The sequence below is a fragment of the Vigna radiata genome, chromosome 8 (assembly GCF_000741045.1).
Source record: "Vigna radiata var. radiata cultivar VC1973A chromosome 8, Vradiata_ver6, whole genome shotgun sequence".
Classification (NCBI taxonomy): Eukaryota; Viridiplantae; Streptophyta; class Magnoliopsida; order Fabales; family Fabaceae; genus Vigna; species Vigna radiata.
The window spans coordinates 25,321,681-25,393,769 of NC_028358.1; the positions used below are offsets into that span (position 1 = coordinate 25,321,681).

At 32.3% G+C, this 72,089-nt stretch overlaps 5 protein-coding genes and 1 long non-coding RNA gene across 11 annotated transcripts; 2 read left to right on the forward strand and 4 right to left on the reverse strand.

Annotated features, from left to right (window-relative positions):
• Positions 1-6,204: 6,204 nt before the first annotated feature.
• LOC111242388 lies at positions 6,205-8,383 on the reverse strand. Of its 2 annotated transcripts, none has more exons than XR_002669415.1 (2): positions 7,622-8,383; positions 6,205-7,335 (listed from the first exon to the last, which is right to left on the reverse strand). XR_002669415.1 is itself a non-coding variant. In XM_022785569.1 (2 exons), the coding sequence occupies exons 1-2, from the start codon at positions 7,865-7,867 to the stop codon at positions 7,004-7,006; spliced, it is 555 nt and encodes a 184-aa protein (XP_022641290.1). In that variant the 5' UTR covers positions 7,868-8,383; the 3' UTR covers positions 6,205-7,003. The 2 variants fall into 2 exon arrangements, 1 of the variants encoding a protein (XP_022641290.1); XM_022785569.1 differs by having other exon boundaries at positions 7,645-8,383.
• Positions 8,384-22,728: 14,345 nt separating this feature from the next.
• On the reverse strand, positions 22,729-24,967 carry LOC106769938. The gene is made up of 3 exons (XM_014655750.2): positions 23,775-24,967; positions 23,500-23,692; positions 22,729-23,391 (listed from the first exon to the last, which is right to left on the reverse strand). The coding sequence occupies exons 1-3, from the start codon at positions 24,165-24,167 to the stop codon at positions 22,910-22,912; spliced, it is 1,068 nt and encodes a 355-aa protein (XP_014511236.1). The 5' UTR covers positions 24,168-24,967; the 3' UTR covers positions 22,729-22,909.
• Positions 24,968-28,256: 3,289 nt separating this feature from the next.
• LOC106772238 lies at positions 28,257-35,742 on the reverse strand. Of its 4 annotated transcripts, none has more exons than XR_002669039.1 (4): positions 35,494-35,742; positions 33,836-33,918; positions 28,609-28,736; positions 28,381-28,514 (listed from the first exon to the last, which is right to left on the reverse strand). It is a non-coding gene; the product is annotated as an uncharacterized LOC106772238 (long non-coding RNA). The 4 variants fall into 4 exon arrangements; XR_002669040.1 differs by having other exon boundaries at positions 33,836-33,975; XR_001376564.2 differs by lacking the exon at positions 33,836-33,918 and having other exon boundaries at positions 28,257-28,514; positions 28,629-28,736.
• A 131-nt stretch (positions 35,743-35,873) lies between these two features.
• LOC106770770 (histone H2A variant 1) lies at positions 35,874-37,412 on the forward strand. Of its 2 annotated transcripts, none has more exons than XM_014656568.2 (3): positions 35,874-35,980; positions 36,117-36,239; positions 36,865-37,398. In XM_014656568.2, the coding sequence occupies exons 2-3, from the start codon at positions 36,126-36,128 to the stop codon at positions 37,159-37,161; spliced, it is 411 nt and encodes a 136-aa protein (XP_014512054.1). In that variant the 5' UTR covers positions 35,874-35,980; positions 36,117-36,125; the 3' UTR covers positions 37,162-37,398. The 2 variants fall into 2 exon arrangements, with proteins under 2 accessions (XP_014512054.1, XP_014512055.1); XM_014656569.2 differs by having other exon boundaries at positions 35,939-36,018; positions 36,865-37,412.
• An 8,289-nt stretch (positions 37,413-45,701) lies between these two features.
• Positions 45,702-53,165, forward strand: LOC106770415 (beta-carotene isomerase D27, chloroplastic). Its single transcript, XM_014656227.1, has 8 exons — positions 45,702-45,873; positions 45,966-46,105; positions 46,623-46,715; positions 49,021-49,085; positions 49,376-49,482; positions 52,178-52,270; positions 52,502-52,576; positions 53,125-53,165. Exons 1-8 carry the CDS (start codon positions 45,702-45,704, stop codon positions 53,163-53,165), a joined length of 786 nt encoding a protein of 261 aa, XP_014511713.1.
• Positions 53,166-65,073: 11,908 nt separating this feature from the next.
• Positions 65,074-68,402, reverse strand: LOC106772725 (protein LONGIFOLIA 1). Its single transcript, XM_014659292.2, has 4 exons — positions 68,043-68,402; positions 66,791-67,963; positions 66,421-66,613; positions 65,074-65,838 (listed from the first exon to the last, which is right to left on the reverse strand). The coding sequence occupies exons 1-4, from the start codon at positions 68,184-68,186 to the stop codon at positions 65,267-65,269; spliced, it is 2,082 nt and encodes a 693-aa protein (XP_014514778.1). The 5' UTR covers positions 68,187-68,402; the 3' UTR covers positions 65,074-65,266.
• Positions 68,403-72,089: the final 3,687 nt, after the last annotated feature.

Genomic DNA, 72,089 nt, shown 5'->3' on the forward strand with positions numbered 1-72,089 from the left:
TAGCATCAATGATGGCAAACTCCCTAACCATGGACAAAAACATACAAGAAAAGTTGTAGTGATTTAGGGAAGGTAGACCTAAGTTCTTATGATCACAGGTCATCACTGAGTTTGTGTTTATTTGGACCTTGTAATAGTATAGGATTTTCTTTTGATCTTGTACAATGAATCAAGTAGTTTAGGTTTTCATTTGGACCAAGTAATGTAGGATTTTTAGGCTTGAAGATGACGTAGCTTGGAGCACATTTTGTAGTTGACTTCATAGTCAACATGCGTTGGAGTGGCTTGCTTTTCAATGTTGAGAGCTTCTTGATCTTTAACCCTTGGGAGAGTAGTGGCCATGTGACATGTTCCTAATGGAGAAAAGTACTCTTTAGTAGTGACTATGTGTCATGCTCTTAATGGATAAAATTTCTCCTTAATAGTGGCCATGTGTCATGTTCCTAATGAAGATTTTATCTCGGTTTCTAAATTAAAATATTATGATTTTGCTTCTACAATTTGGAAATACCTTTAGAGTTACCTAAGTTTATAAATAGAGGTGTTTCTCCTATGTAATTTACCTTTGAATTGAGTATTGTTATGCAGTCAAATCATTGTCATATTACTCAACTTAAGTAACCAAAATTAAAGTAACTTTCTTCTTATCGATTTGATTTTTTAAGAATTGTGTGTGATAAAAATAGAAAGTAGTAAGAATATGTTATATATATCAAAAGTAGGTTTGTTTGTTTGTGTTTCCAAAATTGATAGCACATTGATAGATTATATGAGAGGGTGAAGAAAAAAAGTAAGGGTATGTTGATGAATGATGAAAAAGGAAACGATACTAGTCTCGTGTGGCTTTTGCACCGACACAAAACTTAAAATTGCAATCTTGCTTACGCAGAAACCTTTAAAACTCTAAACTCACGGGAAACAATCCCTTCTCACTTTTTTTCCTCTTTTATGCTCTCTCTTAAACCATGAATAAAAGTAAATCATTCTTTGCTTCTCTTCCTCTCTTTCACTTTTTTATGTCATATTCGGATGCTTTACACATTTTTCCTTTATACTTAAGTCAAAAAAATATAACATAATCAACTTAAACGTACCCCTTTGTAAAAATCTTTGTTTTATGGGACAGTCTTTCAATTTCGGTTTAAAATCACGTTCTTTTTATCGCTTAAACTTACAAATTCTTATTAAGATTTAACAATTAATATATTGTATATCCTCTCAGTTTCAAACAAGAAAGACTTACATGCTATATGTAAAATTTTAAATAAAATACATATATTTAAATATAAAATTCAGATATTAATATTTTCAAATATAAATTATGCACTAAAATAAATATGATGAATAATATATCAATTATTTTAAAGAATCATTTTAAAGTTATATATATATATATATATATATATATATATATATATATATATATATATATATATATATATATATATATATAACAGCTTAATTTAGAATTTTTTTATACTTCTATACAGGATGATTATTAGAAGTTAAAGAAAATTATTTCACAACATCACTGATTTTCACCATAGATGTATCATTACTTAATTCCTCATCTACTCATACGTTAAGTGATCATCATAAAAGAAACAAAAAAACATAAGAAATACAAAAGAAATAATAAGGTAATCTAATGTACAATATAATTATCCAAAGACAATTAAATCATGGCAAATATAAGTTGAGCATGGATTAAATAAAATAAATCATATACAACAATTAACACTAGACTCAATTATTCGGATACATGTCATATGGTGATTTCTAGGTTATAGAGAACCATAACCTTAAGGGTTTATCACCGACCACACACAAAGTTAATTCCCTTCGCGCTTAAGATTGACAAAATTCATATCTAGGACATTCTCCTACTGTTCACGACATAACACATTCTACTTTATTTAAGTGTGAATGATTATTAAAGCGTTACATTATCCCCTTACTGATCTCATATGTTAATGCATACATTAAAGTCACTACCATAAAGAATTTTTCCTTGAAATTCCTTCAACATTATCACCACTCATGTCCACAATCATATCATCACCTTAACCCTTAATTAATAATAAACAATATTATAAATATACATCAGTTTCATCACAGATCTATCTCAAACAGCCAAAGAAGAAAACATATTTAATCATACAAGCTAACACTCAAATGTGGCACTCAACACTAAACGTTTTACAAAGAGTGACACTCAACGACAGTGTTGGTGCTCAACTTCATTCTTCTCACAAAAGTTTGCGCTCAACGACATTTTCTATCGCTCAACATCTTGGAGCTAAAATGATATAAACCTGCAATACAAAGATGGCGCTTAGTGGTGCCTTATTGTCGTTCAACGCCAAAGCATTCGCAAAATGTGATGCTCAACGGTATAATTTGTTGTCCAGCATCCTAGAGCTAAAATACTCCCAAGCCTGTAGCACAAAGTGATGCTCAACGCTACTTTGATATTTCTTAGCACCATATCAATTAACAACAAATGGATTTTGTGATTTTAAGTGAACTTTGACATGATCAGTTGCCCAAATTGGTACTATTTTATCATTGCATTTATTCAAAATAGTTTTAAACATGAAAGCTCATACCAATTTGCACATTTTCTCAATTGCTCAAATTCTAATTTTTCACAATCACACAAACCCAAGCACAAAAATCATGAACCGATCATTCAAACCATGCAAACTAAATTCACATACTCATATAAACCAAATTCATAAAAAACAACTAAAGTTCATTCTTAACATAAAATCAACCATCAACATGCATTTATCAATTTAACAAGAACCTTACAAAGGAAGTCAAGACTAGCTTCCATTACCTAACCAACTGCTCACAAGACCTATGTAGCGAAACTCCTCTTAACTTTTAGAATGTTTTATCTACACGTAGAAACATCACAAGAACGACAAGACATGTCGTTATAATCATTAATCTGTAAAGACTCACATATATAACTAAAAAGAGACATGTAAATGGAACAATGCTCGCATGCAATAGATAAATAAATAGACCAAGAAAAAAGGATAAAAGTAAATGATCAATCCAAATTGAGTTACAAATATTAATCCTATAGTCTCAGTTTTTCCATCAAACGAACATAAAAAAAAACTTAAAAAGAAGTTAAATAACTCTAAAACATTTGTTTCTAAAAAAATAATACATCTTAAAATAATAAAACTCATTAATAAAAAACTATTTATATTAAAATCTTTTAATATTAAAATAATCAAATTTCATTATTTTTAAACTACTATCACATCTCATTTTCTATGATTTTATAATATAAATTTTGTTTTGTTAAATAAAGATTAAAAAATGTTACATTTCTTAAAGAAATATTATGTTTGGGTGTTAAAGTATATAAGATGAATTATATTAGATATATATCAAGACTTAAATCTTTTGCATTTAGTAGTTTTTTTTCTTGCATATATTTAATTTCATCAATAGAATAACTATATTCAAAGTTATCCTAAGATAAATCAGGTTTGTAAATTTTACATAAAAAAATAATTATCACTTTAAATCGTTATTTTGATTTATTATATATTAGTAAAAAAAAGTGCATTTAAATGTATGTGTGTCAACTCCTTTTTAATGAAAAAGTAAAATAAAAATTCTTAATATAATTTATTAAAAATAAAAATATTATTAAAATTAGGAAAAACAATTATAAAATAAATCATTTTTATAATTTTATTATATTTAATTAATTTTTATAGTAGTTATTTTAAATGTCTAAATTGAATTTAAAAACAGTTAAAAAGCTTAAATAGTAAAATAATAAAATAAATATAATAATAAAAATAAAATAAAAAATTAATTATATACATTAAAAAATAGTTAAAAGGTAATTGAAAAAATTATCTACATTAATATTTATAGATACAGCTGTCTCAGTATTTTAATTGATATAAAAACAGAGCTAATGTCCTCAGTTTAAATATTTAAATCGATAAGAAAAAAAAAAAGTATATTTTTAAATAAAATCTTGTCGGTTCTGTTAATTTTTAACCTGTCAAATCGAAGATAGTTTTTTATTTTAAGTTCTAAATTAAAATAACTATTTTTGTCTTTCAAAATTTAGAAAATAGTTTAATAATTTCAAACGTCTTTATTTATACATAATCGTCTCAAATAACTTCTCGTATTTTAATTGATGTAGGTCTCTTTTGTGAAAATTGATTTAATTTGAATCTTACTGTTAAAAGTTTTGTATTGTGGTTTCTTGACTGAGTAATTTTTAATTACGTGGCATAGTTTGGTCGTTTTAAATAGATCTTTTTTTATAGTTTTAAATAAGTTGGTGGAATTATGTGGCAGAGTTTGGTCATCTTAAGTAAATTTTTTTTATAGTTTTAAATAAGTTGGTGGTCGGCTTGGTGGTCGGCCTGGTGTTCAACCTAGTGGTTGGCTTAGTGGTCGATCACTCGTCTGGTTGCCTAAGGGATCGTACGATACATAAAGGATTCTTCAAAAGCCCATCAAAATATTAAATCAGTTCTCATTATTTAAGCTTTAAAGAATCTTTTTTGTACATACAATCTCTTGGTACCACCAGACCGATCCCTCACCAGGTCGACCAACTACCAGACCGAGTGGCCGACCATGTATAAATTGTTTTCCATTCCTACTTAAAATAAATCACGTAATGAGATCTCCTTTTCCACATGCTTATTAATTGCTAGCTTAACATGACAACAAATTTAACATCGTCCACACTAGTTAACGACAACGTCATAATTAACTCAATTTTATGATACCTAATTGAGACAAATAAAAATACAAACACCTATTTGAAATGAATCTGTACAAATAAAAACGTCCAAAATGATTAAAAGAAAATAAATTTAACATTCAAACACCTTGAATCCTGGATTATAAAATATAATTTTATAATATTTAAAATATCATTTTTAAAAACTAAAATTATATTTCTTAAAAATAATTTAAAATTTGATGTATTATAAATAAATCATTATTGTTATTATTATTATTTAATGAGAAATGATGGTGTTAATTGATTGTATTGCACGTTATCTTTTGTGGCCCGTCTTTCCATTTCATAGTTCCTTCTCAAATCTCTATGCAAATAAAGAAATATTATAAATATTATTTGTTTAAGAGATTATACTAAAAAACAAGGTTTCATGCCTGCAGCATTGGAACGACAAAGTTGGCCTTTCAGATCCTATGCTTTTTTATAATAATATCTATATACCTTCTACCTCGTTCTTTCCAGTAAATTATCAATATTTAACTTAATTCGTTAGTAGCATTAAAATATAATCACCACAATCCAATTGATAGAAGTATTTAATATATGATAAATGCTTTGGGCTAAGCTTATCATATATCATGTATAATACATCTTTATTAAAAATTGACATTCATAATGATCATGACAGTACCTTGAATTGCCCACAAGTAATTAAATCTAAAATACTAATTAAACTTATGATAAATTTTTGAACAAATTTATATATAAAAATTACTTTTTTTTTCTAGTCATAATAATAATAATAATCAATTATGGATTAATCAAATTTATAATTGACTGCTTAAATGTTTGGTCATTTTGAGGTTGGTATTTCTTGTATGTACCAGTATCTTGTAAAAGTAGCCTATGAGTTAGCAATAATAAGTGTTTAACATAATTAGCGGATAAGTTAATTGGTAATCTTAAAAAATATAAGTAATTATTTTATTATATGAATAAAATGAATTTTTAGAAGAAAAAAAAAGTATTAGTATGTAATTATAGTTTTAGATTTTTAAAAAATTCTTGTTTAGAATTTCAGTACTTTTATTTATTTATTTTAAAGCTCATATTTTTTTTTTTGGACAAGTTGTTTCATTTAAACTAGTTTATCTAATGACAGTTAATCAAATTAATTTCTTATTTATTTTTAGAAATTCAATTTTTATTTTTATTTTCAAATTAAACTACCTTTATTGAGTCACTCTTTTATCATTTTCATGAAATAATTAAATTGTAAGAGGTACTAAAAAGAGAAAATTAATTAGATTACAAATTAGATGAGATAGCATGCGATTTATAAGAGTTTATTTAACAAAAATATCTTATAAAGTAGGGAAACTAATAAATTAGTTTAAAGTTAATACATTAATACATTTCTAACCTTATGAAGTGAAATGTCATAAACATGTAATAAATAAGTTACCATGTAACACTTTTAAAAATAAATTATTTATATCAATACAAAATCCAACCTAAACTTATTCAAAGCATACATAAATGTAAATATTTCTTTGTGTACATAATTAGTCACCTCACACCGATAGATAAAACAAGTTGAAACAAGTTTTTATTTAAAAAAAAATTATAAAAATATATATTTTGTTTCGATTGTAAGGGTATGAAAGTCGGTTGTCCTTCCTTGTTTTGTCTTGTGTTCCAATCGTTCAAGATTCCTCAAGAGCATGTTTCACATCGATCGGTTGTTGACCTGTAAAAAAATTCTGACGTTCAAGTTAGATATCCTTCTTAATGAGGTCTTAATGTGATTTTGGAAAAAAATCTCTTTACTTTAAGCTTCATAGCAACCAAGCCCATTAGCTATCTATTAATACAATATATATTTGGGGTTTGCTCCCTCCACCTCCTCCCTTCCTCTTTTACCCTTTCCTCTATTTTTTTATTTCTATTTTATCCTTTTAGTAAAAGTTTATTTTTAAAGTTAAAATTTTACAGGAATAACAAAGTTGAAGTGGTGGTGGTGGTATCTATAAAAACTTTAAGAAAAAGTGTGTGAATAAGCGACCACAACCCATGAAACCTTCCTAAACGGATATGAGAATCCATCAACGGATGTCAACATCCGTTTAAGGTATAAGCGAATGTCGACATCTGTTTTACCTTAAACGAATGTTGACATCCGTAGACGGATCCTCGTATCCGTTTAAGGGAGGATTGCATGTTACTCCCTTCACACATCCTTTCTATTATCATCTTCACTCATTCTCTGCTACTCGCATTTTGGTTGCTTATATCACAATCAATTTCTGATCCCAAAGTGAACATGTAATGACGAAGTCCTTCACGTGATCCCCCTGTTCTCCGTCGAACTCTCCCCACCTCCATTGCCTCGCCGCCACCGTCGAGCCAGCCACACCAAGCTCGTGCATCTTCTTCGCAGCATTGAATCATCACGCCATCATCAAATGATCCAAGAGCAGAAGCACAGCGCCGCCGCCATAATCGCGCACCCTCATCATCTTCATCACAAATTCGACGCGCATCTCCTTCACGCAGCACCATCATCACCCTCATAGAATCACCACGACCACCTAATTGAAACAAGTTTAGGAACCCTTAATTTCAAATCTCAAATTTCAAGAACAATTTGCAATCACAAAAACACTAAATTACAACCACCAATCTGCAAAGAAAACAGATGAATCAAACCCCAGAAATCCCCAATTCAATTTCAGAAAACCCAATTTCGAAAAAACCCCAAGGTTGACATTTTGAATGACAATGTTGCTTCCCCTACAACGAAACCTTAGAACCAGAAGAAATTTTTGGTAAAGAAGAAGAGTTTTTGTAAAGCCCCAAATCGAAACCTTCACTCACAAGTCCGGTTGTCGCGAAACCACCTGATAACAGAGGCCACCACACCGCAAACGCAATCGCGCTCTTCTCCTCCACGACGTCGCCATCAAACAGGGCTTCTCGCATCGTGAAGATGTCGAATATGGAACCCTTGCAGAAACGCCAACGCTGCAGGACGCCCTTGCCATGCCTCGCATAATGCCGCCCCTTCTCGCCGTGAGATTGTGCCTTGCTCGAGACGCATAGTCCTAAGATTCGGCTGTCCATGAGAAAGAGTGGGAGAAGAAAGAAGCTTGAAGCTTCTGATGAGCAAGAGATATTAAGTTGAACAAAAAGGAGAGATCGGAAATTGAACAAAGAAAGAGGGATGGGGAAAGTGCTTTTGGAGAGTTTGCAGCGAGAGAGAAGAAAAGAGTATGACGGAGCTGGGAGAAGAGGCAAATCTCAATCTTGGGAGGCGAATCTCAATCTTGAGAGAGGTGAGACTGTGAGTGAGAGGAGAAAGTAAAAGTTAACATAGGGTTTGACCATTACTCCTAGTAAATAACTAAAATAAAAAATGTAAAAAAAAATAAAAAGGTTAAAAAAGTAAAAGAAAAAGGATATTTTTGTAATAAAATAAAAAAAAAAGTAGAAACCTAAGGAGGTGGAGGGTGGAAAAGAAGAGGTGGAGAGAGCAACACCCTATTTATTTTTAGGCAAAAAAAGTCGTTAATTAGTCATTAATATCGTATATTCATATTTGATATGACAATTAAACCTATTAATTAATCATTAATGTTTTCCAACATACCTGCTGATTATGTTGTCATACGACAGATCGGTTACTTTTACTTATCAAGATGTTTACTCGCGACAAATCATGAACCGGTCGACATGGCATGGTGAATCATAGACGACTCCTATGACCCGACCGATACACTCTATATAATACACATTTTAATTAATAAAATCAAATATGAATTAGAGGATATTGAACATGTAAAATATCAATTGATGACATATTTTTTTATCTGAAGACATACAATACTAACATCTCGTCCAATCTAAGATATAAATTTAGGAGTGAATTCATGAATCATGACATTAAAGTAAGTTCACTACAACCTCTAAAATACATTTAGACATATCACTGTATATAAGAATTCTTTCGTGTGTTTCTCACCACCAGCAGATTTCGTAATTTATATAACTTAAATCATTATTAAAGTAGGGAAATCTCTATTAAAACATAAATCTCATACTTAAATTGAATGATAATATGGACTACATAATAATACAAGTCTTTATCATTTTTAATAATGATTTTTATACATAATTAATAAGATAACAATTCAATTAAATATTTATTTTGTATTCATAATTAATATTGAAATACAATCTAAGAAGAAACAAGAAAAGGAAAGGAAAAAAAAGAGCATATTATGAATCTTTATTTTTTTTCTTAAATCTTCTAATTAAGCAAAAATATAAGAAAAATCAATTTCCACCAAAATCAATAAATTTTGAAGATATTTTCAAAAACACTTTAATAATACAATGTTTAAACAATTTTAGTGATATCAATCCAAACACTACATCCAAACACTACAGAAAAAAACAAAACTAAAAATTACCTACAGGTAATTACATTTTGAATATGTAGATAAATTAGATTTTACATACAAATATTATCTACAAATATTACCCGTATATAAAATTATATTACATATGAATTTTTTTTCAAATATAATAGTAAGATATTTTCATCCCACTTTTTATATGTAAAATTTGTCTATAAATTTTAAAAAATGTATCAAAGATATTTAAAAACAAATCCGTGTGTAATATTAATAAAATCTATAATTAAATAAAGACATTCATTACATATAGAATTTACATCCAAATTTGACTTAAATTATATTAAAAAAATAGAATGGAAAAACATATTAATATATAGTGTAATCTTTCCTGTTATGACTTCACTTCACTTTCATGCCAAGTCCTTTTTTGTGCTCACTCTTTTCTCACTCTCATTCCTTTCTCACCCTTACTCCTTTTTCACGCTTCCTATCTAATTCTTTATCCAAACCTGACATTGACGAATGTCGAAGAAGATGCAGGTCAATTAATGTTGTCGAGTGAACTCTTGGTCAGAAATTTTTGATATGTATAGTTATGTGCATCAAACAATATTTTTGTTCCAAAGAATCTGTTTATATTATAAAAAATTATTGTTGCATCCAATTTGAAATTGTCTTTTGTATGCTTAGGCTTGAAAATTCCTAATTTAGTCCTAGGCTGGTTTGTCCCAACCACAACTCGATAATAATTTATAAAGTGTTTATGTATTTTTGCTTTTGAGTTGAATATGTCAAAGAAATTTGATGAAGGTATTTGTGTCTAAAAATTGCAATTTGTTTTCCTTTTTTAAGTTAACCTTTTATCATTCTATCACTTTCTTTATTTTTATCTCTTTATATGTTAATTGATATGGGTACTATAAGGATAGGACGGTCCTCGACAAATCAACCAAGACACGTAGGGATGTCCCGTCGGTATAGTCAATGAACGCAGTGTTCCTTCCGCCGGTAACATGTTAATCTTGTCTGTATTGGTCGAGTCTTATCGGATGTCCCCACAAGGACGTCTATTCAGTGCAATCAGCATGAGTGTAGCATTTCCTCCGCCGATAACATGCTAACCTTGTCTGTATCTTTCCAATTTTATCGACATGCTCGACCGTCTCAAACAGACCGCCTGGTCAAAGTTCAGAATAAAAACCAGGATTAAGGTAAGACACAATTAGCGACATTGGGCCAGTATTGGACCATGATTAAGACTTCGCTAATCACAGACTCATGACAAAAACTATAAATAGACGTCAAATGTATGAGGTAGTTGGTTACATTAACTGCGCATTTATTTATGTTCTCTTTCTCTAGAGTGACTTGCATACTGCCTTGAGCATCGGAGGACCATTGACAGGTATTCGACCGGAGCGTATTGTGAAGGGGGAACTAAGAACCAAACAAACAGAAGCGTACGAGAAGATAGGAGGTGTGACTGGACGTCTAGAAGACAAATTGTATAAGAGTTAGTGGAGTCCGACCTCACAACCGAAACAATATGTATTAAATTCTAAACATTTTGAAATACAATTAGTTAGTGTATCGTATATTCATTCGTTCAATTTTAGATGTCCAACCATCAACTGAACAATTTAATTCCTAGACCAATAACCTTTTAGGCTAAGTTCTCCTAAGCAAAGCTCCTCCAGATCGAGCTCTTCTATTTTGGATGTCCCACCACCAGAAACTCAGGACCTGCATACGACTGTAAGAACTACAAAACGTAACAAAAATACCCAAACAATAAAGACAAAGACGTGAGTAATAATGATCCAGGACCTTCAGAAACCGTTGGATATTAGGTTAACATTTTTCATTATCCAAATCAGAACTAGGAAGATCAACACCATTCTTCCCTCGTATTAGTGAAAACGTGGAACTGAAAGTTCAACAATTTTACATTGAATTGCTAAAAATCTATTTAAGACAAAAGAATAAATATACATTCATTTAAGAAACCATCACATTATGATTCCATCCTTTTCAGCAAATTGCTTTAGCAATTGTATCATTTTTTTCCAATCTAAAGAAACCATAAAACACTTTTCCAAACCGTAACAACCACACATTTCATCTAAATTTTATCTTTATTTTATTTCACTCTTAATCATTCACACTTGAAATATAAATATTTATATTCATGTCAAAATCATATATTGACATAATAATTAAAGTTACACAATTTTTTATCTAAAATATTAATATTCAAAGTAATTTCTAAAACTCCTAACAATAAAACTATTTCAAAATTTAGAAACTTAGAGTAAAATATCAAAATATAATCAAATTTCAATACCTGCTAAACCAAGTTGAGATAATTATTTTTTCAATTGACTATATTTGTAACATCCCAAAAATTATATGTAAATATAATTTCGAGTGATTAAACATTATAATATGATATAACAGTTTAAGAATAAAGATAAAGTTATAAGTTTACAGTCATTCAAAATTGACCATAAATTTAAAACTTTACTTACAAAGGATATATTTCAAAATAGATAAGTCAACTAAGAATGATCCTAAGCACTAGGCGGTTGCACCTTCTTCATTCTCCAGTGCTTGCTCCAAGGGCACATCATCAGCTACTGCTCACATCCAAAGGATTGGATGATCATCGCAAGGGGGAAGACAAACACATACAACAAACAAATGCAAAGGTAAGCTAGGTATAAAAAGCATGTTATCAATCAAGTATTTCAAGCATGCAAGGACCATAAACAATACAAACTATGACCAAATGCATTTTATCGATACCAATGACCGACCATGAGATTTGACCATCTGGACCAGTATGAAATGTCAAGTTCCAGGGGTTTGTGCACCAGGGTGGTGTAGTAACTGGAAACCCATCAGCTGCCACCCGAGGTTAGTCCATTACAGCGGTATAGGCCTACAGTGAAAGTGCCTATCCTAGCTAGGACCTCCTGTTATTCTCACCACATGACTCATCACTCTCTACTTGAGTTTGGATGATCATTAGAATGTCAGGATAAACCCCATCGGGAACTCCGACCATTCATACGGTCGATCACAACAAACTACAGGGCACCACCATGTAACCTCCCTTGAGGATCATGGAATTACGTCCATCAACCATACTTTGTACATACATGCTTTCAAACTATAATTCACAACGCAATACATCATACTCTTAATCATGTTGCACAATCATCCTTTATTTATGTTATAAAAACAACTCATACATACTCAGACATTACATACTTTCACAGAAACATCACTTATTAACACAAGTTTCTTTATAATCTTTAGTTATCAATACTTAAGTAATTTAAACAGCTTGGGGACCCTCACCAATGGCTCTGAAAGGGTCAAAACACCCCCAAAACGACCTAAAGAACGTCCAAAACGGACATCCGGAACCTCACAAACTATCAAAAACAAAAGCAACAGCATAAAAGGGCGCTCAACCCCCTTTAGGGGCGCCCGGGCGTCACATTTATGATGGAAACAACAGGAAAGGGCGCCCAGCCCCCTTTTGGGGCGCCCAGGTATGGCTTTTGCAGATTTTTCTGCAGATTTTGCAGAATTCACCCACTCTCATTTCGCTTTAGGCCTTTTGGTGGATTTCTAGCACTCCTAACTTGATCTATGTGATGAATCAAACTTGCCTAACTAGTTCTAGACATTTCTAACCCCATTCTTTAGTGTTTGTACATCAATTCATACTCATAATCTTAGTTTTCAACAACCTAAGGACTAAAATCTAGATTTACCACTTAGAAGATGTTTTTAGCCCTTTAGACACCTCTAACAAGTCAGATTTGACTCAACTAAGTCATCCCAATAGCTTAACTCAACCCTTAACCCTAAATCTCAAAATCATTCTCTCACTTCCTCTAGAATGGCCTAAAATAACATAGTTCATCTAACCTTCTTATCTAGTAACTTGCACAACAGTTTCCACCTCATCTCATATTCATATTCAGCATAATACCTCACAGATATCAATTCAATTACATCCATTCACAGATTCAAAATCTTACAATTTAAGAATTTCATGTTCTCATACACATAATCATCCAAAATCCAGCTCAAACGTGTTAGCCTACTTTACACAATCTACACATGCATTATCTAACAATTTCAACCGGAATCAAGTCATGCATACTAATTACACAGAATAGAATTAAAACCTAAGTTTCCCTTACCTCTATGCAAGCAGTGCAGTAACAAAACCCCCTTCTTAGCTCAAGGAGACCCCAAGCACGCCCCTTTCACTCTCGGAAATGCTAGACAACCTATGGGTCATCAATTGATGATGGAAAAAAAACTTTAGAACTTGATAGAAGCTAGATTTGGTAAAGAAAAAAAAAATGGGCTGCATGCAACAAGTTTGATAGCATGCTCACAGCCCTAAGGAAAATAGAAAGAGGGTTTTTCTTACCAGTTGAAGGAAATTGAAATTCGAACGGTAGAAATGTGGCTTGCAGCCTCAAGAACGCTTATGAGCTCCCTAATCAACAAACGATCGGTTAGATTTTGAGTTATGGTGGATGAAAGATATGGAAATGAAGAAAAGAGGGAGAAGAAACTGTGCTTTGGTGGTGAACTCTCGTGACAGAGAAATGGCTGGGGTATCTGAAGGCAATTTTCATAAAAAAATTTATTTTTGCATTTAAACTTGACTCGATAATTTGTTGCCACGTGTGCATCACTTAAGTAGTATTTTCTTAGACCTTACAATATTAAAGCTGATGACAAAAGCAAAAAAAAAAAAAAACAACGAATTTTTAAAGTAAATAAAAATTTATTCCATTTAAAGATTTAATTGATTATAAATTATCCTTAACTTCCTAATTACTTTAAGATGTGATGAGGTTATAAAAGTGATGAAGTATGAGGATTTTTGTAGAAATAAAAAGAGAAAAAAGAGATTTAAGAGAGAAAAAAATAAAATAGAAAGAAAAAAAAATAAAGGAGGGGGAGTGGATTATATATTGAATATGAATATAAGATGTTATATCAGAATATTACTAACATAACTTTTATTATATAAATGGAAATTATTTTCTTTAGAAGAAGAAATTATTATCATGTAATTATATTCATATCTTTTTAAATAAAAAATTTGTGTTAAACTTGTTAATACTTTTATTTGTTTTTAAAAGTTGTATGTGTTTTTCTTTTTCAGTTGAACTAGTCATTATATTCAAACTAGTTGATGTAATAAACATTAATCAAATTTAGCTTTATTTATTTTCATAAATTTAATTATTTTTATTTTTCATTTTAAGTTATCTTTCATCTATTTTTTATAATTTCATAGTGTATAATTTTCGTATAGTGTTATAAATTAATCAGTAGTTATTTTAATTTATAATGTTGATTCTTTTATAAATTTATCTACATAAAAAATTTAAAAAATAGTTTAACAAATATTAAAAATAATAGAATAATTAATTCTATTTATAAAATAAATTAGATAATAATAGGTAAACAAAATTAAAAATAGCATTAAAATATTTTAAAATTAAGTGATAACAATGAAACAATTAAATAAGCTATAAACTATCTAACTAAAGTAATTTGCAACTCATAAGATAGAAGGTTTTACAATAAATTATTTTAAGATAATTAACAAATATTTTCTATAGTCAAATTAAGTTATAAATTAATAGCCAAATTATTGATTTTACAGAGCACACTTACTTTGTGTATTACAAACATTTATATAAAAATCAAACGAAATTTTCATTAAATTTTATGCTATTGACTAATTTTTTAATATTTTAAAAATATAAGAACCTAGAAAATAGAGTATTAGAATAAATAGGTGTATTAAAATAATGAGATCGAGTATTTTATATTAAAAAGTCTTATAATATAAATATAAGCTTTTAAAGCTTGGTTCATTATCTTAATTTCTTCTATCTTTCTAGAAAATTATCCTCTTTGCTTTCTCTCACTTCTCTCTAGAGATGACAAAAACATCTGCGCCCGCGGATGTCTGTAGATAAAATCCGTGACGGATATTTGGTATCGGCGGATATTTACTAGACTCGAGTTACAAGTAGCAAGTTTTTTAATACGCACTTATAAACGGGTCAGGTGCGGGTTTATACTATCCGTACTCGCGGATATCCGCTTTTCAGAAAAAATAAAAATAAAAATTTAATTTATATTTTATTAAGTTAAATTTAATTAAAATTAACATTAATTTATAATTTATAAGGTTAAATTTAATTAAAATTAAATTTTAATTTATATTTTTTATATATTTTTTGTAATTTTATTTAAATTTTATTTTAATAATATATAAAATATATATATATATATATATATATATATATATATATATATATATATATATATATATTTTAATATATTTGCGGGTATCCATGGGTAAACCTGCAGATATTTTTTAAGTGGATATTCGTGCGGGTAGCAGGTCGGGTAAAAGATGGATTTTTTTTGTTGGGTCGGGTTGCGGGTAGGCATTATCCCTGTCCGACCCGACCTGTTGTCATCGTTAATTCTCTCTACTCTTTCTCACTCTTGGACCATCTGTTCGAGGATCAGGAGGTGTCTATGTGATCCTAGCGTCAAGAGCTATCTCTTCAATCGATCAATTTGTTATTTAGAGCAAGTAAGTCAAAAATCCCTTTTTCTTTTGTTCCAGGGTTCTTGGTCATGCACAAAGATTCTGTTTTGCATGTATCAAGTAATCTTCTTCCTTGACTATTGGTTCAATCTGGGTTCTAAGTTTTGTCTCCCATCGCCGATTGGTGATTCGTAGGTGTTTCTAGAAATTCCTTGTGCGAGAAGTAATCGGGACGGTATTAGAGCTTGGTATCATCGGTGTAAGGTAAGGGAAGCTAGAATCTCTACTTTAAATTGTGTTTATGTTGAAAAGAAGTGGGATTTATATGTACTGTGATTTTATATGTGGGAATGTATATGTGTGTAAGAATGAAAATGTTGTGAAAGTGAGAATTTGACTGTATCTTTATGATGATGAGTTAATTGATGCTTTGTGTACGGATGAATGATTGAAACATGTTGAATCTGTTAGTATGTGTTGTTGACTTGGATTTTGGTGTTGTGAAGCTTGCATGTTGATGCAATTGGGGAAAAGAAATGGTTACTAGTGATTGTAAATCTTTTTGTCTAAAAAACAGGTTTTGGACAGGGAAATTATGAGAGAAGTGTTGGGAAATGGTGAGAGGTATTTGGAGTTGGTTATAAGTTGATTTGTGAGCTATTCTAACAATTAGAATAGAAAAAATAAGAAGTGCCAGTGTGTGGTGGTGATAAGGTAGAGTTCCACTTAGTTTAGAACTCAATTTGAGGAAGTGAACTAGTGAAAATGTGAGTTGGAGGTTTTGTTCCTGTATGGTCAGTTTGGGGAGTCTTGGTAAATCATTTGGGACTGGTTTGGTCCTTAAGTTGCTTGGAATTGTGCCACAAATGATAGAATTCAATTTGGGTCTATAAATTGAGTTTTTGTGAGTTCTTGAGTGAGATCTTGAATCTAATTGTTTAGATCGAGGTTAGAAGTGTTTAGACAACATTGATTACGTATAAATAGGTGTATAACACAATCTAGGAGGGTTAGAAGTTGGGTAAAATAGTTAGAATTGTAAACTTGGTGTGAGTTGCGTAATTCTACAGATTTTGGTGTTGCAGATTATGCAGACTCGTTGAGCGAATGGATTCGCTCAACGAGTGGTGGTAGAGGTAGGTTTGCTGTCTGAGGACTTTAGCTTAGCGAATGGTGTGCGTTGAGCAAATTGTAGACTTTAGCCTAGCGAATGGTGTACGCTGAGCGAATTGTTGAGGTTTGAGAGCATTGTCAGTTTTCTTCGCTTAGCGAATGGTGTGCGCCGAGCAAATTGTTCAGATTTTAGTTTACTCTTTATTTTTTCTTGTTATAGTTTGATTTAATTGAAGTTTTTAGATTCATTTTCAGTATGTATGAATTTGTATTATGGTATGCAATGTGGTACGGAAACAAGGTTGTGAATGTGATGATGATGTTAAAACAATGTATGAGATGTGGATTTTATGTATTATGTGAGAAAGGAATCCCAAGGAGGGATACCCTAAGTGTATTATGTGGTGTTATGTATTGAAGTAGGGGCTCTTGGATTGGGGGGTGATCCTGACACTTTCAATAACCCCATTTCATGTAGAGATGGGTGATTATGTCGTGGAAAGTAGCAGGAGATCCTAGTCTATGGTCATTAATTAGGGTCATAGATGTTTGACAGATTAATCTTAGTGTGTGGTATTATTGGTGGTGGTTGCAGATGTGGTTATTGTTATTATTTCTGAGATAGGTTGCTCCACCATACACGAACGTAGGTTCCCCATGAGTCCGACATCAATACATCTGTCTGGACAATAAAAAGGGTTTCAAGTGGATTGGACAAAGTGTTGTGTTGTTTGATTAATAATATGCTTGTATATTGTTATCATTTTAAATTGATATGTAAAATCTTTTTATACTCTAGCTTACCCTTGCTTTTCTGTGGTATGTCTTTGTTTGTTGTTCTCTTTTGCGATGATCACCTGAATGGTATGAGCTTAAGGATAAAATCTTTCAGTTAACTCAGTGGGAGGTTGGGAGTGAAACTAGCTGTATAGGGTGTATTTTTGTTCTTCAAGTGAAGGATTTTATTCTTCATCAATTTTTGTAGTTTTGTTCTCTCCTTATAATTTAGTGTTCACTTTAGTAGTTTTATATTACTAAATTTGGGATGTTACATTAATTGTATTAAAGCAGTTTGTTCTTAGGATGACTTGTGAGTTGCGGGTTTGTCGTGTCTTCCCTGTAAAGATTTGAGTCTAAATGGTATGGGTTACCATGTTTTTCAAGTTTAGATGGTAAAGTTTTGTATCTAACTGAAAGTTTTAAGAACAAAAAATGTCTTGATAGGAGCAATGAGGGTGCACACTCATGACTATATCAGAGATGTTTTCCTTTCTTAATTCTGAAGGTGGAAAAATCTAGTGAGAGTGGTGGTTCTAAGTCTTGTTTCTATAGTGATTCTTGTTATGTTCTTGTCTTGATGTTAGAATATTGGGATCTTTGTTGCGTTTGGTTATGTCAATCTTTGAAATAGATTGATTGCTTCTATCTGTGTAGGCAGAGTATGGCACATGGGCCTTCTTCTTCTTCTTCTTCTTCTTCTTCTTCTTCTTCACTCACAGATCCAGAGGAACCCAATATGGTAAGGATGATGGAATCGTTTGGATTGGGGAATGATCCTGACACTTTCAATAACCCCATTTCATGTAGAGATGGGTGATTATGTCGTGGAAAGTAGTAGGAGGTCCAAGTCTATGGTCACTGGTTAGGGCGATAAATGTTTGATGGATTAACCTTGGTGTATGGTATTATTGGTGGTGGTTGAGGATGTGGTTATTGTTATTTTTTCTAAGCTAGGTTGCTCCACCATCACGGGTGCAGGTTTCCTATGAGTTCGACGTCAATACATTGTCTGGACAATAAAAAGGGTTTCGAGTGGATTGGACAAAGTGTTGTGTTGTTTGATTTATAATATTCTTGTATATTGTTATCATTTTAAATTGATATGTAAAATGTTAGCAAAATGATGAAGATGAAGTTTTGATGATGTCCAAATGAAGTAAAGAGAAATGAAGATTCAAGAAGATCCTTTGAAGACTTGTTTTGCAATGGAAAGCTTTTGTAATAATTGTAGTTTATTGTTAGGACTTAAATTTTCATTGGTTTTGATTCCATGTACTTTCATACTTTGTAATTGATGTTAAGAGTCAAAATCACACTGTTTTAATTTATTAAAACTAGTATTAATCAATTAAAACGAGTAAAAGTTAAAAACTCAACTTTCTCTGTTTTAATAGATTAAAATACATTTTAATCCATTAAAGATAGTTGTTGGAGTTTTCTGGTTTTTGAAAACTAGTTGTTGTACTCATTTTAGTCGATTAACACTTGTATTAATCGATTAAAAGTGTTAAATGGCCAGTTACGAAGAATGGAAGAGCATTTGCTTGAGTATATAAATAGACTCTCCTTATCCATCAACAACAACTCTTCCCTTGTGCTGAAATACTCAGGACTCTTTAAGAATTGTGTGCTCGTGCTCAACTAAGGAAACTCTTGTCTGTGGAGCTGGTGAATTGCTGCTACGGTAACGAAGGAATAACTGGTTCATCCTTAGTGCGTCTAAGGAGGTGTGTGGAAGAGGATCATCCTTCGTGAAATATTCGGAGGAGGTGTTTCATCCATTGTAAAGATTCAAAGGAGGTGCAAGTTCATCTCTTGTGGTGTCAAAAGAGTTGATTTCTAAACTTTTACAAATTGTTTCTCTGTGAATGTAGTTTGTAATTGTTTTGTGCTTAGTGAATTGTTTATCTTGATTTAAGATAAGTGACTAGACGTAGATTTGGTATGATCCGAACTAGTATAAAATTCATCTGTGCAAATTTCTCTCAACCTTGCTCTTGTTACTTTTTATTATTATTTGCATAGTAAGTTTAATTGAGTAGAAATTAAAAGGCACACATTTATATTAAAACCCCTACTGGTTTGTTATTCCATGCTAACCATTCCGTTGCAGCCGCTCTGACATAAAATCTTTTGATACTCTAGCTTACCCTTGCTTTTCTATAGTATGTCTTTGTTTGTTGTTCTTTTTTGTGATGATCACCTGAATGATGTGAGCTTAAGGATAAAATCTTTCAGTTAACTCATCAGAAGGTTGAGAGTGAAGCTTGCTGTATAAGGTGTACTTTTGTAATTCAGGTGAAAGATTTTATTCCTCATCAATTTATATAGTTGTGTTGTAATGTTCACTTTAGTAGTTTTATATTACTAAATTTGGAATGTTAAAAAAACACATTCACAAGCTTGCAGCCTTTTATAAATATAAATATTAAAAAGGTAAGTTATATATATTTTGTATTTTGAAAATTGTAAGTACTTAACTATTGAATTCAAATTTAAATACAAGACTCAGCCAACTAAACTATAGAATCTTAAACTACTGATCAATTTAACTTTGTATCAATAATTTTAAAGTATATCATATAATTATTTAAAAAAAATAGACAAAATACAATAATATAATCTAGATTTTTTTTTTTAAATCTGAATGAATTTATTTCCACTTCTACTTATTAGCCATAATATGATTTTGTGAAATTTGAAAACAAATTATATTATGCTATAAGTTACCTAATACAAAGAAAATTTATTAATTTTTGTCATATATTTAAATTTAAGAAATCATCATTATTTAAGTTCCACGTGTAAGGACACATATAATGAAAATAAATAACAAAAATGACAAACTACCAAACATTTTCCATGAGATTTACTTTAATATATGTTGAAATAATTTCTTGTTATTAAGTTATATTTTAAATTTTACTTTTTTTTTATATATTAAATGAGGAAAAATATAAAAAGAAATATATATATATATATATATATATATATATATATATTCAATTAATTAAACAATGTATACGGACAGTGTCATGAATTTTATATAAATACATGTTTTTTAAAATTATAATTGAAGACACCAATTACTATTTACAAAAATTATGAACTGATATGAATATATTTAGTTATAGCACAGTTATCTCTATTGTCTTATATGAAAGGCAAACTAATAAAAAAAATATATAACTAAATGTGTTAAATAGAGTAGGTGGAATGTTTCTTTCATAAAGTAATTAATGATTCTTAATAAGGGTCAGTGACCTTCAACAAACTCTATAATTGTACACCACTAGTTTACAAAATTATCCAAAAATAATGTTTATTTATTCATTTAAAATTATTTCTAATTTTATCTCTTTGTTTTAATGACACCACTCTATTATTTTTTTTTTCTTTTTTTAACTTAAGACCCAGGTATTCGTTACAGTATACCAATATCAATTTTAATTGATAAGTCATAGGAAATTTTGTTGAAATGAGGAAAAGGAAGAAAGTCCAAAAATATGATATGAAAATAATGAAGGAAAAAGATAAAGATGGATAATGTGAAGTGCCAACCAAATACATATAAAGTGTGAATTGTCAATTTTATAGTACTATATTACTTTGTGTCAGAATAGCACAACTATGTATTATTTTGAAGAGAAAAAAAATAAAATATGCAGAGTTTCTTTTTTGTTTTATTTTTTGTACGTTTATTATGTTTTGGATCTGAAATTAATTACTATAAGTAGATTAATTATTATTACGCGGCAAAAATACAAAGCTCAGAATTTGTCTGCAATGGTACAGTACTGTAGTAAAATAATATGTAATAATGAATAAAAGGATGAGTATGATTCTGGAACAATACGTGCAACCGGTTGATTTTGTAGGAGTAACACAAAACGACAACATAGTGTTTAAAAATAAAAAGAAAAGGAAAAGAAAAGCTCCGCTAAAAGAATAAGTTGCAGTGGGAAATGGGAACTGCAGTCTTCTCAGACTAAAATAATTTACTATGCAACAAACACTGATTACAATTCGAGCCATAAAAAAAAGGAAAAATGTTTATTAATATTTTAGTGTAACTTCATATATAAAAAATAGGTAAAAGTACACAAATAATTGACGTCATAATGATACTGTATAAATTCTTATATTATAATAGCATTTAAATGTAATCACGCCCACGGCTTTGAGAGTTGTGTCCATATTTTTTTTTAATTTGATTTATAATAATTCTAAACATTATATTGATTTATAAATATTTCTTATAAGCTAATTTATCCTTATTAAATAACAGTTTTTTTTATTTGATAACATTTCTATTTAAAAGTAACCGCACAGGGTTTATGTAACAGTGTTAAATAATTTTCTTTTCCAATACAAGTACTCTTTTTAAACATTATTTGTATAAGACTATTACCTACTAACATTATTTGTAAAAGAAAATTATCTACTTTTTAATTTTTTTTAAATTGTATAATTTTATAGTAAGTAAAAATGCAAAGTGCGTTTCTGTTTACTATTATAATGCCTATTTTGATACAAGTGGAGGAGGTTTTAATCATGAAAAAGTGATTGTGTGGAATGTTTATGTTGAAATGATTTCATGTAACATTTTTTCCAAAAGAAAAAAACGGTTGTATGCATGTATGCTATGCTAATTATGATGAACTTGATGAACTTGAACTATGATTAATAATTGATATAATAACATAAACAAACATTACTTTATATATATATATATATATATATATATATAGTTTATATTTAACTAAAGAAAGCTGTGAAACGGCAGGATCAGAAGAACACTAAGAAAAGTCCAGCTAAGTTAAACTGAAACGTTGAAGGATTCAAAAGAATTGGGGAACCTAAACCATGGTAAGGTAAGGTATGATTCCATTATTTTTATTTCTTCGTTAAGACACCTAAAACTGCACCAACAAAATCAACTAACATTTTTTCTTCTTCAAGGAAAGAAAACAAACCAGAATTCAAGCCAAACTAACAGAATCAAACAACTTGCTACCAAACTCTGAAATTAAATAATGGAGAATCAGTACGAGAGAAAGTTCAACTAATATATCACAGCTAACTTTATTTTATTCATTGATATTAGTAAAATCCATCCCTCACGTAAGAAAAAAACACAGAAGGGGATAGAACCACAGTTACAGTTATAGTCATAAAGATTTTAATCCTCACTTGGACAAATTAAAGAGAAAAAAAAAAGCCGAAAAAAAAAACAAAATTTTATGGGTTATCATCCTCATCAAAAACCCCAGCCAAACCTGTCACGATCTTAACGCCAGAAAGCGAACCTTTGGGCTTCAGCTCCGGAGGCTTCCATTCGATCACGGCGGCGTTTTCTTCGCCGGAAGTTTCTATTTCTGCCGTGACTGATTTTTCTTTCAAAAGCTGTTGTTCTTCCTTCTTCTCGTCTTTGAAGGAAGTGGTTCGCGTGTAAGGGGAGAGCCACTTGGCTTTCACATATTCAACTCTTCTCCACGGCGGCACATGCATTCCCTTCTTTTTCAGACTCTGCTTCGCTGCCTCCGACACGATGGTCACGATACTCTGCAACCGATCGCATGTGCCAACGAATATGTAAGGAAGGTTCTGCAGAACAGTCTTGTAGGACTTGGTGGATCGAGCAATCTCGAATTCTGACCTAAAGTCAATATCAATTACAACTCTATCTTTCCCCATCGTCACATCTATGTATTCATATTCTCCTGCACCAAATCAAATACATCAATCAAATTAAATCCAAAAGATAACTAAATATTAAGCTGATCTTAATTTCCGCACAATTAAATTCCAGAATTAGAAACCGAAAGTACCGGCGGGATAAGAGGGAGATTTCTCCCAGCGAGATTTGCAAATCGCCACATCGTATCCAAGGGTTAACAATCCGTCAGTGACAATTTTTCTGCAGAAGGTGTCCTTGCGCTTGCAGATCTTATTCTTCTCAACTATTTTTGCAGTGTCCGCCAGCAAATCCCTCTCGTGCGCGCTCGCGCACGCTACCAAACCCTGTCCGAAACAGAAAAAATGGCGTTTCATTATTCTCGAATGCTTTCATTTTCTAACACAAGCCGCTCGAACAACAGTTTACCTTGAGAGTTTCGCACGCCTCGCTGGAAGAGTAATTCGAGTCCCCGTAACCGCCCAGCGAGTTTGATTCTTCGTCAGAGCTATCGTCGTAGTTGCTATTGAAGCAGTTACAGCGGTTGCGGTGTGACACGGAGTGCTTCTCGTGACTCTCCTCTATGAAATTCTGCACCATTTTCGCCAAACAAGCCGAACTCGGCTCGAAATCACTGGAGCCGTTGTGCGGTTCTTCGCCACCGGAGATCTTTTCCGGCGCTGAATTTCTCAGAACGCCGGAGAATTGACGCTCAAGGAGTCGCTTCAGGCGAGACTTCACAACCGGCTTGGCCAGCTCAAGCCGAGGCCCTTCGGAAGGGACCTGAGAATCGATTGGTTGAATTTTCATCGGAAAAGGCATCACGAATCTCACGCTCTCTCACTTGTTCGTCTTCTCCATTTCCGATTCCTGAGCTTAATTTTCAGTCGGAGTCAGAACTCAGAACTGTGTAAAGAGTAATGAACCCTCTGCAGCTCTGCGAAACCAGCTTTATCGATTCTCCGCCTTCGGTTTTAAAATTTGGAGACGAAGAAAGTCAGAAAAAGTAAAAATAAAAATAAATGTTCTGGTAAAACTGTAGACGCTGAAATCAGAACAAGTCTCTTCGATTTTCTCCCCCTTTCCCCCTCCTATTATTATTATTATTATTATATAGCGATAATAATCTGCCTCGGGCTTACGAGACGAGGCATGGAATAACTTGAAAACTATGCTAAGTAAAGTCGCTTTTGCTTTGGGTTTGCAATTGTATCTGTACTGCTACAGATACGGTCAGAGTTTCCATACAAGCAGCGCTGTGAAAATGTCAATTGAATACCAAGATCAGCAGCGACAGCCGGAGCCTCCGCATTTGTACGGCGGTTGAAGTTTGCGACTAATGTGTCGCCGGTGAGGAGGTTAGGTTTGGGGAAAGTATGTGTGTGGTTGCGTGAAGTTATAGGTTTCGTGCAGGAGACGGCGAGAGGAGAGGATAAAGAAAGGAGGAGAAAGCAGAAGAGTATTTAAAGGGAAGTTAGAGAAAACTGCGATGAGGTGGGAGGGAAACGCCACGTGGAATCCTACGTGGCAAAATACGATAACTGTTATGGCGGAGTGCGGTGGTTCGACGAGGGCATGGCCATGGCTTTTTCATTTATGATATTACTTAATACTCTTCTCCTTTACATTGAATGATCTTGAACAGTGTTTGGTACGTGCAACATAAATATGTTTAGCCTCAGTTTTTCTGTAAATATAAAAAAGAAAAAATGAGTAAACTCGAAAGTTTAGAGGGCTATTTTGGAAGAGTGCGGTTACATTTTTTTAGGAGGCAAGAAAGTGGTCCTTGTTTGAACACGACGTTGACATGTCCTTCTAAATGACGCCACGAATCACATTCTAGTTTTGAGCCATTGGATTGTTTGTTGCCAAAGGAAAATTACGCAAGTCGTCATTATATATGTTAAGCACGCATAATTAATTAGCGAAAAAGCTTAATTAAATTATTTTCTTTCGTGTCTTTTTTTTTATAACAGAAAGGAAAGGGGAAATTTCCAGACAATGATTATCGTAAAATAGAAAGTAAGGATTAATTAATGAAAAATAAAAGTTATTTTTTTATGATGAGGTTATCGGATAGAGGAGAAGGTAATAAATGGTGGTCCATGAAAGAAGAAAAAGGAAAGATGATGATGGTCCATGCGATGGTGTGGACCTCATACTGATGGTGATCATGTCGGGAAGGAACCCAACTGCTACCTGCTAACATGGTTATGGTGTGGCCCATGAATATACTTCCCTATGCCCTAGTTTATCTGATGCTTGATGGGACATCCTCCCATGCCCATCTCTTGCGTCATCCATACATTCCATCTATATTGCTATATTTTACTTACCATTTTTTTTTTATTTTTAAAAAATAATGAATTAACCCATATTAAGAAAATGTAGTCAATGTGAAACCATTTCTAAGGACTTGTGATTTTGTTTATTAATTTTAGCGTGATTTAATTTTATTTTACTTATGATCTCATGTAATTAAGACATGAAATTTAGGTTTTGATAGAAAAGATTAATTATTAATGATTTGTTTGAATATAAAATGAGAGAGAATAGTATATAGAAGAAGCTAACAAGAAAGTCTCCTTCCTCCGCTTTTTTATTCCGTATGGAATGAATTCAAAATCTAGCTTTAGGAGAAAGCAATCAACAATATGGAGTTTGTTTGGTGTTAGATTATTATTTTCTTCTTAAAATTTTTATTTTCTTATTCTAGATCGTATATGTATGATTTGTTTGCGGAAAAAGTTAAAATTAATGTAATGTTGACTTTATATTGTAAGATTTTGAAATAAAAGATATTTCTTATATGCGATGTTTAAATATTTTATTATTAAGATGAAATATTTATAAATATAAAAATTGATTTTGAGTTTCATTTCCAAATTAAAAAAAAAAAAAAACACTTTAACATTATCTTTTTCCTCTGAATTTTGTCTAAATTTTTTCAAGACATGTTCATTTTTTTTTTAATATCAAAGCCTATTACAAGAATCTTGAAATAAATTACAATAATTCTATAAAATTAAAATCTTAATAAGAATAAGTTGATATTTACTTATTTTCTTGAGTTAGTCTTTAAGAGCTTTTCATGCATATGAAATTTTGTTCACACTTGACTAATCTGATATGAAGATGAATCTCTATTTATTTAGAATTGTTAAAGAATCATTAAATCATTGATAAGAGTTTTATGTATACATGTATGATAGTTTTTAAGACTCTCTTAAAGTTAAGAAGTTTAATCCCAATAAGAGAAACTAGTTTAATTTATCATAATACTAATAAATGACCTAATTGTCAAAGTCAAATGGTCATTTAAGTTGAACTTTATGAAGATAATATGTGTGTGATTTAATTTGATAATGATTTAGCTTGAGTGTGATTTGAGTATCTTTGAAACTATAGTTTTTTGTCAATTTGGTTGAGTTTGATATTATTTGAACTAAATATGAGTTTGGATATAAGAAATGAAGAGAAAAGGTCAAATTGAGACAATTTGAACAATTGATTTGTCTTTAGAATTTTTTTAAATAATGCATATTTATTAGACGAGTCATCCTTTTGAAGAGAAAAAAATTCAAAAATTTAAAAATTCAAAATCTAAAGAATTAAAAGAGTGTTAATCGATGGCCAAGCCTTCAAATTGGAGTTCAAGTGTTTTTGGTTTGCTGAGCAAACTAATATATCGTTGAACAAAATTCGTTATATGAAAAACTCGAGAGTTTATACAACACCGATCTTTAGGCGAGTAAATTCTTATTCAACGAAAATGTTTTTTTATAAAATTTACCAATAGTCATTCAATGGTAGAATAGATTTTTACTACGGAGAATCGAAATTCACTTGTTTTACCAACACCTTTTATTGAGCAATTGAAATTTTGGCTCAACAAATTTTAATATATGCTTATTTTGGTGGATGATTCAAGTGTTGATATAGTGAGAAAGTATTTTATGAACTTTTAAAAAATAAGTTTTTAAATTCTAGAATTGATTTTTATTTCTCTATTTTGTTATATTTGAGTAATATATTATGTTGAATAGTATAATAATCCAATTGAAAAATTAATTGTGATTTATTAACATTTAAATTAAGATAAAGTATACATGATTGATGATATATGATGAATTTTGATTAAGATGAAATGTCATATGGAATGTATAATGATTTAATTTCACATGTGATATGTGGTATGATATAAATATAATCATTTTCAAAGAGGAAAGAGTATGTTAAGAGATTACAAGTTGTTTACTCAATAAAGATTTTAAAAAAAGATTATTTTGACTTTACTAATATTTAGTTCACCAAGAAGAAGATAATATGTGAGAAAAGTTTATTAAAATTCCTATGTCCTACTTTGTGGTGTGAAAAGCAAATATGTAAATAAGAGGAAATTTATCATATCATATAATAAGAATTTAGTTTCTATAAAAGTGAAAATAATATAATAGGTACATAATATCTGAATCTAATTCAACAAAGAACTAGTGTTTGTGTATCAATACTTGATGACATGAGAAGTAGCTAATTGAATTAAAATGTTTAAACATTTGATTATAAATGATTACAATTTGTGTAATTAATTTTACTGGGTAATTGATATCCATTAAATGAATGGATAATATTTCAGATGGAAAAAATTCAATAATGATAGACTGAAGTAACCTTTTCTTGAAAAAATCCTGTAACTTCAGCCAAATTTTATATGTTGAATGGGTTAACTTTAATATTTTTTTTTTAAAATAAATAAAAGAAACTAGTTAAAAAATTGAATAAAGTTAACTAAGAATATCGTGACTTTTAAAAATAAAAGAGTCACTAAATCTATTTTAACTGAACGGTGATATAGAGAAATTAGTATCATTGTAATAATAATTTCTTATATAATATAGCTAAAAGAAGACGTTAGATAATGTTTGGTACTTTTGGGTGTTTTCACTTTATCTCCTTCGACACTAAGAAAATTCAAGTTAAGGGATTAGCTTGATTAAGTTTTTAATGAAATTATGGATTTAGAGCAAATTACAAGTTTACACTGTAATTGACTGTGAATAAAATTTTGATCTCAGTACACATAAGGGTTTATGGTTGAAATCCACCGAGCCCGTTCATTGCCTATATTAATAAATTCAAAATAGCATTTAATAAAGAACAAACTGCCACCTATAAAAAGATAACAAGGATCAACCGTGAATTCAGAGTTAGAATGAAATGAAAAAAGAAAAACAAATCAAGCAGAGAAGAAAGAAATAAAAACCTTGGAGAGGCATATCTCACATTAGAGTAATACTTTTCTTCAATCATAACTCTTAATGGATGTTTGTTCTTCCCCTTCCATTTGATCAGCTACGTACACCTTCATCTTTCATCATTTCCTCTGCATGTCTATTTCATACAAATATCAGGAACAGTTTTGTAGCATCCGGATGACGGAGCAGAATAATGAAATTGTTTACAAGGATGTCCAAACAGAATAATGAGAAAGTATTGTGAGAAACATCTACCGCTTCCTCAGTAACTTTCTATATATGTCTCATCATGCCTCAATAGCTGCTCTATCACCAATTATAATATTTGCTAATTCTTGAATTGCATAAGAGGTGCTCTGCTGCATTTTATTAAATAGTATTTCAATGTGAACTAAAAGTCCTAAAACCAAGAGCCGATTCCTCAATAGCTTAACGGTAATAACACAAGGAGGTATTCCTTAATCAATCATCATTTCAAAATACTTACATTCCTTCTCTAGCTTTCCCTTACAAATTCCATGAATCAAGATAGCATACGTAGAGACAGATGAATGAAAATATTTGCCAACCATGTCCCAAACTTCAGTTACCTAATCATTTTTCATGTCAGCCCTCTTCTGCACATGCGCTCAACCACCTTTTTCATGTCTTGTGTTGTGCTCAAGGTTGACGACCATACCATCAATGATGTCGTTTCTTGATTAGTGGGAATTCTCCAACTAGTGTATCCGAAATGGTCAGAAGCAACTGTTGTAGAAACTGACAATAAAAAAATAAAGATCACAAAGAATGGATTTCACGAGACATGTAAATCACTGTTCTTAAAAACTTATCCGCGATGTATTGCGCAAACCCTCAGGATACAATAAGAATTTCTCAAAATTTATGAGGATCTCATAACTAACAAAAATCTCTAAAAAAAGAATAAAATAAACTCGGAACATTTTTAGGAAAATAAGAAAAGAGTAAGAATGAAACTAGGAGAAGAGAGGAGAGAAGATTGATTTCTGATTATGTATTTTGGAGTGAAGGAAGTGCTCTATTTATAGAATTCATGGATCAGGCCCATGACCTAAAAAAGAGGTTTTCACTTGTAGATATTTTAGATCATGGGACTGATCTATGAACTCTATAAATAGATCACTTCCTTCACTCCAAAACATCATCAAAAATCACTTTTCTCTCATTCTCTGTTCTCTTAGTTTCATTCTTACTTATTTTCCTAAAAATATTCTGAGTTTATTTTATTCTCTTTTTAAAGATCCTTGCTAGTTCTGACATCCTTAGAAATTCTGAGAAATACCTGTTGTATCCTGGGGACTTGCACAATAAATCACGAATAAGTTCTTAAGGACAGTGGTCTACACGCCTCGGGAAATCCATTGCTCGTGATCTTTATTCTTTTATTATGAGCTTCTACAACAACAACTTCATAGGTTCAGCGGTAAATTCTATTCTAGGAGAAATAAATATACTATGCGTGTTAATTTTCTATTGGTGTGTTGCTGAACTTTGTTGCCAAGCCGTGATGGGTGGCTGGGTTGATCAAAAGCAGAAAGCATAACTTCCTACAGTTGTAACCTTCTAAAACATATTATAATAGGCTATTGTTATTTTCAGTTTTCTAGAGTTTAGGAGGAAAAGTGGCGGGGGAGTTTAGGTCCTCTCGAAAGACCAGTCTATTTGAAACATCTAGGTATACTTCTTTGCAAAATCAGTGACGGAAGATCCTCTCCTAGTTGCCACCAATCGGAGAAATTGCTAGCGCGATAGTCCATCGCCATGGTCACTCTCTGCAATGCGGATAAGGAAGCCAATTGTGTCGCTGGCAATCACTGATCCAATCGACATTGAGCCTAACACTCCAATTATACATTCAAATGTAAACACATTAGGCAAAAGTTTGTACCTTTTCATTCCATAAAAAACTTAGAAAGCTAATTGCCCATCATTTGCTTTGCAATGAGCGAATGTGTTAGGATCTAGGACCGAACGGTTAAGTGTGGGTTGTGCAAGACCGAACGGTTTGTGGGGGGGGAGTGTTCAGGACTAAACGATCATGGGGTAGAGGTGTCTGTTATGATAGGAGAAGGGTCAGAGCTATTATAAAAGGAGCTCCTGTAACGCTATAGAGGATCATCGAATATACTTTGTGTAAAGCCAGGCATTTAGCTTGTAGAGAGGTTATGCTCTCAGGGAGGTTATGCTCCCAACCCCATTCATTGTACAGTGCCTATTTGTTCTGAAATAAGAGAATTCTTTCTTTCATCTCTATTTTCTGTTGTTTGTGAGTGTTCCTAGTTAGGTTCCAAACCCAGGAACCTAACAAATTGGTTTGACCTCTCGTTTTGTTGCCGAATTATCAAGAAACTACAAGATCATCAGGAGCGCTACCAAGTATCCTTAGGAGACGAGTGCTAGAGAATCAAGAAGGGATAAAAACGTTACCAAGAGATTGTCGTTTCGAAGTGGGGGCGCCGGATTCCAGAACCTGTCGTTTCGAGAAGCTGCCAGAATCAAGAAGTAGTCATGAGACCGTCGTATCGAGACGCTTTTGGAATCGATGGGGTTGAAGGAAATTGCGGTTGATAGAATGAAGACACAGACAGGGGCGCTTCGACTGGATTATACAACAATATGGCAAGATTATGCAGCAATACGCCGAGATTTGCAAGAAATCATAAGGATGTTGGGAGGTCAAGGCCACAACCAGGCAAGCCAACAGTGCGACAGGCGAGAGGAAGAGGACGAAGAGAGAGGGGGTGAACGCCATGCAGTGCAACCCAGCAGGAAGGAAAGGGTAGAACTACCCACTTTCGAAGGGTTTGATCCGTTTGGGTGGGTCTCGAAGGCAGAGAAGTTCTTCGAGTTGCAAGGTGTGGCAAAGGAGGAAAGGGTGCACCTAGCGGAATTCAATATGGAGGGGAGTGCTGGCTACTGGTTCAAAGCCTGGAAGGAGAAAGCCAAGAATCGGTCTTGGGAAGGCGTGAAGGAGGCAGTGGTGGTGTGATTTGGAGAACGTAACAGGGGCACCATCTTGGAAAGGGTGGCGACCAATAAGCAGGGAAGAATATGTCCCAACATCGACAGGGAAATAATTGCCAGAACCGAATGGAAGAGGAATACATGATGTGGAAATGAGAGGACTGGCCCAGCCGAACGTGAAAGGAAGGACGCAACCGAACGGGCCAGGACTACAGGCTGCGAACCCGAGAGGTCTTCAGGAACCGAACAGTCGGGGAATGCCAGAACTGAACGGGAGAGGACGTCTAGAAGCGAGCGTGAGAGGTCTACTGCCGAACCCGAACGGAAGAGGACGGAAGGAACCGAACGCTCCAGGAAGGATGGATCAGTGGGAGAGAAGCGTGACGAAAGAAGGAATGAAGGACTCAGAGGGAATAATGGATGGAAGAATCAATGCCCAGGAGGTAGAGAATGGGAGCAGGGTAGAAGACGAGTCATTTAGGGGACGAACGCGTGGTACGATTGTTGAGCGATTCGAGACAGCATTAGAAAGGAAGCAGACAGAGTTGTTTACTCTCTCGGCTAGAGGCCCTATTCAGCCAAAAGTGATGAAGCTGCACGGGTCGATAGGGGACCGATCGATATCGACTATTACAGGTCAAAACCGAACGGTATTGGGGTGACAGGAAGGAAAAAGGAAGAATGGAAGATAGTGGAGGAGGAGTTGCCACCACCTAAGCCTCTTGACTTAAATGGAAGGGCATAGCCAGGGGTCCCCGTTTCCAACATTGAGGACAAAGTTGTTCAGTAGCGGGGTGTAATGTTAGGATCTAGGACCGAACGGTCATGGGGGTAGAGGTGTCTGTTATGATAGGAGAGCGGGTCAGAGCTGTTGTAAAGGGAGCTCCTATAACGCTGCAGAGGATCATCGAATATACTGTGTAAAGCCAGACATTTAGCTTGTGTAGAGAGGTTATGCTTTCATGGAGGTTATGCTTTGAGGGAGGGTATGCTCCCAACCCTATTCATTGTACAATGCCTATTCGTTTTGAAATAAGATAATTCTTTCTTTCATCTCTATTTTCTGCTGTTTGTGAGTGTTCCTAGTTAGGTTCCAAACCCAGAAACCTAACAAATTGCTAACAGAATGAATATCAAATAATAAAAGCATCAGGCTCAACTCTTTTCAACAACATATCGTGTAAAACTCTTTTAGCTTCACCCACACGAACACCTTTGCAAAGAGTATCTAACAAATTATAATATGCTAGCAAATCCACCGGACATCCTTGTTCATTCATTGCTACAGACATCTTGCGGGGTTTATCAGAATCATCAATCTTACCCCACCCACTTGTCAAAAAGCTGTTAGTTTCAGCAGATAACGGGAAACAATTCTTAACTTCGACAAACAATTGTTCAGCTTGCTTGAGATGCTTCCTTTTGCATAAAGAGTAAGAGCTTATCCAAATCATGAACAGTTGGCAAAACTCCAAACTCATACATTCTATTGAAAGACCGAATAGCACCACCTGCCTTGAAAATGAGCCAGAAAATCTCACCGTTGATGCCATATGAACTAGAGTCTCTCACTTCTATGAGAAAATCCCATAGTATGACAAACTGTTTGCAGCTTCCCAAGATTTCCACCAAAATGTGGAACCTCTGATCTGAATACCTAGAATTGATTTAGCCCAAAGAAAGAATCTTTGGGCTTAGAAGCTAAGTTTCTTGCACCTCTTCAAGACCTATTCCACCAATTTAGTGGGTATTTGGGGGGAAAGTGCATTGAGTTTAAATTATAATAGTGAGGGTACCAGTGGTGACTTAGTAGACGGGATATCTCATTTACTAGTTTTGGCAATAATGAAGTCGAGACTTGTGGGGTTGGGAAAGAGCGAAAGTGGTGGTAGTTGAGCTTGTCTTGGAGAAGGGTGCAAAAGAAAGAGGGTACGGTTTCGTATTTGGAAAAGGGTGATTGAAAAGACATTTTCGCCAATGTGATATCAATCCAGCCCCGGGCAGGATTCAACTTCGTTGAAACACCTTCATGAATGTACATGTTATATGTGCTAGTGGTCATAGCTCGCACAACTTGCATTCTTCCCTGTTCAGACAACATCGCAAGAAAACACCAATTCATGTGCAAAACAAGAGGAAAGAGTGATGTTTTCTTACAAGCATAGATACATCAAACTGAAGAAAAATAACATAAAACAAACTCTGATAAAATTCAAAACGATTTCAGCTTACAAATAAGCAATCTAGTACCTCTACCCGGGGCATAATCAGCTTACTGAAGGCGTAATGATTAATAATGCGCACTGCCTTTCTATGGCCTTTTCTGAATGTTCCTTTGTCAGAGCAAAGAGATCACCCAATTCAATTTAATATAACTGTTTTTTGTAGTTCTTCAAAACAAATTTACAGATATTATTCCTCTACACAACACAATTTTAAAGTCTTGAAAAAAAACTATTGAAATTTGTCCTCCAAAAATACAATGTAGGTCCATTTTGGCAATTCCATACGTGGAAAACGGAAGTTATAATAAATGATGAATCAAAACAACTAAATAAGTAATAAGAAATGGAATAAAATTTCTTCCAACTTGAAAGAATACGCGAGGAACATAAAAAAAAGAAGACATTAGGAAAATTTACCTATAAGTTGCCCAAAGATTTTTAACTGAAAATTCTTTCGATTATATACCGTATAAACTAAATAAATAGATCCACTTGGTAAGGGGTTTACAGAAGTATCTAAAAAGTCGACAAACAATCCTCTAAATGGATAAAGCTATCAATTTATTAAGGACCTAAAACTTATTTAAGCCTAAATTATCATATTGTCTATTTAATCATAATGATGCTATAGTTATCCAAGCAAGTGATTATTTAGATTTCATTTTCATTAAAGACGGATATTCCTTTGCATCTAAATTCTTGTTGAATAAGTAGAAGTAAATTAGTTTAGAATAAGACCAAAACTCGTTTAAACAAGAGATGGAAGTAACAAGGATTAAATATACTAAAAATAATTAATCATAATGAACTATAATTTGAATTTTCACATCTTTAAACAACAACTTATGTAAACAGTACATATGAAAAGCTAAGAAGAAAAACACTTAAAAGCGAGGAATATACTCCACTAAATACAATTAAAGTGAACATTTCCCCAAAAATTATTTTGTATTCCTCTAAAAAGAAAGTGTCAAACATATATTTATAGAAGCTCTACAAAGTAATGATATTTACCAGATATGAACTTAAACCATTGTATTAGTGTTTAATATAATAAAAAACCATTAGATATAATAATTTTTAATTAAACATCTGTGATTGAAAGCCTCAACTTGTGAATAGATCCTACCTTTTAATTTGATTAAAACATTCATGTTCGAATAAATGGATTAATTTCCAAACCCGTTTCCAATTCGAAAAAAATCCGTCAATAAACGAACCAGTTATTGGATCAAATAATAATAGGAAAAATATTTATTAAATATATATATATATATATATATATATATATATATATATATATATATATATATATATATATATGATACTAGAAGAAATATTTTTTTTCCCTAACATGTTTGAAGCTAAAATTAATAAAACTAAAATTTGTACAGATATAAAAACATTATAGTTCAATCCTTCTAAGTTGAAAATTAAGGCCTTCAAGTAACCATAGATTGGTCTCAATTTTTCGGCTAACAGAGTCTCAAAAGAGTCCACAATCAAAGCTGACATAGATCAGTCACCAAACAATCAGAATCAAATCAAAATTTCAATACCAACTTATCATAATACCAAATCAAAATCAAATGAGTAACCAAAGCAGTTCAATGAATAACCCCAAAAAAGAAAAAAAAAAGAAATTCAACGATTTGATGGGAGAAAAGGAAACGGAGGGCCAACCTCCACTTGTCACGGTGGTGGCGGAAGCCTGAACTAGTCGCGGTGGCGGCATGGCGCAAGAGGAAGGACGAGGTGCCGAGAACAGAAGATGGATGGTGGAAAATAAAGAGAAAAAAAAAAAAAAGAAGGGAGAAGAAAAGCGCGAATAATCGCAAGTTTCTTTTAGGGTTAGGTTTAGGTAAGTTTTACCCGAAGTCGTGGTTAAATCCGCGAACCCACGGATTAAACCCGTTAACCCGTGGGATTAATTTCACTACGGTCTTAAACGTGTTTTAAAAATTAGATCCTGTGGATATGACAAATGGGCTTAATTTTACCTTCATGATTTTAAAACATAACATCCGCGGGCCAAACGGATATTCCGAGGACCCGAGCCCGTTTACCCACCCATAAAGAATACGACCCCACCCTGCAGAGTTGGATCTTATTCATCAGATTGTGTTTTCTCCTCCTTCACCTTCAACTCTCTCTTCTCTCTCACGCACAGGTATCTCTCTCAGTGCTACGAATATTCCCATCAGCGAAGTATCGAAGTTCTTTCATGTCTTTTGGCATAGCTTCGCTTGCATTCTTTGTTTTCGTTCTTCTGTTTGTTTATTCCATTTTAACTTTGAGATGTGTAGGTAAAAACAATGGCGGGAAAAGGAGGGAAGGGGCTTCTTGCAGCGAAAACCACGGCAGCCAACAAGGACAAAGACAAAGACAAGAAACGACCTATTTCTCGCTCATCTCGTGCAGGAATCCAGGTTTTTCCCCATTTTCCCTTTTCTCTGTTATTTAAAGTCTTCTACTTTCTCTATTTTCAATTTTGAAACCTTCGTCACTCTATTTCTTCCCTCTTTGTTTGCTTTTGTTTTGCCTTAAAGAACACAGGGTAGGGTTGACAGATGTGAAAATTTCTGTTTCACCCACATGCAATTTAACTCTTTTAAGTATGAACATGCTTATGTAACATTTTATACAAAAGGTTTAAGCACCATATATGTGTATACATTTGAAATATATATATATACTTTTTGTGTTTGTCAGACCATGGATTTGTTGCTTTAGATGCTTGGTGTGTGTCCTTTCTATGAGTGTATATGGTCTTATTTTTTGAGTGAATAATCTGTCCATTCTTGTTCACTCGTTCATACAGATACATAAGCTGCAACTTATTTTGATTTTTAAGTTTCAGGGTTAGATTTATCTGAAGTGTTCTTAAAAGTTTTATTTTTGGTACATTAAGTTATGTAAGTTTGTTACCTTTTACTGTAACAGATCTGAAAGTCATACTTAGTTGAAAATGTAATTTTTTCATACTAAGTGTGTGTACCCATGTGTGTTTTTATATATTTTTGTAACATGACTTTTATGTGTTTGGAAATATAGTTTCCTGTGGGTCGTATCCATAGACAGCTGAAACAAAGGGTCCAGGCCAATGGACGTGTTGGTGCCACTGCTGCAGTATACTTGGCTTCAATTCTTGAGTATCTGACTGCTGAGGTTCTTGAACTGGCTGGGAATGCAAGTAAGGATCTTAAGGTGAAGAGGATAACACCAAGGCATTTGCAGCTGGCTATCAGGGGAGATGAGGAGCTGGATACCCTTATCAAAGGGACCATTGCTGGTGGTGGTGTCATTCCTCACATTCACAAGTCCTTGATCAACAAAACCGTAAAGGATTAAGTCTTGTGGATCCTCCATGCATGTTACCCTGTACTGAAACTAGGATGTGTTTATTGTGAATTCATCACATTAGGTTAGTATTATTTCTTGAATAGTTTTAGAACTGAGGTGGTAGTGTGTAAATGTTTTGCCAGACAATGCTTTCTTTAACTGTTTTAGCTGTTCTGTGTTATTGCTTTAACCATGGTGGATTGCTGGACAATTTGCTTTTAGATACAATCTGTGATTTGATGTCTCTGTTGGCCGATTCACCCCTTTAGTTGTGTTTTAACAGTTGTTCTAGGATGGAAGAAAAGTGTTTAAGGATACGAAAGTTTTAATTGTGTTTTTTGAAATCATCTTCAAAATACGAAATCAAACTTGCTATTAGTGCATTAGACAAAACCAGGCAGCTACTTTTATACTGAAATAAAATAATATTTGTGAATGAATACTGCCTCCTGGTTATATTTGATTTTTCCATATACTTTAAAAAAAGATGGATTTGTTCTAAAAGTTCATGCAATTCTGTAATGGTATGGATAAGATGAGGATTGTTCTTATTTTTAGCAGAGGGACTTAGTAATTTGAAGTGAGTGGAATATTTTGACAGTCAGTGAATAAGAATGTTTTGATTCCATGTTTATGAAGAATCAGATTTATCTTTGTATATACTTTTCATCTCAAATATTTATCAATTTTCTTCTTTATTTTGTGATAAAGGAGTTCTAATTCTTTTTATTATAACTTGTTTTTACTATTTACTTTATCTTTTATTAGTATATTTCTTTATCTATTATATACTATATTATCACTTAATTATCATAGTTCTTTTTTTCAAAAAATAAGATTAACTATGATTTTAGTATTATTTTAGTAATGCATGAAATACAACTTTTAAAACCAATAACACTAATTTTTAGGTGACATGTCTAACTATCATGCCAAGTAAATTAAAAGGTTAAAACACAATGTTGATATGTGGCTAATGTGACTGACACATGCCAGTCACATATAATTTATTTATTTTTGTTCTTTTAATTTTTTATTTTATTTTAAAGAACGTATTTAATGTATTATTAAAATATAAAGATAAATTTTATATGAATCTTTTAAAAGAGACGAATTCCAAGTTGAGTAGCTAAATATGTCTTAATCGTACTTTTGCATTAATTATATCATATTGAGATACAATATTAGGTTAACAAATCATGCATATAACATTTTCGAGATAGGTTTACGAAATACAAAAAAAAAAAATGTTAAAGTATATAATAATATATAAAAATATTACAAATGAATAAATTGTATTTTAATGTTTCTTTATGTGGGAGGCTTAATTTTGTATAAGTGTTTATAAAATACTTTATTCAAATAAGATCTTAACAGTGAAAATAAAAATGGAAAAGAGTAAGAAGAGTACATGAGCGTGTTTGTAAAGTCTCAGATTATTTTATTTGTATTTCTTTATTTCATACAGGAGATTATTTAGGTAATGTTACGAGGAAAATATATTTAATTTTTGTTATCTTTTTTCTTCTCATTTTATTTTAAGATTCCGAAAGGTTTATATAGTTGGGTAAATTAAAAGTAATAAATTGTACAAATATTATGTACCAATGTGTAGTTTACGATAGTTATTTTTGTGTTATTTTGTCTTATGGTATAGATTTTTTAAACTGACTACTCACTATTATTAAGCCAAAGCTAAATTCCAACTTTATAATATTTTATTTATTATTTTTTATTTTTGACCTAAATTAAATTTTTTTACTGTATATTAATATGTCCTATTTTTCAACCCTAAGTATAAAAAGGAGTTTGTTGACGTTTAATTCAAAATAAAATACATTTTCGTCTAATTTTCTTCGACTACTGTAATAATAGGCCCCTACTAATGCTTATTTAAATATTGAGAGACAATGTCATTATTTAAGAAACATACATACTTAGTTATCATTTAATAAGATCTAAACAAAAAATATATGTATTACTCTCTACGTAAAATTGATTTTTTTTCCTAAAAATATCATATAAAATTCTGTGATATACTTTATTAATACATAAAATACGTTTTTAAAAAAAAAAGTTAATTTTAAGGATAAAGATACTTAGACAACATTTTTTGACAACATTTAAACATCATCATGTGTGTCATTGTGTGATTGGTTCATGGTAGTGTCATTGTATCATTTGGACCAATCACACAATGACATGTATGATTGATGTTCAAATGTTGTCAAAAAATGTTGTCTATGTATCATTATCCTTTTTTTAAAGTACACGTGACTAACATGTGTTAACTATGCCTCTCATATTTTAATAAGTTAACATGATCATTTACATAAAAGTTAACCTTATTAGTTTTGAAATATATATTTTGTACATTACTAAAGTATAGAGATGAATTTTATATGAATTTTGAGAATGGGATGAATTCCACTTTTGCGTATAAGTACAAAAGTTAAAAATATACGTAACCATTAACAATAGTGTTGATGACCATAATCCATCAGTAATAGATGACTGATAACATAATTTATATCGGTAATTTGGTCGTTTGTAAAATTTACTGAGATAAATTTATATAATCTTTCAATAATTACTAATGACATATGCTTCGTCACTAGGTTCATATTACTATAAAAGTTTGACTATCAAAAATAACTTTCAGTAATAATTGAATTACTGATGAATTTTTTTGTCAATAATTCTCTTATATGCAGTCGATGTCGAGATTTTTATTTCTCTACACCCAAGTAAAACCTACGAATAATATACATGATAGAAAATTAAAAAAAAATGATTATAAATTACTGAACTAATAATATTATGTAATGAAAACTCTTATATAATGAAAAATGTCACACAATAAAAACTCCTAATAATAAGAAAACTCATAATATATCTAAACTCCTAACAATGCAACTTCTAACAATGAAACTCCTATACATTGAAAACTTTTAATAATATTCTAGGAATGAAAACTCCTATGTAATGAAAACTACTAATAATGAAAACTTCTAATAATCTTCTAAGATTGAAAACTCCTAGCATTGAGGCACTTAAATACTACCACCTAAGACTTCAATATTACCTAAGATTTTGAGTGTGTTTAAGATTGATAGAGTACTCTTCTTGTTTGTGATTAGTGTATGATATTGTTCTAGTTTAAAATAAAGAAGCCAATTGATCTTAACAATGAAAACTTCTAACAATGAAAGAATTGAATATCTTAACATCTTTAATCGAATAAGAATGGCATACCAAGTTCACAGTATGTACTTGATTAAATGTTTTCCCCTTTTTTTCCAAATAAATGCAGTAATTTGCTTTTTGTAGAACTTAAATAAGTTCAATCTCACATTCTTCCAATAGAGTATGAAAAGAGTCACTTATGGTTTAAATCTTTAGTAGATTACCAACTATCAAAAGAGATTGTAAATCCCTATGTCCATAAATATCTTTTTGCAATGCCTGTTACATTTGCTTCCAAGCATGTGTTATGACTTTGAACTCACGTTGCAAACTCTCATTGTCCAACAACTAACGAGGGTAACAAGACGTTGTAAATCGATTACTTGGTTGAGAGTGCCACAAGAAATCTCTTGAGACTTGACTTGGATATGCCAATGGTGACACTTGTAAGCACTTTTGACAATCCTAAAATCTCACTCAAAGTTGATTTTTTGAAGGCTATATTAAGTGGACAACAAGCTCTAGGAAATTAGGAAGGAAGAATTTGCGGCAAATTTTGGAGAAATGGATGTTTTTTAGGAAGACCAGAAAAGGAAAGACTAAGCTTCTCGTGAAATCTAGAATAGAGGCAATGCCTATGAATCTTAAAATTTCAATATAATTTTCCCATTCAATTATTGGCAATTCTTGCATCTATCGGTAAACAACCATAACAACTTTATCGACAAAAAATTGGTCCATAATTACCTAACTCACTGTAGAAATTTTTGTCAATAGATGAAATATCAAAATCTGTCAATAATTTTTCTCAATAATTGCAATTACCAATGCATTTTTTCCTTCGATAAATTTTCGTTAGTAAAAACCTCTACAAATTGATTGCGAAGACTCTAATTATGAAGGTTTGAAAAAATCTCACAAATTAATTTACAAAGAATAAAAACCAAAACCTTCACAAATTGAAAAAAAAAAAACATTTACTAAATAACAAGTTTTTCTTTTTTTCTATTCTAAAAGTTTTAAAAAAAAAATTCATATGTAATGGTAAGAAGATACAAGAGAAACTACAAAGAAAATTATTCATTAAAATATCTTGTTTATAAATTAAAATGTATTTGTGGTTAATTATAAGTTTTTAAAAATTAATTTATACATAAGCTAACACTAGTGCAAAATATGTATTTTAAATCGCTCATTATACTTCAGTTTTACGAAAACCAAAACGTATTAAAATACGGTGGAAAACCTATAATTATCGAGACAATATATATATATATATATATATATATATATATATATGCCTCGGTTCCAACAGAATCGCTTTCTAAAGTAGTATACTCCCTTGGTTAACCAGAGGACCGAGGCAGAAAACGCTGCTAACCCACTGCAACTCAAGCTTTTGACTTGATAGATTTCTGGAGAGAGCTCTATTGCTTCGATTATCTAACGAACCGAAGCAAAAACCCCAACAAATTGACAACTTTCCCCCTGCAGAAAATACCTTTCAACTTTCGAGTGGGAATATGTATCGATTCTAAGGCACCCGATGCCTAAAGTTGGTCTATTGCCTCGGTTCTCTGACCAACCGAGACAGTATTTCCTGTTAGACACTAACATTCCCTCCTTATGAAAATTACAACTCCATTTTGTCTACATGTACTGCTTCGGTTGTAGACTAACCGATGCCATAGGGGGATATGCCTCGATTTACAACAGAATCGATGCCTATAAGTGAAGATATTTCGATTTTGAATTTTATTATGAGAGCTTTACACTTCGATTGTCTCTGTAACAGAGATGGTAACCTCTCTATTACCTCAGGTTTATACTTAACTGAGGTAATAGAGTATTTAAATTTACAAAACGGTGAAACAGAACCACTATTTCACTGTTCTTCTTCCTCGCGACTCTCTCGTTTCTCCTTCTCCCGTGCCCTTCTTCCTTGCACTCCGTCGCTGCACTCTGACACTGCACTCCGTCGTTGCATCGTTATCACTGCACTGCCTCGCCGCACGAGCCCACTCCACTGCTGGGCTTCGTCGTTTCCTCTATGACATTCATCCCTTCTCTTGGTGTCTTCTTCTCATGGTAAGTTTTTGAAAACTCCTCCATTTTTCTCTTTGTATATTGGATATGTATTGATGATAGTAGTAGTGATAGGAAAAATTATGTATGTAAATGTGTTTTTATTAATTGTCTTTGTGTTATAATTGGTTGAATTAGGTTTTATATAATTTGTGTATGTAAATTTTGAATTAGGTTTTATATAATTTTGAATAAAATGTGTTTGTATTAATTGGTTGAATTAGGTTTTATATAAATTTTGAATTAGGCTTTATATAATTTTTGAATTAGGTATTGTATAATTTTGAATTGTTTTTATTAGATTTGTTGATAATGTAAATGGGTTGATAATGCAAATTAGTGTATAAATTTGAATTAGGGATATAGAAATTAGGGAAACATAATTTTGAATGGTTAGGATTGAATTGGCTAATGCTGTAAATTTATGTATAATTTTGAATTAGAGTATAGAAATTAGGAATATAGAATTTAAGCAATATAATTTTGAATTGTTTGTGTTAAATTGGTTGATTTAATGATGAAATAAACTTTAAGGTTAAAAATCATGAAACTAACTAATGTGTTGTTTGTTTTTGTCTAGATATTATATTGTTATGGTGAGGCTTTATACGCGGACATTCTCGATAGTTGACCGGTTTTCACACTCTCAGGTTCTTATTCTTAAAATTTTCGTTTTTATATGAACTTGTTTTCTTCAATATATTGTTTGCTTGAAAATATTACATGTTGCATATGTAATTATTTGTTTGCTTGAATATATATTGTTGTTGGGAATTAGCCTTAGTTTCCCGTTTGAGATTCAATACAAAAATTATATACTATCTCTAGATTTTTTTGAAGAAATGTACCTTTTAAAAATGAATAAAGAGGAGATGGTGATATTAATTTACAAGTATTAAATCTTGAATTGTCCGATTGGACAGTTTAAGAAGAGTAATAACTTTTTCATAGTTTCTTAATGTATATAAATTTTAAAATACATGTCTTAAATTTCATGAAAATTTGCAGTTATGTTTTGTATTGATCTTCGGGTGCATATTCGATTGTGATTTATAATCACTTTCATTTTGTGTAACTTGAAGACCAATGCAAAATGCTGGCAAAACATGAAATTTTATATATGTTGTTTAAAATTTATATGTTTAATAAACTAAAAAAAATGAATCTTCTTGAATAGGATAGGGTCACACATTGAATACAAAAACGATCAAAGTGATCATTCAAAATTATTGAAATTGTGTGAACAATTTCAGTAAATATGCGTACGGATCGATAATGGATTAATTCACCACGTATCAGTGTCGAGTACAAGAGAGAGGTAGAAGAATTTATTGAGTTTGCACAACGTAATGCAAGTACAAGGGATGATGAAGTAAAGTTTAGATGTCTCTGTGTCAACTGTTTGAATGGGAGGAAGTTAAACGCAACCGATATTAGGAAACATCTTATCTGTGATGGTTTCGTACGAAGTTATACAACATGGTATGGATGGCCCTTAAGGTTTGGTATTTTAGTCCATACTTTGTTACATTTTGTACCATTGCAATGATGTTACTTAACATTTTATAATTATGATGATATATTGTAGTGTAATAGACAAACCTGGTCATATGAGTATGGTTATTACATCATGTATTGGATGATGACCACTATTCGTGCACATGTTACCAATGGATGGGAAACGGTAATATTTTGGTTTGAATTTTATTTTCTCTACAGTTTAGATTTCATATACACTAATTGAAATCATTGTGTTTTATGCAGAGTTCAATTTTACTACTTCAGTTCCAGAGAGGTCACTTAAACTTATCAGGAAAGCACTGTATAAATATCTAATTCAATTGTACAATAGTATGTAGTAGATATTAGGATATAGTAAGTTCTAAGTTTATGCTTCTAAGTTGATTTATGCTTTGTATATTATTATTAGTTTAACTTTGTATATTGTATTGATTTATGCTTCTAAGAAGTTGATTTATGATTACATTGAATGAATTTATGTTTTAATATAATTTTTATTAAAAATATATACTTATGGATTGTTCTGGATTGTTTTGGTTGTTAAATATATGTAGGTCTGTTTCTGCAGTTGGGAATGTTACAGAAATAAACATGTTCTTAATAAAAACAGGGGAATACGCCTCGGTTGTGACAATAACCGAGGTAGAAAGTCCTCTATCGCATTGGTTCAAGCCACAACCGAGGCAGAAAGTCTGGCGAAAAAGCAAAAAATAAAAAATACAAACATTCTATTGCCTCGATTCAGGTCCCAACCGAGGTAGTAGAGTTCAAATACTACTTTGGCTCAAAAGGAACTGAGGCATAAAGTCATTCGAAAAAAAAACACTTTACTGTCTCAGTTCAGGTCCCAACCGAGACAGTAAAATTCGAGATACTGCCTCGGTTCAACCAAGGCATAAAGTCATTCGAATAAAAACAAAACAAAAACCCTACTGATTCAGTTACCTTTGAATTGAGACAAAATCGTACCCCTTTTTGACTCGATTATGAACCGAGGTATAAAGGGGTAGGCTTTTTTTCCCGTCTGTATATGCTTCAGTTTAGGAACCGCTTCCTATAGGTGAAAATAACTTGTTGTTTCCCCTTATTACACTAGTGTAATACTTTTTAGTTATAATATTTTTTTTAATTTTCTTTTGTTTTTGGAGTAATATATCGTATCATATTTCATATGTAAAATTAAATATGAAAAGTATCTTCCGTAAATATTTGAACCAGAATGGCTTGTGAATAAAGATGCATAAACACCTGTGCTTTTTCACACGTTCAGAGGAAGAGAGATATACAAACATGATATATACAGTACTAGAAAAATACTAACGCATTTTTCCCTATGAAGAAAATTCAGCGCGAAATACATGTGACTTTTCATAGGGAATATTTTTAATAGTAAATGCTTATAGAAATTACCTATAAAATAAAAAAAGTCAAAATTTGATTAGAAAGAGACGTGTAAAAAAAGGAACAAAATAATATAAACATCCACCCAAGACCTTTGTTTTTTTTTTTTTTTTTAACTAAAATGTCTTGGGCTAAATATTAAATAGTAAAACAATATATTATAAGTGAAGTAAGATATAAATTCCCATATATCATCATTGGTTTCAGTAATTGCGTGTAAGAAACATACACGATGCCACTATCCCCTGATCAGGAGCATAACCTTTGTGTGAAGATGCTTTTCATGCATTATTTATTTGCGTTTTCTTTCATTATATAACCTCCATTTCCACCCTCTCTCTTTCTAACACTCACAAATGGAAGCAAAATTGGTTGCACAGTGCAAGATTCCAACCCTAACTCTACCTCATTGGAAACCAAAATACCCTTGTGTGGTTGCACAAACAAGAAAAGCTAATGTGTACAAAGATTCCTTTTTTGATAACATAGCCATAAACCACATCTCAAAATGCCTTCAAGAGGCAACAGGTTCATCAATTCATACCCTTCAAGGACTTTCTAATATTCTTTCATTTTTCATCTTCTTCTTCTTCTTCTTCATTCTATATATGTACATGCAGGACTCAGAAACAGTAAGAGTGGGTATGAGAGCCTACTAGAGGCAGCTACCATGGCTTCACAGAATTTTAGTTCCATTCAACAGCGTCAACTTGTCACTCAAGCACTTCATAGAGCTTTCCCCAAGCCAATTTTTTTATTGGTCAGCTCTTTATCTTTATCTCTTCTTCATTCCAAACAAAAGTAACTATTTTAACATTGCTTCTTAACTATATTTTGGTTTTAGTTTTCACCTTTTTCAGTTTCATGTTCCTATTTTTCTTTACTTTACAACAAAGGGATTTTGTGAGATATAGTCTTTTCCTTCTCACATGGTTGGTGTCTTTCACTGTGACACTTCCCACTTACTTTTGCTTGACATGATGGAACTGAAGGAGAATGAAACAGCGTACATTCGACAACCAAGGACCGTACTTCACTTCACTTCTCCTTCTTCCAATTCCACAATACATCATGCTATTAACTATTTACCTAACTCTTCTTTAATCTCTTACACCACTCAAAGATTAATATTTTTATTTTACTAAATTCACATAACTATATGTTTTTCAACCACTTCCTATACTCTATTAAATTTTAAGCTTATTTTTATTTGGATTCACTATATATATATAGAATTATAAGCAATGACTAAGAGGTTTTATGCATGAGGAACACAGATAAAGAAAGTGTTACCACCGTCTAAATTCACGAGGACATTGTTTGCCATCTTCACCACTTTGTTCTTTGCATGGCTAGTGGGCCCCTCCGAGGTAAGCAACCCAACACTTCATATATATATATATATATATATATATATATATATATATATGATAAACACTTGTTACATGCCATATAATTGATCAACATTACATTCTAATTTATAACATAAAATTTTTTTTGGAGAATAGCAATGCAAAATGTGTTTCATCTCCCACTAAGTATCATAATTTCATAAATAAAATCTTGTTATATATGGTTTTTTATATTACTTATTAAAGAAGTTAACTACTGATTTATGAAAACTTGGATTATGTAATAATATAAAAAAATTACATTATCAATACATATTAGTTGTAGTAAAAAAATAGAATTTTTAACTCACATTACGTTTCGGTTCTAGAAAAGCCGAACGCGGTGGCAGTTTCATAATTCTCAAAAAACTATATGTCTCAGTTGTCAAGCAATTGATGTTAAAAGTGGACTTTAAGCCTAACTCAACCCCACAAAACTGGCTTGTAAGGTGAGGATTGCACCTCACTTATATATTATAAATTGGCCTTATCTCTAGTCAATGTGGGACTTCCAACACACCCCCTTCACGTCGAGGTATAGACATCTCGTGCGTGATAGTAGAAATTGGGTGGTCCGATAACGGCCCGATAGAGGGTGGAACAACATGCCCAACGACAACAGAAATCGCTAGGATGGGCTTTAATCATGGCTCTGATACCATGTTAGAAGTGGACTTTAAGCCTAACTCAACCCCACAAAATCGGCTTGTAAGGTGAGGATTGCACCTCACTTATATATTATAAATTGGCCTTATCTCTAGTCAATATGGGACTTCCAACAATTGATGCCTAAAGACCATATTGCCTCGGTTGACAGGGTGAATCGAGGCATAAATCCCAATGATATTACACCTAAGTAAGACCTTTCAACTGGTACCTTTTTGGTGGCAGAGATATTGCTTCGATTGGCAGGATGAACCAAGACATATAAGCCTACACAAAGAAATTAAGTCAGACATAGCATCTGACACCTTTCTAATAAGCAGCTAGCGAGCCTCTTGGGCTTGGACCGTGGGAAGAGGTTGGCTAGGGAAGCACCTCTCCTCTTCTTTTTCTCGTGAACAAGATCAACGACGATGTTGCGATGGCGGTGAGAGAGCAACGACAATACTACGATGGTAGTGAGAGCGCAACAACGGTGTGACAAGGGTGTAGCCGATGGAGCAGCAATGGCGCAACTCAGGGACGCGTTCTTCCTTTCATTTTCGTTGGGCTTGGCGGAGTTTCGTGAGATCGGGAGGAAACTCTTTTCTCATGGCACGACGAGGACGTGGCGGCTGTGTCATGGTGGTTGTTAGGTGCTAGATCTGCGTTTCACGACATTTCCTTCTCGACGACGAAGTGCTCCAGTGTCTTTACAGTCAAGTGGAATCGCGTTTACGACCTTGAGGTGTTGTCGAGTTAGGGTTTTTGGTCTCGGCGTTGAGTTTCTCTTCCTTGAGTTTTTGGTTCTATTTCTCTGCAAGTGGATGGGGAAATGGATAGTGTTCTACTTCGTGATCCACTGAGTTGGGAATTTTCATGTGTCTCGATGTTCATTTTTAGGTTGATGTTTGTGGTTTGGATTCACCTCTTGAATTGGGGTTCTGCTTCTTAGTTTTTTATGCGGCTTTTGATTGCTCGTTGGGAAAGGTCTTGGGGTGGATGGTGATGATTAGGGTTGACAATCTGGGTTGTTAGTGTAGGTTGGAGTTTTCCTGGAAAGAAATTATGGTTGAGCGAAAACAAACATTGTCAATGGGTTGTTGCTAAGAGGCTCGTGGTTTGGACCTTTTTGGGTTTGTGAGATTAAAATTGGTTGGTCTGTGTAGAAAGGTGTTAGACGCTACATCTGTGAGATTAAAAAAATTAAAAACACTGTACTGCGTCGGTTGCCTGTGAATCGAGACAAAATCCAAACCATATTGCCTTGGTTCAGAACTGAAACAAAAAGTCTACCTTTTTTGCCTTGTCTGTATATGCCTCGGTTGTGGAACCGCTGCCTATAAGCGAAAATAACCACTATCGTATTCCTTGACTGCACTAGTATCAAACTACGTTTAAAAAAGAAGAAGTGAACTTAGATAACTAATTTTAAGCCTTAAAAAAAACATGACAATGTAAAATCTGGAAGTGATTATAACCATGCAATATACAGTGTAGTAAAGCAATCATTTCCCAGTTTTTGCATACATAAATATGCATGCAGGTAACATATCCTTTTATTTTGTATTATAATGTGTATTTTATGTTGGACATGAATCTATAAAGACTAGATGTACTAGTTTCACCATGTGATGTGAAGGTGAGAGAATCGGACATGGACGAGGGGAGAAGAGAAAAAAATGTAGTTCACATAAAAAAGTGCAGGTCGGTTTAGCTTCAATTATATATTTTGAACTTTTATCTTCTGCCAATAACTACAATACCAACATAAAACATGCCAAAGAGTCTAATATTACAAGTCTTTTAATATTAATTATCAATTCCTAACAAGTTTTTATGTTTTTTTTTATATTACTAATTTTAGTCATGTTATATACTACTATATTAAATGAAAAAAGAGAGTATATTTTATGATAACAAATAAACAAAATATATTATTTAAGAGTGAATATTGAAGTTTTACAATTAATATAATAGTCATTATATATGTGCAGATTTTTAGAGGAGGCAAATTGTGTAGGGATGTGTATCAATCTTTGCAAACTACCAACTCAATCATTCATCAAGGATTCTCTGGGTATGTCAGTCAACATGGTCCCTAGTAAGTATCTCAAACTATATATTTATGAGTTATATTTAAAGTATGATAATTATAACAATACAATGCAATAAGTCAAATTGATAAATTTTCAAGATTATTTCATAATTATTCCAAATTATGTGGGACAAAGTTGATGATGCTTGTGTTTAGACAAAATAGGTCAAATGTAAGTTGAGTTAAGTTAGTCATAGCTCAAGTTAATTAAGTTCAAGTCCACGTTAAGTTGTATAGTCTTAATTTCATTTTGAGTTTAATGGATCCAAGTGTATGTCAAACTAAGTTGACTTAGGATAACTAAATAAGTTTGATCCAACTTAAGTCCATGTTAGGTTAAGTGAATTTAAACCCAAATCAAACTACATAGACCAAAGTTCATTTGAAGTTTAGTCAATAAAGAGGCTTAAATCATACTTGCGTTAGATCATGATGGTTGAACCTATATATTGAGTCAACCCCATTTCAAAGTAAGTTGGATCAATGCCACATAAGGCCAAATTGAATTGATCACGTTGAGCCTAGGTGTGATCGTGTTGGTCTAGACCCATAACAAGTTCAGTAAGGTTAAGTTATTTCAAGGTAGGATACACCAAGTCAATTAAAGCTTATATTGGATTGAGACGAATAGAATTGATGCAATGTTGCATAGGGTCAAGCCCCATATTAAGCTTAGTTAGGTTGATCTAATGTCAAACTGAGTTAGGTTGAGACCTAAGTTAGGACAAATTAAATATTGCATAAATAAAGTGAGTTACAATTAATTTAGATCAAATCAAGTTAAAACAATTGAGATAGATCATGTCAAGTTAACTGTCGAGTCCAACCTATATGATGGTGGGTTAGGCTCATTCACGTTGCTCCTATGTTAGGTTGAGTTGGGTTGATATAATATTGTTTAAGTTGGTTCGTCGGTCCAAATTGAGTTGGATCTATGTTAGATAAACTCAAGTTGGGCCGAAGATAAGTAGAGCCAAAATCATGTGAGTCATATATCATGTTGACCTAAGTGATGTAAGGTTAGGTTGGATTGAACTTAAGTCAGGATAGGTCAACTTAGGCTCACACAATTTAGGTTGGGGTCATACTCAAGTTCGGTTGAACTAGGTCAAATTACGCTCATATCAAACTTCAATTGAGTCAAGTCAAACTTGAGTGAATATGGATTGGACTAGATTGAAGTCGCGTAAATTAGATTAACATAGGTCAAGATGGATGAAACCAGATCAATCCAAAGTTAAGTTTGATGCAAACAAATAATGTTCAAGTTAAACTAGGTCTAATAAGACTAAATTAAGTAGAATCTATTTGATTAAGTCCACAAAAGTTGTTCAAATTTAAATTTAAATATACTTTATAAAAATTTAATCTAAATTATTGTAATTGATAAACTTAGTTTAATTTGAATTTATAATTAATTAAAGAATTCCAAATTAATTTAGTTTAGTTAAAATAGATCCAAATTTTAGATCAATTTATTTTATTATGTTTTTTATTAGAAAAAAATATTAATTTTATATACAACAAACCCAAGTGGTGTCTCAATCTATATATAAATCAAAACAGAAACAACAATAAAGGTCGAACCCTTCCCATTTAAGATAACGACATATTTTCCATTTAAGTGAAAAAAAAAAAAAAAAAGCATCACACTTGGCACACATTACAAACTATAGAAACATAGTTTCTATTTGGAACAATCATACAAAACATATGCAACATCCAACCCCTATGAGAGTTGCCTTTCTTTACCAGCATCTACCTCAACTTCTGCTTCCAATTAATAACCATTATGAGGACTCCTTTATTTCTTTATCTGATTTGTGTATTCCATCCCTATGTTGCACTTGCTTGTATTTTGTCTTAAAATTCAACTTAAAATCTAACTACACTCTTTTCGTTTAATTTTTGTTTATTCAATTAATTGGAATAATAAAAATTAAACTAGGTTTAAGATTATCTAGAACTCATTTCATGCTGTTTGATGCAAACTTCCAGAATAATAAAAATTTAAAAAGTATGACATTTCTAATTAAAAACACGTTAGAAATGCTATGTTTTTAAGACCGTGAATTTATTTCTTGGTTTTAAGAGGGAAAAAAAATGAAAATGCAAGAAGTTCCATAAGTGGGAAACGCATTTAACCCAAAATCTATAACTAAGTGGAAAAGTCTCATCAATTCAACAAAAGGGTCCCATTCATGTCACTAAGAATGCCACATTGCTAAATTTAAAGGTTCATGCACACTCATTTGCATGTTTTTCATTAAGAAATTAGCACCAAATCATGCCACTAAAAATAGTTGTAATTCTAGAAAAAAGTCGTTGCAAGTGGTTTGATTCTCAGATCATTTATGTAATCAAGAATTAGAATAAAGTTTTTCACTTATATACTAATTCTAACAACCATATCATATCATATTTTAAGATGGATCTACCACGCACTTTTTTGTATCTAGAACTCTAGACATAACATCGTATTTCTGATGAACCCACCACAAAAAATGAGTTCAGTTCACCAAAAGCGTTGAAAAATACGTCATAAGGACAGAATCTGCATTGTGCACCAGTCAATTCTGCATAAACAAATGAGAACATTCTTACAAGTACATGAATACATGATTGACTAAATCTATTTAATAAACTTATTAAATGAATATATATTCATATTCATACGTTGTGTTTATCTTATGATTCACAGATTTTGATGACATGAGTTGTGAGATGATATTTGGCCAGGAACCACCAGAATCAACAAATGATCCTGCACTCAAGCAACCCTGTTATAAACTATGTAACATATTTATAATGAGAGTTCTTATTCTTAGATTCATTCACACGACAACTCTTATTAGGAACTAAAAAACTAGGAAAAATTGAAAAATGAACAAAGAAATGTTTAAACCAACTCGTACTGAATTAAGAGGTTAGCAAGGATTTGATTAAGTGAATAAAACTAAGAGGGTGGTTTAATTAAGAAGCTCAAAATGATTAGAAATGTAAACTGATATTGTTTATTATGCAGGCAAGGCGAAAAAGAACCATGGAACAAATTGCCTTGTTAATGCAGCAGGCGAGAAAAGCAGCAGGCGAGAAAAGGGTAATTTCCAAAAAAACTAAACTATGGTAGTTGAATGAATTTAATCTGTTTCTTATAAGATCATGTTAACTTGTTCATCTGCAATTCTAGCAGTAGAAAAGAGAGAGATATGAGTGTACCCATTTGCCACATTTGAGCATGAATTATTAGGAAGAATGAAAGTAGATTGATGCATGAAAGTTGAGAAGAGTGTTGAGAAAATCTTTCGATAAAGATAAAAATAAAATCTCCTTAACTTATTATAAAATAATATTTTACCTAGATAAATAGAAAATCATAACTACTCATTTTTATTTTATCTTTATCAAATCAAACCAAATATCATTTGATTTAAAACTAATAAAATAATAAATTTCTAAAATTTAACTTTATCCTGAGAGTTGAAAAACGGTTAAATTTGCATTGGTTTTTAATAGTGGGATTAAATTTTTGAAAGTGAAGGCTTAGAATATTGTTATGCATGTATGTGGTGATGATTGAATAGGGAAATGACATGAGAGGTGACATTTGGTTCTTGTGTTCTAAAACGAAACTAGTTTTGATTGTAGGGTTTGAGGTAAGCAAGGAAGGCCCAGATGAGAAAGCATGAGAGTGGTGCAGTGCACTTTAAGCGAATAACATCTCATCTGAATATTAATATAATGACAGATAATAAGTGTGTTGCATCAGAGTGATGGAATTGGCATCTATATAATAAGATCATACTGTGATGGACATTTCCATATGCAAAGTGGGAGTACATGACCTAACTCACACACACACACCCTCTAATAGTTTCCTAGATTGTCCAGCTAATCACTGTTACTTTTTCAGCTCACCAATTGCGGTTTTTAAGTTCATACAAACTGCAATTTTCATCTTCTTTTTAATTATAGTAATGATTGCAATTTTTATATTTTTAAAAAAATCAAGTTCCTTTCAATAAATATAGTAAATATTGGGATAAAAAAGTTATCAAGTCTTATTTTTTTAATAATTCTAGTCTTAAGAAATCTATCATGTTTAATTTGTGTTTATGTTGATTATGTAATTGGTATATTTTAATTGGTTAAATTAGTTTTTAAGTTGAGTTTTCAATTAGTTGAAATTAGTATAAGCATAATTAAACTTGTCTGGATGATCTTAATTCTCCCTAGTACTAATCTAATATGATTAAGATCAAGTTTTATCTTTTAAACATCAATTACTACTAATTAAGGACCCAATTTCGGTTTTACCAATTCTAATAAGTTTTGAGTCAGTTTTATGATCCTAACAAGTCACAATTGACTTGTCTAACAAATAAAAACCTCAGCTCCCCTTATCTGGAGTGTTGGACAGTTAAGCTCACAACTTGATTCTACCGTGTCCTTTCCGAAGAAGAATCTAAATAGTGCCCTACAAACCACCCAGTGGTGATAGAACAACTCTTAAAACTATAACAATACAAGGAATGAAAAAAAGAACGTACAAGGCACATGCAAAGGCAGAATCACATACTCTAAGTTCAAGAACAGCAGGAGAAAGAGGGAAGAGAAGACAGAACTCAAAGTGAAGAACTCTGTTTTTAGAGAGAGAAAGGTTTAAGTTAAAGTGAACCAGACTTTAGGAGAACTCCTTCTAAGATCATAGTATCTTTAACCTAACAGGACTGACTGTCTCCACATAAGAGCCAATGATCTTATATTTTTCTGACCCTTACAATGATCAGTAATGATAAACCCAATTTATCAACAAATTTTACTTTTACTCATTGTAAGATGAGTTCTTTCAATGAAAATTAAATTATAGAAAATTAAAATTCAGAAGTGATCTACTAAAATTCCAACTCATTCACCTCTAACAAAAAAGAAATACATAAAAATTACCTTAACATAACCTAACAATAACTCAGAACAATAACAATTAACAAAATAAGTCAAAAGAAATAAGTATATATATATATATATATATATATATATATATATATATATAAAGTAATTATTAATTATTTTATATAGAAGTTATATGTTATTAATTTTTCATTTTGTTATTTTAGTGTAATAAGTATAATAGTTCTTTCGAATGTGTGTTATGTCATGCATTGGATGAAAACTATCATTACAACATGAATCATTGAAAACTGAATAGAGATGTAAACACTTGTAACTTGTTCATACATTGTATGGTTTGAAGAACTCTATGCACGATAACATTGTATCATTATTTTAGGACTTTAGTGATACCTCCCCAGTATAAAAAACGACATGTTGGAAATAAAAAGAGTATAGAGAAGTTATCTCTTCAAACATTTAAAAGAAGAAGATTTGATTTTGACTAGTTTTTCTTTTTTGAATTTAGTTAATTTTTTTTATTCATTATATGTTTATTTTGACTTTGTTAAATGTACTATAAACTTTGTGTGAAAATTATATATATGTTGTTTTGAAAAATTTTATGGTTTTCAAGTTTTGGTTTCATGCCAAAACAAACTAAATTAAAAAAAAAAACTGCAAAATTTACATATGTTAATATTATAACATATGTAAACTTTGGCACTAAAATGGGAGAAATATAGGTCATAATTTATGTCTAACTCTTAATGTAAAAGTACTAACAGTAAAACAAACTCTAAAACTAAATAAAATACTCTCACAAAAAATAAAATTTAAGCTAAGGATAACTTCATAGTGTGAATGATTTAGACAAAATATATCATAACCCGCAAAGAACAATTCAATAATATAAGACTTGGAAAATGTTTGTTGCATGTGTTCTTCAACTTTAATTTGATCTTTTCTATAGTTTTCTTCAACGTTTGCATGATTCATTGTAAGTTTCAATGCGTGTTTTCATCCTTATAGGCTTGGATGCTTGAATAGGAAAGATAAGATTCATTAAAAAATATGGCTTACATCTTTACAAGAAAAAATGATATTACTTCCCACAAAAATTCGTAGATAACATACAAAATTTGTAGTTAAAAGTGATTGATCTACGAAGATTCATTAGTGGTAATTAATGTTACTAACATATCAAATTTGTAGATACTCGTAGATAAAAATGCATATTGATATATTCGTAAGTAATTACATACTGAAATATGTAATTATGGGCATATTGAAATTGAAGAACCAGGTTCAAAATCATTATTGCAATAATACAAATGTAGAAAATTTATAATATATAATTAAGAGTATCCTTCAAAACAATAATTAAACATACAATGTTCATATGTAATGTTAACAGTGTCAAAAATCCATACATTATAAAATCTTACTATCTGATGATATCTAAAAAAATTTTCTGACATAGTGATAATTATGTCTAAAAATTTTCTAACGCTAATATTCAATATAAGTAAGTAAGAAAAGCATTAAGCAAAAAGATATTAATTTGTGGCTCAAAAGTACAAAAAGTAATTATATATATATATATATATATATATATATATATATATATATATATNATATATATATATATGATTATGAAAAAAAAAGAAAAACAAAACAATTACAAAAAAAAAGTATAATTATTCTAAACCCAAATTGGGATTTATCCACTAAATTGAATTGTAGAAGTCTTGTAATCTCTCATGTAATATAAATTGAAATGTCACAACCAATCCTGATTCATCCGGTTCCTTTCTCTCATCACAAGGTAAGTTCACTTATATTTTTGTCAAAAAAGGTGTCCTTACTCCCAAATTCTTTATAGGAACTTCCTTCACTTTCACCACTTAGGCTCTATTGCTATATGAGTTTTGTTAGAGGTGTGTGAACTTTAGAATAAGGATACCTAATCAATGAATAACACTATAATAACTATTATAATGTTCCTCTTTAGGAGTAAAATCATTGCATAATAATCACAATACTATCAATTCATCTTGTAACTTTATCTTAATATCACTCTCTTAAAACAATTTCCATTTTCTTAGTATAACAATTCACAATAAGTTTTTCACATTTTAATCCACATATCAGCTTTAGATTTAACAAGCTCGCTTAGCGAGTTCACTTACTTGCCTAATGAGCTTCCCCCTTAAAAAGTACTCACTTACACTATGTTCGCATGCGTGGATTTACTGTATGCAAGAATCAGCAAAGATTGATTTGCGCTGATTCACTGCGTTCGCATGTGCTGATTTGCGAAGATGGAAAAGCAGAGAAAAGGAAAGATTTGTGAAATTGTACCTTTTTTAGCATCTCGCAACTTTGGTAAGATTTGCGATGATCTATAGGGAAAAGTCTTGTATACCCCTGCGCTATTTCTATAATTCCACGACTATTTTAAATCCATGAACAATGTACATTAACGAGAATATAACACAGTGTAACTTATTCGATTCTTTTTCATACTCGATTCCAAAACTAACCACTGTGCTTTCACGAGTGATATCACTGTCGCTGCCGAGCCCATGTGAGGAGTTTGCCATGTGCCTCACCATGCTTTTGAAGGGAAGCAAATGGCTGGGTGAAGATGAAGCATGTGGCTGAAGAGGAAGAAGGAAGCTCCGTGTATTCGGTTACACAGTCGTTGTATCCGGTTATGCGAGGGTGCTTCTTCACCACTTCTTGTTGTTCTTCTTCACAAACCCTGCGCACGAAGGTGACGGAGGTGGAGGATGGTGTGGAGGGTGGACGATCTTCTTCTTCACAGACCCTCCGCATGAAGGTGACGGAGGTGGAGGATGGTGAAGGATGGACGATGCATGGGATGCAGGGTGAACCATGCAGTACGCGTGACGAAATGAAATTTGTATTCGGTTACATGATGGTTGTATCCGGTTACGGTGAAGCACGTGAATGTGAAGGATGTTATATTCGGTTACTTGGATGTTGTATTTGGTTACTTGGTTTCCAGTTCTTCTTCTTCTTCTTCCCTCCGACCTGCTGCTGCCCGCTTTCTCATTGTGGGCCGAGTGTTAATTGCAAAGTTGCTGAACGTGGAGGATGCAGACTGGATGCATGCAGAGTGAACCATCATGCAGTGCGCGTGACGAAGGTGAGGATGCATAGCATGCAGTAGTCTAACCCTTTCTTATGTTTGTGTTTCAGGTGAAGGAGTTGTGCGTTAACTCTGGGAGTTGGATGGTCTCTTATTTCAGCTGTGAAGGAGTTGGTGCGTTAACTGTCCGCTGTCCATCGTGGTTTGAAGACCAGCATCAGGTGCATCAGGTTCATTACATTTGAAAACCTATTGCTTGAATGACTTGGGGTTTTGAAAATTGAACTAAGTTATTAAAAACTCATTTTGTGGAATTTTATTTTGTCTGTAGTAAATGTATACAACTTGACAAAACTTGATTCACCTCTTGGTGANGTTTTCATANAATAAAGAATAGAATGCAATTTATAAACTCAAATAAAGAATACTTGGTGATGTACTTAAAACAGACAAAAATAAGTAACTCATTAACTACCTAAACTCCAATGGATAATACATTCTTTACGGCTAATTGTTGGTTAATATATTTAAGTTAATAAGAAACCGAACAGTGAAAGCACAGACAGAGAAACCGATAGCAAACCTGGAGATTTATTGGTGGTTGAAGACCAATTTCATTTCGTGTTGATAAAAGAAATTGAAAATTGCAAGATTTGTTATATATGTACATGCATCATAAGCTTTTTATATATTAGTTAAATGTAAAGTGAGATTTAGTTTGCATAACAATCTCGTACAAAACTTTTGAAACGAATGTAGCATTTTTTTACAGTTAATGTATTTTAAGGGATGTGAAACAAATCAGATTTTTAAATAAAATTGAGAATTATAAATTCAAAGTTTAATATGTTATCAGTTCATAAATTGAAAAAAAAAATATCAAAATCTTACGTTGAAACAGAGAAAGTATTACTCAAATAAAAGGAATCGTTTATGTCAAAATCTATTTTAATTAACGTTATTATAAAATAGGAGACTATTGGATGAAGGGAACAAGTTGCAGTGTTATGGTATAAAGGAGACAAAAGTTTTGAAAGACTTTTTAAAAGCTTAAAAATTAAAAATATATTTAAATTAATTTTAATGTAGATTTCTAAACAATATAAGAGCACGGGAAGGTTGAGGTTAAAAAGCTAAACATATTCTAGTAAACACTTTCACAATGTCTTAAATGCTATCATAAGTTTGGAATCTGAATTTCTAATTCAATCTTGAGAAAATGAGGTTCATCCATATATTCTCAGGAATTTGACTTATGTGTTTGAAAACTTACATTACCTATTTTTGAATGTTATTATCTTTTACATCGGTTTTCATACTTTTATACTTTTGGTCAACTTAATCAAATGCAAATCAGATAGATTCTCGAATCATAGATGAACTGCAACAAATAATTAATAAAGGAAGAAGACTATATGCTGCTCTTGAACGACAACACCAGGCCCTCGAGCATCGAAATTCCCTGTTAAATGCTAGGATTCAATCAACTAATCCAACTACAGAAGAAATTGAAAACTTATTACAGTCTATGAACATTGAAGATCAGAATTTATTGAGACAGTGCTTCGATTTTTTATCTTCACATCCATCCCATACAAGACGTCTAATAGGAATGTCGCAACAATATCGTTTGAATGCATTGCAACGATACCTCACTGAAGCAAGGTCATCATGAACTATTAATAATATATTTGTATGTTATTATGTTGGGACTTTTTTTTAGGTCATGTAATATTATAACTCCGTTTAATTATATGTTTGTTTAAAATTAATGAATCTCACTTTCGTAGACAAATAAATTGGTAGTATTCGGTAAGAAATTATATTACAAACAAAAGCTACATTTAAAAATAAATTCATTTTACTACATTATAATTTTTTTAATAATTAAAAATTAATTTCAATTATTATTAAAAAATTCCCTCTCTTTATAAATATTTTTTACATTTAAATATAACATTAAAAAATAATATTTTATATTACTTTAATAACTAGGGACATTTTGGTAATCTTTAATTTTTACCAATTAAACTAATTTTTTAAATCTGTCACATCAATCAAATCCTACACTAATTCTCACAAACTTTATCCTCAAATCCACTCTCAATTACCCACAAATCCACTCAAAAAAACAACAAAAAAATTACCCTCAAATCCACTCAAATTCATTCAAATCATCTCCCCCAGATCATCTCCCTCAAATCTATCCAAAGGAACAAAGCATTAGTGACTAGATGTCTCACTCAATGAGTCAAGCATCGAAACAAAATACAAAATGTTCAGTGAGAGCAGATTCACCTATGACCCCTCCTTCCCTAACTATCTTCCAAATTCAACTTTTCCTTTTGCTCAGCGAGAGTCTACTCACCCAACGAGCATACCTTCCCTGAATCTTTGCAAAACTCAAATTCAACACTCCTCCAATAAGCTGTATAATGAAGACACATAAATATGCATAACTAGTAACACCCTTAACTCAAATAGAAGTTTTCCTTCTCTACAAAAGTCATAAACAAAATCAATTTGATAAAAAGAATGACCCATTAAAGATACCATTCTATAGTTTATTCCCAATTTCACAGATATCAATATCATCATTGAACACAATTTCACACAATCAACTAATTTTCACCCAAATATCAACAAGACTAATATACTAATTCAACCATCAAACCACAAAGTTTTCAACATCTAAATCAAACTATGTAATTGAAATGTGCAAAGATTAAAATAAGCTTCCCTTACTTGAGTTAAATCGTCATTTCTCTTACATATGTTCATTAGAACTCTATAGCTTAGATGACCTAACTAAAAAAATAAAACCTCCATTAAAAATATAAATACATTATTGTGATCACAAAACAATAAATATTCACTTTGAAAATATTTGAGTCACATACATTATATTCACATGCAACTCAAAAAAGTAAAGCATCCTAAAAAGGAATAAAAAATAATTTACTTTATTCTTTCTTTTGATTCGGTGGATATGTAGAGCTCTTCATTATAAATATTTCTGGTATTTTGATCTTAAAAAGAATGAACACTAAATTCAAATTTTTTTATAAAATTAACTTCAGATAATAAAGAATCTATTTATAATTATAACCTTTTATTATTAATATATTTTAAAATCATGTTTTAAAAATCATCACTGTTCTGTTCATTCTAACATGTTTTGCCATTAAGTACATGTTAGATAAATATGAATTAAATGTTAGATATATATGAATTAAGTAACAACATTACAAGTGAGGAAAAAAAATAACACAGCTTTTTTACCAACTAACTTTTGCAAACTTTTTAAGAGAAACAATAAAAAAAATGTGTATTCTATTTATTTGAGTGAATATAAAAAAAAAAAGCAACAAAAAACGCATTGGCTTGTGTTCGAGTAAAGGAATAAAACAATAGAAAAGAGTGTGTTCAGCAGATAATTTAGCCCAGTAACGTGCTTATTTCAATCAAAGCCCACGTGATTATTGTTTTTAGCACTTTCATACATCTTTATCCATTAGAAAAGTTCAAATTATCTACCACTTACAAATGTGTTCAATGTACAATTTAAAATTTTTGAAAAATATTTATAAATTATATAATTCAAAATATATTTCTCAATTAAATAATTTAAAAGTACAAAATATATATATATATATATATATATATATATATATATATAATATTGTATTGGTAAATATATAATATTTGCATTCACGTGTCACTTATTATTTTAAACATTAAGTTTTAGTTAATCAATCCAAACATATAAAAACGAGATAAAAAATGATGAATTTCTTATTTCGATTATAGTCTGAAATATAAAAGTCAATATTTTATTTTGGTTCAATAAGAACTAAAGTAATAAATTATGATCGTGATATTTTCATAAATAAATTTGTGATATAGATGTCAGTTAGGAGGTTCCTCGATGTCTATAGTCTTTTATACGTCGGGGTTGTACTAAATGACGTCTATATATCTGACAGGTGGGTGAAAAGTCATTTCTTTTCAGACATATAGACGTCAGTTATGAAGGACACCGACGTCTATATGGCAGAAATTAATGGTTATTAACCTACCTGTCAAACATATAAACGTCAGTTACGACATCCCCGATGTCTAAAATACTATAGATGTCGGGGTTGTCCTAACTTACGTTTATATGTTTGACAGGTAGGTGAGTAGTCACTCTTTTCTGCCTTATAGACGTCGGATCCCGCCACACTGATGTCTATATGACAGACATTAATGGCTATTCACCTACCTGTCACACCTATATACGTATGTTAGGAGATACCTGACGTTTATATGTCTGCCAGGTAGGTGAAAAGTCATTCCTTTTGCCATATAGACTCCAGATACCCCCACACTGACGTCTATAGTCGTATATAGACGTTAGTGGCCTTAGTAATCGACGTCTATAAGCCCCGCGAATATTAATTTTTGAATCAGAAAGATGTCATATTAGTGAGGTCCCCGACGTCTTTTCCATTATAGACATCGGGCTCCTGGGCAACCGACGTCTTATTTCTTGTTAAAACAGTGATTAAAAACCAGCAGTTTCGCGCACTTCATCGTCTTCCTTGGCTTTTCTCTCTGCTCCATTGAATTTACAGGTGCGTTTAATCTCTTTTGATCTGGTTAAACTTGCTTTTAATCCGATTAAAGTAATCTTTGATGTATTATCCTTCATTTGAACCGATTAAAATGAGTTTTCGTTGTGTTTTGGTGAGGTTTTTCTTATGTCTTTGGGTAGCGTAATGCACTTTCTCCCTTTGCTAGTTTCCTCCTAAGAAAAACTTACGTTTCTTGGATAGTGACATTCCCACCACCAATGAAAAAGAAAACGGTGAGAATACGGTACCGTATTCTTTTTCATTGGCGGTCGGATTGGAATTAGACAATGACCCAGGTTTGTCTTTGGATTGAAATACCATAAGAGATGCGAAAGACACAATTTTTTCTTAGGAGGAAACTAGCAAGGGAAGGAGGTGCTACTATGTTATCCAAAGATACGAGATTAACTGCACCAAAACACAACGTACACTTCATAAACGTCGGTTGCCTTAGTTGATATAAAAATACAGTATAGTAAAATAAGAATGTCTTATTTAGTAAAATAAATAACACCAATATAGTTTCTAAATAAATATTAATGTAATTGTGAAGTTAATGAGAAAATAATTATAATATTTTTTCCTTGACTATAAGCTTATAAAAGATGACATGTACTTTCTCTACTCCTAAGTGTGTCGTGAGATGTATCATTTGTGATGAAATGAGGAGCATCTTGATAACTAGGAAGAATGTAGTTGTTTCATATTATTGAAAGTGTAGGATAAAAGTGATGATAAGAGAAATTGATTTAGATTAGCTTGTGAGAGAAGGGAGTATGATAAATTTATAGAAAGATTGAAGATGAAAAGTAGAAAGATAATAAGATGTGATGAAAATGGAGCAGTAATTAAGTTTGGAAGAGTTATAGAAATTTTGACAGTGAATTGTTGTCCGATAATGATGTGACGTTGTGTGGGGTCGGTATCCATAGGAAAAAATTTCCATTAGCACAGATAAATGCAGATATGAAAGAGGATGGTAAGCATGGATGGCTAGAAATAAGAAAGCAAAGGGGTTTGGTGCTGGGCATTGGGATGTTCATTTATGATTAGGCGAAGAAGGAGACAAAGGCTGAGGAGACAACAGTAGTCACAAGTGATCACAAACAATCATCCAAGACAAGGAATGGACAGGTTTAATGAATTCTTGAGCAGAAGCATGTGCCTCTATCACTCCGACTTCACTTCTTTTTCATACAACCCTACGTGGTTAGCTTTGTGCCCTTTTGAGCCAACAAACACATACTATTGCTTAAAGCTTCTTTCTTTCTTTTTATTTTCACTCCCAAAACAAAGTCAAGACCAAGAACCTTAATCCTTGCATTTGGTGGGGGTTGGCCAATTAAGACCAGTGAGATGTGCCAGTGGAATATAAAGACCTCTGAATAAGACATGGGCCATCACCCTCATTAAAAACAAAGTGAAAGAAAAGGGTATGACCCACTTTTCATTCAAAAAAGTTTACAAACTCTGCTAGCTGTGGTACTATATGCTGCTCTGCTTAGATACCTCCCCACTTCTCTCAACCCCACCAACACCAAACCTTAGCTGCATAACATTATGCAATAAAAAAAATTATATATATACATTGTAATTGATTAGAGTTGTTTTATGATTTGAACATTTATGATTATTATTTGATCATAGTTTGTTGATTACCTATATGATTCCTGAGTAGTTGATGGTAACTTTTTTGTACTGTATAGAAATTAAGGTGTGATATAATATGATGGACATTTGATGGTCACTGGGAAGGGCTTGCAATGCACATGCTTATTGCAGAAACGTATAGATTCAAAGTTGTACCCGCTATCCATCGTCCTATAATTGAGGAAAGAAAAAAAGAAAGGATGTATAGCAGTGAGAGTATGAATTATTGGATCTGCAACATGTCCTTGTTGTCATGCTACATTTGAGATCCAACAAGTTACGTTGGATGAAGCGTTACCATCAAGTAGTTAATGTAAGCATCCTGTAACTAATTAAGGAACCAACCGATTAAGCGATTGTGGGGCAGTGGTACTTGCTCCATTCAAGTGTTCTCTCCTAGCGTTTTCTTAAATGGCCCAACAATTTGATTAATCATCACGTCTTAAGGATGGAAATGGAATTAGAATAGAATGATGTATAGGTGAAAACAACAGCACAGAGAATGTAAAAATATTGATAGAAAATTATTGGTTTGAAGATGAGGACAAAGTAGTATAAATACCTAACCTAACCATGTGATATCTCTCTCATCTTATAGGGTGCTTGTGATACACATTCATGAGTGTAGTGTAATGTTGGGACACGTGGTTGACTTAGCTTTGGAAGACAGGAAGAGTAGAGAGTATTGAAACTGAGACACAGAGGACCCCAGAATCTTGATACTTCTATATATATATATCCAGGTTTGTCATGCCATTTCCCAATCGGAAATATGAGCATCAAACCATTTTCATAGAAGTACTGAAACTGGACAAAAAACCAACTTATAGGTAGGTTGCTTCTGTGATTTCAAAACCACCCTATAATGTCCTTCCAAGCAACAATCTATTTTTCAATTATCGCTATCCTTTGTCAGAAGAAAAAGCAAATGGGGTACTCACAACGTTCAAACCTGCGGATGCTTTTCTTTTCGTTTTTCTTCCCATTTCTATAACGTATTTAAAATGTGGTGATAGGTTTGTTTGTAACAAAGTTGTCAAAAATAAAACCCAAGGTCCGGTCCGGTCCAAATGTGCAGTGCAGCTCAAAGTCCAAAGATGCTGCACGCTAATATTAAATGGCGACCTTGCTTTGTAGTAGTTGTAGGACCAAATTAAGGGTAAGAAACGGTAGTCATCATTAATTAGCTTATCGTGAGACAACTTCCCCGATAAGCAAGTCCACATGCTAGGCTGAAATGTTCATCCATGTCAGTGTTTTCTCTCTTGCTTACCATATAATAACATAATAAAAAAATAATCCAACAATTCATTCATCTCTATATAGAAGAAAGCCAAGGTCAGATTTGCCTAGATTTCAGATTTAAAATTCCTGATTTCGTCATTGACAGTGAGTAAAAGTAAAATCATATAAAGCGAAGCTACAAAAGGAAAAAAGATGCAAGCGCGCGAAAAATTTAAACAAAGCGTGCGACTCCTTTGCCATTTTTTTTTTTTTTGATGTTTGTGAATGGAATTCAAAAGAGGAGTTTCCTACGAAGCGCGGGTAGCTTGTCGTTGTTACAATGAGGAGAAAACGAAGCGAGTTCTCGAATGGTTTCGCCAACCAGATCTTTAAACACGAGACGTTCAATGTCTAACACCACATCTCCCATCTCCACCGCCCATTCTCCCCACCCCGGCATCTCCTCCGCCATGTCCTTCTTCAACACTCCGCATATAACCTTGAACAAGTCCTCCGACTCCGATTCTTCCCTCTCTCGGATCCTCCGAAACTCCGACCAGATCTTCTGCCTCTGCTCGCCGTACGACACCGCCTTCCACGGCGGCAACTGTTGGTTCCGCTCCAGGATCTCCTGGAGAGTGTCGAAGATCAACCGCCTCTGCAGCGTCGAAGCCTTTGAGGTATCCTTTCCTTTCAGGCATTGCTGCTTCTCCAGTAACAGAAAAATGTCGCACTCTTCCGGCAAGTAACTGCACGCTCGAAGAATCTCCGATACGTACACGAAATCGCAATCCTCCGACGCTGCCTCCTCGCTGCTGCACAGTGCCGCACTCCACATATCATCTTCTGACTCCGCCGCTTGATCTGTAATGTAATTACACCGCATTTGTTAACATCATTAACTAACAAACACAATATTAATGAATTTAAAAAAAAAAAGAATGAAACGGATAAAAGTGTGCACAGTATATGTTAGTGGAATTAAAAAATTAGGAAGATTCTTTGGGACGGTGAGAGTGTTGAAGACGCGAGGTGAGTCAGTCCCTCCCACGTGATGGTACGATTAAAAACAGGCACCGCACCGCACCGCAGTGCAGTTTTGAGGTAAGTGACTGAGCCAACTGAGTGATGCCATGTCAACATCCCTGGGATCAAATGATTGGTCCACATTGGTTGGGATTTTGGGAGAGGGAGAGGACAAACCATCTACTGTTCCCCGTACTTGTAGTTGGATACAAACCAAAGCAAAAACAATACGGGAACAGCTTAAAAGTTAAAAACATTAGATATTTTGTTCCATTAAGTTCCTTTAGGGTCTTAGACATTAGACCTTCTGCATAATACATCATGACATGCTCCAACTTTGGATATGCACACACAAATAATACGTCACCACAAAATCTAATTTCATTCTGTAACCAATTGCAACACAAGCTAACCACTTACCTTTGTAATCAATGCATCGTTTTGTTATTGGGGATGGTGAACACCAGTCGTCCTTGTCAAACGATGAGTCCAGAACCGATACTGGACTCGGTTGCAACTCGTTGGCTGCTGTTATTTCTGCTATGCTGTTCAGCAGCTTATCACACCTATCCAACAGATCTTTTCCTTCCTTATACTCTTCCAACCTGTACCTCTGCACCACAAGCACCACACTTCAATCCAATTGCCACCAATCCCACAAACACCACTAATTAATTAATTCATTAACTGATTAAAAAGCTGCTTAAGCATATGCACACAAGTTATATGAACCATCAGTAACAACAGTTTCTATTACCACTGCACTCACTGGTTTAGTATAGTATTCTACCTCTGTATCGGGATATGAAGAAGTGCTGAAGCTGTTCTCTGAAACTGTAGAGGATTCATCCTCTGCCCCACCCAGCATTTTCAACTTCCGCTCCACATTTCTTCTCACTCTAGGCGATCCACATGGCACCTGCTGATTGCCTGCATTCCTTCTGGGGCTCGCCTTGGGAGAATGAACAGGAGAGACAGACACAGACCCCCTTCTCGAATCAACGCCCACTTTCCTCTGCGGTTCCACGTTTTGTTGCTTCCTCCTATTTGGACTCGAGCTTAGTGCTCTATTGCTTTGACTCATTGAACTCCGCTCATTTTGGTCAATCCTCCTGTTCTCGTTCCCAACTCGGGGGCTCCGGCGAGGACTGGACCGGAGGAGAGGGGGAGGAGAATCGTTTCCAGTCCGGTTCATCGATCGGACAGGCTTCATAACGACAATGGGAGATTGATTGGATTTGCCGTTGGAATGCAAAAGCCCTTTGAGCTGCAAGGCCTCGAGGATGTGTTTGAGAGTGTGGAGATCCTTGGATGGCTCGTTAATCCCTCGCATCCGCAACCTCCTCTCAATCTCCCCGTAAACAGAAGCTGTGTGTTTGGGTTCGGGGAAGAAATCCGCCGAGTCGTAGAAACTCTTCTTGACCCTTTGCCTGGGTGGATCTGCAGCTCTGCCATTGCTCAATCGGGCATCGATTGCAGCATTATTATTCTCGAGGACCACATTGGTGACCTGAACCGCGCTTGGGAAATTGTTTGTGTCCAGAAAACGACACTGTGGCAGTGGCAGAGGCAGAGACAGATCTCTGGACACTCTGGACTCGGAAGCGGATCTCTGCAGCTTTGCTATGGGCCCTGGTCCGGGCTCTGAATCGGGCAGGGGCTCCAGGCCCATAAGCTTGGCAATGACGCTGGTGGAACGACGCTGCTTGTCTCCATCGTTCTCCGAAGGGATCTCTCGGGTGTGAAGGTGAAGAGTTCCTTTGGCGTCCACCACGGCTCTGCTGTCAAGAGACAGTCTCGGAGCCTCTCGCGAGAACTTCCAGGAGGATCGCGTGCCTTCCTTGAATTCCAGAACAGGGAGAGCAGGAGAACTGGCCTTGGGTTCGGATTGGACCACCTCCCTAGCCGGCGACTGCACGGAACGAGCCGGCGAGGCAGTAACTTTGTCAGGCTCCGGTGAAGCCTAAAGAAGACAAGAGAAAGACGGTTAGATTATTGGCAGCATGAAAGAGGAATGTGTGGTAGAGAGTGAAAAACGTTACCGGAGGTAGACGTTTGGGGGAATAGATGCGTTTTCCAGTGAGTATCTGATGACGGTCAAAGATCTGAAGAAAGCCAGCCATGCACCCCATCTGCTTGTGAATGTGTTTCTCCAGGTTCTGGTCTCGTACTATACCAGTCGTCATTTTTTTCTTTTACTTTGTTTCGTGTTTTGGCTTGGATTCTGGCACTGCTATGTCACTCTCTATAGGTGTGGCTTTGTGTTGATTGCGAAACTTAGTCCATGCTTTTTTTTTTGCTACCACTCTCCGACCACTGTCTCCCTACTCATGTTATGAGATGGGATGCCATTTTCATCACACATTCCCTTCCTCCCGCTTTTCTGCTCTATAAAACGGGATAGCCACAATTAAAAGCCAATGAACAGGACATAAGCCTATTTTTGTCCTTCCACTTTATCCAAAATGACTACCCTGTCCTTGCCTTTTTTTCTTCTTTCCAACATCTCAATCAAATTATATTATTATCATCCTAAATAATAATTTACTTATTATTATTTAATTCAAAAACTAATTTCAAAAGTCCAACAAAATTATTGTAATATTTTTTAATATATGTTATGTATTTCATAGAGAAAATTCTACCATTCACCTTACCTATATAGATCATTCATTCATCTGCTGTGATTTCCTATCTGAAAGCATTATAATTTCCATTAATCTTCTATATTGTGATAGATGAATCTTATTTATTTAGAGTAATAAATGTTCCATTTATCCTACAAGAGACTTTTCAGTTTTATTAAAGGCTTTTAATGTGAAACAAAACTTAAATATGAAAAAAATTAAGATTCTGTGCTTGTTGTAACAAGAATTTCTTTTTTACAAAAATCATATCAACATTATAAACTTTAATTTTCTGTGTGCATAGTAAGTCATACTTGTTATATTAGTTTCTTCAAAAACCTTTTCTAAAGAATGTTATACATGAGACGAGTTAATTTTACTTGTTTTTCTTACATGCTTATTTTATAAATATCTTTAAATTCACAATATTAAAATAGAATCAATAATTTTGCACTAGTTTTTGTCTTATGTAAAATAACTTGTTAGGATAATATATTACAGAAAGAGTTTAAACATAACACAACTAGGATATTTTTGTGCATTTTTATTTACTTCCATTAAAAATATCACATAACTCAATCAGAAATATATTATTTTGTTAGTAAAGTAAATAAATTCTATCACATCAATACAATCTACTTAGTATGATTGTTTAAAATGATATTATATTTTAAGTGTGAGCACAATCTCCAAAAGAAAAGATGTGAAAATAGTCATTTTGACTGTGATGAGTTGATAGTTAATAGTTAAATCTGATTGTATGAATAAGGTAAGCATAAGACAGAAAAGTATACAGTGGTTTGTTTTTTACAGTTAGGTAGTGGAGGAGGGCTTTTACTGCAAAGAAGCAGGTGCAGTGCACCATAGCCACCGTGGGCAATGCTCTCTGCCTCCGTGTCAGGTGCCAACTCCCTTGTTTTTTGTGCCTTTCGACCAAAGACTCTCTTTCAATTCCAACCCTGTCTCCTCTTTCTCTTCCCCATGCTCCCCCAACCACTTCTAACCATTCAATTCAATTCAATTCTTCTTTCTCCAAACTTAACAAAGCTTCAATATTTCACTATTTCAAGATTAATTTAGTAAAATTTGATGGAAGCTTTCTAAACCATTTTTCTAGTCTCCATTAAGATGGAAGCATTTTGTTTGCGTGCGTTTATGATTAGTCATGAATAATAACATTTGTCCATGTTGTCCTCTAATCTTAACAAATGCACATGAACAGAGAGTTAATTAGGTTGGATTTGTCTGCAAATTGTTAGTTGAAACATTTATGTGTTTTTTTATTTGAAAAGTTTAAAATGAAAATGTTCTGTTATGAACCTAACATCATCGTGTTACGGTTGTGGTTATAGCAATTCTTCCGTTCACTACCATATTCTTGTCTCACCGCTTCTTTTTTTTTTATATTTTCTTTTTGCTTTCATAAAATTGTTGGTGTAAACTCTTTTCCAAATTTCAAGAAAGAAAAGCGGTGAATGAAGCCATCATAGCTTAGCACTTGCACGATTTTGAAAGTATACACAACTACACTATTTTATGCATAATTCCCTTCTTTTATCTTCTTACCAGAGAGCCATTCTTTTAAAAAGTTTCTTCAATCTCAAAATTTCTTCTTATTTAATTGCAGATTAACATTTTTATTATGTGATTTCTAATACGTGTGACTCTGTACATCAACTTTAGAAAGATATTCTTGGAAAGAATTTAAAAAGATATTCTTGGAACTCTTTAAAACTTTAATAAACTAGTTGAAGTATTACTTATTTGTTGAGTAGCTTTTAAAGGAATGACATAACTTAAGTAGTTCCTGAAATATTTATTAGCTATGTCTTTAATTATTAGTTAGTAAGTAAATTCTAGACATTAATTTGAAAAAAAACAGTTGAGGCTTTACTTAATATGATTTTGATAGCTCTTAAAGAACTTAAATGTTTGATGGGCACTATTATATTTGTATATATTGTGTCTTCTTTAATTTTTTTTTTTCTGTTGAATTTTTTTATAATGTATTGCTTATTTTAATTTAAAGAGTGTTTGCATTTACAAATTTTCATGTTTGTATTATAAATTCATCATGGGAGTTCTATAAGACATTGACTAAGTCAAACGGTGGTCAGAACATAAATAAATTGTGATGAGAGTTTCAAAAATTATGGAGATATGAAATTTCATAGAATAACTTCAAAATTTGTTATATAATCCACTCAAACAAACTATATACTCACACTAGACATTTTCAGATAATTGTTTGTTATCCTCTCCATTTTGTAATTCAATGATGCATTATTATTATTTTCTTAAAATATCCTTAATTAAATATTTAAAACAAATCAACTTTTTTTTCTCAACTACTTTAATTTTAAATATGTAAGGATAATATTGAAATAATATAAATTATTGACGAATTATTTCTTACTAAATTTTTCAAAAGAATGTGAATTAGTATAAATTTTCAAAAGGATTTTATAAATAAAGATGGAGTGAGTATAATTTTTGTTATCACATTACTTAAAAGACTCATGAGTAAAAAAGTAAACATGTTTAACAAAAGGATACACAATTAATTTTATTTTGAGATATATTTTTATTTTTCACTTATTTTGAATTGGGAATAATATTTGAGATGTGGTATTGGAAAATTTCTTTATATTTAAAAGGTATAAGCAATATGAAAACCAACAAGAACCAAATAAGAAAAAGAGTTACAATTTTGAGGATAAAGTAAGCCAAGCATGTGAAGAAAGAGTGAGATAACTTACAAAGACATACCAAAAGGAGATTAAATAAAGGGGTTATCATATTTATCTAAGAATGTAAGATGTAAAGGAGTCTTTACAATACCTTCTATATTATTTCATGGTATTAAGGTCATGCAATTAGTAGAATATGTATGAAACTGAATTTGGTAAATGGAATGCTGTGTTTTTAAGATAACAAAATAGGTTCGAAAGTGTATAAAATGAAAAATTAGTTGTCAATATTTTCATAAGAGTGTTTATGATGTAATTAGATTTACTTTTTCTTTCTATATCAACCAAATGAATAAAATTAAACTAAATCAATCTTATGGGTTTGATTTTAATAATTTTTATTTTATTTATTAAATAATTTTTATGATTTTCAATCTTATATTTTGATATAATAACTTAATATTATCATGATGACTAATTTTATTTTATATTTTATTATAATTAGACACAATATATAAGTTTTATAAATATTTATTTTATACTGACAAAAAATAAAATAAAAATAATTATTTTATATCAATACATTGTGATAACCAATCTTTTAAATACACTGGTATAATATGAAATTTAAAACATAAAAATCCTGTTTATATATTAATTGAAAATATTCAGTGTCAATTTTGTTGTAAGTCCTTAATTTTTTTTTAAGTCACCCTATCTTTTTAGATTTTTTGTTTTTAATTCCCATATTCAAAATATAATACAATATTAT

Excerpts from the sequence above, each read along its gene's own strand:
- LOC106770770 (XM_014656568.2), top strand. The coding sequence starts at position 36,126 with ATGGCGGGAAAAGGAGGGAAGGGGCTTCTTGCAGCGAAAACCACGGCA. Across the intron at positions 36,240-36,864 it reads CATCTCGTGCAGGAATCCAG|TTTCCTGTGGGTCGTATCCA; the intron begins GTTTTTCCCCAT and ends TTGGAAATATAG.
- LOC106769938 (XM_014655750.2), bottom strand. The coding sequence starts at position 24,167 with ATGCCTTTTCCGATGAAAATTCAACCAATCGATTCTCAGGTCCCTTCC. Across the intron at positions 23,693-23,774 it reads AGGCGTGCGAAACTCTCAAG|GGTTTGGTAGCGTGCGCGAG; the intron begins GTAAACTGTTGT and ends TGTTTCGGACAG. Across the intron at positions 23,392-23,499 it reads ATCTCCCTCTTATCCCGCCG|GAGAATATGAATACATAGAT; the intron begins GTACTTTCGGTT and ends GATTTGGTGCAG.
- LOC106770415 (XM_014656227.1), top strand. The coding sequence starts at position 45,702 with ATGGAAGCAAAATTGGTTGCACAGTGCAAGATTCCAACCCTAACTCTA. Across the intron at positions 46,106-46,622 it reads CCAAGCCAATTTTTTTATTG|ATAAAGAAAGTGTTACCACC; the intron begins GTCAGCTCTTTA and ends TGAGGAACACAG. Across the intron at positions 49,086-49,375 it reads GTTCACATAAAAAAGTGCAG|ATTTTTAGAGGAGGCAAATT; the intron begins GTCGGTTTAGCT and ends ATATATGTGCAG.
- LOC106772725 (XM_014659292.2), bottom strand. The coding sequence starts at position 68,186 with ATGACGACTGGTATAGTACGAGACCAGAACCTGGAGAAACACATTCAC. Across the intron at positions 67,964-68,042 it reads CCCCCAAACGTCTACCTCCG|GCTTCACCGGAGCCTGACAA; the intron begins GTAACGTTTTTC and ends TGTCTTCTTTAG. Across the intron at positions 65,839-66,420 it reads ACGATGCATTGATTACAAAG|ATCAAGCGGCGGAGTCAGAA; the intron begins GTAAGTGGTTAG and ends ATTACATTACAG.
- LOC111242388 (XM_022785569.1), bottom strand. The coding sequence starts at position 7,867 with ATGGACAGCCGAATCTTAGGACTATGCGTCTCGAGCAAGGCACAATCT. Across the intron at positions 7,336-7,644 it reads GTGGTGGCCTCTGTTATCAG|GTGGTCGTGGTGATTCTATG; the intron begins GTGGTTTCGCGA and ends TGTTTCAATTAG.